The 72,089-nt window shown below is 39.4% G+C and overlaps 1 protein-coding gene and 2 pseudogenes across 2 annotated transcripts; all 3 read left to right on the forward strand.

The window, feature by feature from the left end:
• Positions 1–1,547: 1,547 nt before the first annotated feature.
• On the forward strand, positions 1,548–7,571 carry LOC149211607 (uncharacterized). Its single transcript, XM_089391549.1, has 4 exons — positions 1,548–2,059; positions 2,195–3,302; positions 3,395–3,739; positions 3,891–7,571. The coding sequence occupies exons 1-4, from the start codon at positions 1,548–1,550 to the stop codon at positions 7,254–7,256; spliced, it is 5,331 nt and encodes a 1,776-aa protein (XP_089247675.1). The 3' UTR covers positions 7,257–7,571.
• A 101-nt stretch (positions 7,572–7,672) lies between these two features.
• LOC149211608 (ACT domain-containing protein ACR4-like) lies at positions 7,673–12,127 on the forward strand (annotated as a pseudogene). The gene is made up of 5 exons (XR_016250717.1): positions 7,673–9,268; positions 9,368–9,435; positions 9,521–10,138; positions 10,396–10,500; positions 10,642–12,127. The product of XR_016250717.1 is annotated as an ACT domain-containing protein ACR4-like (transcript).
• Positions 12,128–16,316: 4,189 nt separating this feature from the next.
• LOC149211609 (CBS domain-containing protein CBSCBSPB3-like) lies at positions 16,317–35,091 on the forward strand (annotated as a pseudogene).
• Positions 35,092–72,089: the final 36,998 nt, after the last annotated feature.

Here is a 72,089-nt window from a genome sequence, read left to right on the forward strand (position 1 = left end):
CTTTTTTATGATTAATAATAATAAATTATTATTATTATTATTCCTTGAAATTACTTGCATAGCTTGTATTGATTAGGCTCAAAAACTAAGGGGGTTTTCATTCTATCCGTGGTTAATACAGGTGGTCTCTAGTCTTGCTTAGTCATTACTATTAAATAATAATAATAATAGTTATTTTAAACAAATTTAAAATTTAGTTATTTCATATGAAGTTTTAAAATTTAGCCACTTGAAAGGTGTGATAAGTAAATGTTTTGATTCTTATAATAGACTCTTATTACTATACAATTTGAGTGAGTATAATGGTTAAGAGCATGTGTTTCTTCCTAAGAGGTCACATGTTCAAAATGAGAGGGGTAGAGTATGTATGTCTTCATAGACTTAGCAGTGAAATAGCTACCTAGAAGTTGGTTCCTTGTTTGTATTGTCCCACAAACAAAAGAGTCTCATATACGAATACACCAATTTAGTGTGTGATTTGGTGGTGACTTTAAAATTAAATGATAATAATAGTATATTGATATTTCTAACTATTTATCAACTATTTAATTTATACAAATAAATCAACAAAATTTTAAAATTGAATGATAATTTAAATTCAACTTATTCCAATTCTCATTATTAATGAGATAAAAATGCATAAATCCCCGCCCTATTGTGAAATCAAATTACCCATTTGATTATTTTGTCGGGTTCCATCTTTTTCTTTTAAAGTTGAGATTATACCGTATGTGTGTACGTCTCTTCCTTTATATTATATGTGGGTATGCGCCTCGAAGTTTTATATGATATGCGCGTGGGTCTCTTCTTTTGTATTATATGTGGGTATACGCGTCAAATTTTTATACGCGTAAAATTTTATATTATATGTGGGTATGCGCGTCAAATTGCGGATAGCACTATGCACGTTTAAAAAATTTCGCTGAAATTTTAAATATGAAGTGATACTTTTGGGCAGGGAACTTTGTTTATTCTCCGAGTTGTCTCATTTCGATGTTCCAACCTCCCACTACCATTTCCCAATGGTGCATAATTTGACTCTCTGAAAGTTTGGACGCGTTACAATACTTGCTCGAATCCGTGTCACACTCTGGAAAAAGAGACAGGTACCCGTACGATGCATAACAACCCAACCAACAAAAGAGCCACACGTTTACTAGTGGTCCTAACTCTACTAAATAAAAAATAGTGGTCCCAACTTTACAATTCATTAAAGTGAAAACGCGTGGAAACATATGGATTGGTTTAGGTTAACATTTTATTTTATTGCTCGGTCGAAACATACCGGTTGTTTAGGGTAACACTGTATTTTATAGCCTTGTCGGTCGGTGTTCACAAAAACAGAGGTTTTACATTGCAATCCGCAATTTCGAAACACTCTGAACTAAGGTCGATCTCATCCACTCTTTGGAAACTCTTTAACTCAGGCCTTCTCCTTACCAATTTGTATCCATCTCATCGACCATCCGAGCCCTTCCAATCTCTGTTTTTTATTTTTCATTCCAATCGGAGCCCTTCCAATCTCTGTTTTTATTTTTCATTCCAGGATGGCTGCTTCCACCTCCACCGCTGCTGATTCCAACAACAATATCCGCTACGACGTGTTCATCAGTCATAGAGGACCAGATGTGAAGAAGACGTTCGCTAGTCATCTGTACCGCCGACTCATTTCCTATGGTCTGCAAGTTTTTCTCGACTACAAGGAACTGCAAGAAGGAGAAGAGTTTCCTTGTCAAATAAAAAACGCTATCAAGACCGCGTCCGTGCAGATTGCAATTTTTTCCCGCACATATGCCGATTCAAAATGGTGTCTGGACGAGCTGGTGCTCATGTTGGAGTCGACGGCTCCTATTATTCCAGTCTTTCACCATGTAAAGCCCTATGAACTTCGGACGACACACGGCGAAGGGACCTATGGTCGATCTCTTCGCAACCTCGAACAGAAGAGAAAGTTTGATTCTGAACAACCGCGTTACGGCTCCAAAACTATTGAGGAGTGGAGAAATGCTCTTTCACGGGTTGCAGACATAAGTGGGTTAGATTTGGATGCCTTCAACGGGTGAGTACTTCGACTTTCTCCTCCTTGGCTTCGACAATGCAAATGAAACTTTTCATAATAAATACTTTACCTATAGTTTTATTTACTTTTTAATCAAACTAAAATACCTCTATTTATTTACCTGTGAATTATTAGCGATGAAGGGGAACTGCTAGATAAGGTCGTTGATGCTGTGTTCAAAAAAGGTGTTAAAACACAGTTGAATGTGGCTAGACACCCCACTGGCTTGCAAGAGAAAGTGGAAGATTTTGAAACGAACGTATTGTCGCAGCAGCAAAGCGGAAAAGTTCAGGTCGTCGGCATCACTGGCTGCGGTGGAGTGGGGAAGACGACGCTGGCTAAAGAACTCTTCAACCGGAAGAATTCAAATTACAGTAAATCTTATTTTTTGTTGGATATAAGAGAAAATGCTAAAATCTCATTGCATTCATTGCAGAGCAAACTTCTCAAGGGCTTGCTTCAATTGGATAAGCTGGAAATAGAGAACAAGGATCAAGGTATTGAGATGCTCAGGAAGCATCTATCATCTTCTCAAGTTTTACTAGTTTTAGACGATATAGATGATGTGGAACAGGTGCATGCCCTTTTGCCCCTTGATGTGTTACGCCATGATAGCTTCATTTTGATAACATCCCGTGACAAAAATGTTCTCGCAAGGTCGGGAGTACAAGAGTCATCAATTTATAAACTGACTGGCCTTGACACAGAACGCTCGAGAGAGCTCTTCTGTTGGCATGCTTTCTGCCAGCCCCATCCACTGTCTGGATTTGAGAATCTGGTTAATCAATTTTTAAGGGCTTCCGATGGATTGCCTTTATCCTTAAAAGTCTTTGGGGGGCTTCTTTATGGAAATACCGATAAATCTTACTGGGAAGATGAATTGGATCAACTTAGAAAAATACTTCCCTCTGAGATACAGAAAAGGCTTCAGATTAGTTACGATGCACTTCAGACAGAGGAAAAACAGATTTTCTTAGACATTGCTTGCTTTTTCATAGGAGAAAGCAGGGATTCCGCCATAAGAGTCTGGGACGGGTCAGGTTGGAAAGGCTCGCGGGGATTTCAAAGGCTACTGAATAAATGCCTTGTCGAAGTAGACATTGATGTGAAGACAATGGAACATTATATAAGAATGCATGACCACCTCAGGGATATGGGGAGAGATATTGCTAATAGTTCAGGATTCCCGTGTCGTCTGTGGCGTGGGACAAAGCACATTGAGGATTTGTTGCAACAATCTTCTGTAAGTAGTCAATATTTCAATTTTCTATGGACAATTCAATAAAAATCCAAGTACAGCTGCTTACTTCGTCATTGACTTTTAAAAATGTACAGGAAGCAACCAAAGTGCGGGGAATTAGAATGCTTCGTCGGAAACAGTATGATCAGCGTGGATACTCAGGTGAGGATGATGATCATGTATACTCAGATGACGATGATGAGCCTGCATCCTTTTCACGCTACAAAATAAAGAACTTACAACTTGTTGATATCGACATTGAAGAGGAAGAAGATCTCTTGAAATGCCTTTTGGAAGGGGTCGACTCACCAAAGCTATTGTGGTTTCGCTGGCGCAACTGCCCCTGCTCTTCGCTCCCTCCTTATATTCCGATGGAGAAGTTAAGGGTGATAGAAGTGGAGGGGTATACACTGGAAACATTGTGGCAAGAGGATTCGCAGGTAAATATAAATCTGTCAATAATTAAAAGGTTCGTATGATTATCTGCTATTATTAATAGGGCACCACAGAACTCAAATGAATGAGAAGGGTTATGAAGTGGACAATCATCTAGTATATTTATAACAATGGGAACACATGAACATACTGCAGGCACCTTTGCAGTTACGGGAATTGCGGATTAGTGTTGCTCAGCTCTTTAAAATTCCGAAGTCCATAGGGCAGTTGAAGCACCTGGAACGGATGGTGGTAACTTCATGGTCGCATATCGAAATTCCAAAGGAATTCTACGATCTGCGTTCCTTGAAACACTTGGTTCTGTATATTCAAAATATGAGTTCCCTGCCAGATTCCTTCGGGAATTTATCGATGCTAGAACATATCGACCTGTCTCGCAACACTGCCTTGGAGAGCCTTCCCGACTCCTTTGGGAATTTATCGAGGCTACAACACATCGACCTGTCTTGCTGCTACCGCTTGCAGAGGCTTCCCGATTCCTTCGGGAATTTATCGAGGCTACAACACATCGACCTGTCTTGCTGCTACGGCTTGCAGAGGCTTCCCTACTCCTTTGGGAATTTATCGAGGCTACAACACATCAAGCTGTCTGGGTGCAATGCCTTGGAGAGGCTTCCCGACTCCTTCGGGAATTTATCGATGCTAGAACACATCGACCTGTGTGGCTGCAATGCCTTGGACAGGCTTCCCTACTCCTTTGGGAATTTATCGAGGCTACAACACATCAACCTGTCTGGGTGCAGACGTTTAGAGAGGCTTCCCGATTCCTTCCGGAATTTAATTAAGCTTAAATATCTTTGCTTAAGTGGCTGCGATAAGTTAACCATCCCTGGTGGAACTTTTCTAAAGATTACGCTTGAAGACATGACTCTCCCCCAATGGCGCATGGAAGTGTTGCCCCCCCAAGTTGTTCATCAGTTGTCTCTGAAAAAAGTACTGTTGGGTTTTATAAACTTAATAGAATGGCCAAGTGCCATAGGAGAGTCAAGCCATGTGGAAAAGTTGGTATTGGAAACGCCTTTCTTAGAAACGTTGCCGCCTTCTTTCGGACGTGACCTAAGGAACTTGAAGTATCTGGAGCTGCGGAGCTGCCGGAGTTTGAAACGTTTACCGGATTCCTTTCTCCTCTTGAATCAGTTGATTGAGTTGACAGTGGAAGACTGTTCCTTACGAGAACTGCATGTTAAAGCGGTTGAAGGCGAAAGTAAAACATTGACAGATTCAGGAGGGCAAAAAACATTGAGTAATTTTGAGAGTTGCTTGCATCGGCTCCAATACTTGAAAATGCACAAAACACAAATATCAGAGATATCATTTCCTACCAGTGCTTGCCCGCGCCTTCAACATCTAGAGATCAGGGAATGTCGAGATCTGGTGGAGGTTGGAACTTTGCCAGATGCCCTCATAGATCTGCAATTGACTGGCTGTCCTAAATTGAGGAAAATAGAACGGCTATGTGGTTTTCCAAAACTTCAGACGTTGGACGGAAGCCTGTGCAAAGAAGGGGAGGAGCTGCCACTGATGGAAGACAAAAGTAGAGCATTAACAGAGTGGAGGGGGCAAAGAGCATTGAGTGATTTGGATTCTTCATTTGACAAATACTTGCTTCGTCTCCAACACTTGGAACTGCACAGCACATCAATATCAGAGATATCATTTCCTACCGGTGTTTGCCCAGACCTTCAACATCTAGAGATCAGGGAATGTCGGGATCTGGTGGAGGTTGGAACATTGCCAGATGCCCTCATAATTCTGCAATTCACTGATTGTCCCAAATTGAAGAAAATAGAACGGCTATGTGGTTTTACAAAAATTCAGACGCTGGACGGAAGCCTCTGCAAAGAAGTGGAGGAGCTGCCATTGATGGAAGACAAAGGTGGAGCATTAACAGAGTGGAGGGGTCAAAGAGCATTGAGGGATTTGGATTCTTCATTTGACAAATACTTGCTTCGTCTCCAACAGGTGGAACTGCACAACACATCAATATCAGAGGTATCATTTCCTACCAGTGTTTGCCCAAACCTTCAACGTCTAGACATCAGGGAATGTCGAGATCTGGTGGAGGTTGGAACATTGCCAGATGCCCTCATAAATTTGCAATTCACTGGTTGTCCTAAATTGAGGAAAATAGAACGGCTATGTGGTTTTCCAAAATTTCAGACGCTGGACGTAAGCCTGTGCAAAGAAGACGAAAGAGGAACATTAACAGAGTCGAGGGGGAAAAGAGCATTGGGTAATTTGGATTTTTCATTTGACAAGTACCTGCTTCGTCTACAACATTTGGAACTGCACGACATAGCAATATCGGATGTATCATTTCCTACCGGTGTTTGCCCCAACCTTCAACATCTTGACATCAAGGAATGTCGAGATCTGGTGGATGTTGGAACATTGCCAGATGCCCTCACAAGTCTGCAATTGACTGGTTGTCCTGAATTGAAGAAAATAGAACGGCTATTTCGTTTTACAGAACTACAGACGCCGTACAGAAGAGGGCAAAGAACATTTAGTAATTTGGACCCTTTGTTTGACACGTCCATGCTTAGTCTCCAACACTTGGAACCGTGCAACACAGAAATATCAGAGGTGTCATTTCCTAAGGGTGTTTACCCCAATCTTCAATATCTCTCTATTAAGCATGGTAACAGTACCGTGGAATTTGGAAAATCTCCAAATGGTGAATTCATGAAACTGGAAGTGCTTAATTGTTGCAAGCTGAGGAAAATAGAAGAGCTTTGTGGTCTTGCAAAACTTCAAATTCTGGACATTTCCTCGTGCCAAGGAGTGGAGCTATCAAGTATGGAAACATTAGTATCTTTGGAAAAATTGCAGGTGCTTGGGTGTCCGAATCTGAAGAGCATACATGGTTTGACACATCTGACACACCTACGAGAGCTAAACGTTTCTGGATGCTCCGAGTTAGAAGAGCTGCCAGGTCTAGACCATTTGACTTCGTTGGAGATGTTGTTGGCAGGGGAATGTGTGAAGCTGGAGACCATACAGGGGTTGGCAAGGCTGACACAGCTTCGAGAACTAAGCGTTTCTGGATGTGTGAAGCTGGAGAGCATACAGGGGTTGGCAAGTCTGACACAGCTTCGAGAACTAAGCCTTTCTGGGTGTGTGAAGCTGGAGAGCATACAGGGGTTGGAAAGGCTGACACAGCTTCGAGAACTAAGCGTTTCTGGATGCTCCGAGTTACAAGAACTGCCAGGTCTCGAACATTTGACTTCGTTGAAGAAGTTGTCGGCAGATAAATGTGTGAAGCTGAAGAACATAAAAGGGTTAGAACAACTGACACAGCTTCTAGAACTAAATGTTTCTGGGTGCTTTGAGCTGGAAGAGATGCCAGGTGTTGTGTATTTGCAGTCATTGGTGGAGTTGCGGGTTTCTGACTGTGTGACGCTGAAGAGGTTATGGGGTTTGTCGCGGCTGACAAACCTCTCAGTACTAGAACATACGGGTGTACCGATGAGAGTTTTTGGGTTCGATTCCATGTCATAGGAATGCCCAACCGGCCAACAGTCCGTTCCAGAAGTATCCTCCTGGTTTAGCCCAAATATCTGTGTATGATTTTTATTTTATTTTATTTTGTTAAAATACTCATCAATCCTTCCGTCACTGGACAGTGGGACATGGTTTTGACGGGGAGGTGGTATGGTTGGCATTAATTCCCATATTTGTCTTCTTCTTAAATTTTCTTTTAAGATAGTGTGTGCACTGACAATATTGGCGCTCTAGGATGTTAACGGGGTAAAAGGTTAGCTGGCGGTCATGGCTTTGATCGTTTACCGTTTTATACAAATTTAAAATTTAAAATTGGTTGTTTTCTCTGTTGTTTTTCTGCTTTGCTCTTATAAATCGATTCGTAAATGTAAAAATCGTTTCATAAATGAAAATCAGTTATTTAAACTTGAAAATCAGTTATTTAAACTTGAAATTTAGGTAGTAAGAATTATGGCCAAATGCATATGCATGCATGTAGGATAAATTCCACCAATGAAGTACACGGAACAAATTCTACTTTTTGATGCTGTGTAATATTGTGGAATATATAGAGAATAAATTGAAGAAATCTTGATGGTTAAAAAACACTGGTATTGGTGCGTTTTTCGAGATTGTTCCAAAAAATTATATACAAGCACCTGTTCCCTTTCCCATGCTTTCTCGTGCTAAACAAATGCTGAAATATTTAAACATGACAATATATTGCTAAACAAATACTGAAATACTTAAACATGACGATATATATCCAGATGAGATTCAAAAAATGCATTTGATCATAAATACCGATGGTTTGCTCAGTTAATCATAGAGACTAAATAACTAACAAACAAGATTCTAGGGAAGTAAAATGGTGCCCTTCTCTTTGAGGGTATTTTTTTCCATATATATAAAATTCATGTATCCAGTACGATCAGTTATACTTTTTTTTTTGACAGAGAGCCAATATCTAAATTGGATTCCTGAAAATATGTTGAAAAATGATTTGCTGAAAAGACTGTTTGAGGCCCTGAAAATATGTTGAAAAATGATGTGTTGAAAGCACTGTTTGAGGCAGTAGATGTGAGAAATCCAGCCACTGAGAGTTGAAAAATTATTGAATTGGGCATAATCCTATGGACGAGGGACTTGGAGTTCCCATATATATGCTAATGTTGTCAATATCCAATTTCCCTTTATCTCTCCCTCATCACTATCTCTAAACTCTTCTCTATAACTTTGTCACTATCTCCCTCTCTCTCCCCTCTCCTCTCTCTCCCCTCCATCTCTGCGTCTGCCTTTCTCTCTTCCCATTGTCTCCCAATGTTTCTACTTTCCTCTCTCTCCCCTCCATCTCTGTGTCTCTCCCCTCCATCTCTCTCTCCCCTCCATCTCTGTGTCTCTCCCCTCCATCTCTGTGTCTGCCTCTCTCTCTTCCCATTGTCTCCCAATGTTTCTACTCTCCTCTCGTCTCTCCCCCACTCTTTCTCCATATCTCCCTTGTCACTCCCTCTCTCTCTCCACTTGTATCTCTCTATGTCTTTGTTCTCGGTCTAGTCTACCTACGCTGAGGAATTGCCCGGTTTCCATTGCCGCCCGGAAAAAAACGTCCGGCTCCGGCCGTCGGCAATCCCTCCTCTCGGCCACCTTTCGTCCACCGCTCCGCATTAATTTCCTGACAGAATTGCCGCCGCGGAGAATTAATGCAATTTCCAATTCGAAATGGAGGAGTTTGGAAACCGTGGGCTGCTCCCCCAACCAACTCGAGGCGGCCCCTGCAGCTCACTCACCTTCCTCCTCGACTTGGCGGCCTGCAGAGCAACACAAAACTCTTCAGCTCACGCACCTTCCTCTTCGACTTGGCGGCCTGCAGCTCAACACAAAACTCCGGCCCAGGCAATTCCTCTGCTCTGCAGCTTACCACCCAGGGCACGTGACCTTCAGGTTCAGGTTCATTCATCCTAGGTAGACTACTCCGAACCTTAATATCAACAAGGCTTATGTTTCTTCAGATGGGAGATGGTTCATGGACGGTATGTTGTAATTAATGATATTATGTCTTATGTTTTTGTAGGTTAATACTCTTACCATTGTTTCAGTCCTGCTCCTGACAAATTCTTTTGCTGTGGCAGTGTTCCATGCCGCAGACGAAAATGGCAAAAAACTTACAGATGAAAGCGTAATTGGGTACATTGAGAAGGTATGTATAAATTTATTTCAAACCAGGGTTAGCAATAAAAAAATATTTCTCATGTTTCCTGAATCATCCATGCGTTGTATTGCAGAGGTTGGCAACAAACCCTTGCGTAGTGCCTTTGTTTGGAAAACCAGTAGGTCTAGATGCAGCCGCTGAACATACGACAATTGAATTAACAGGCACTGACCGACCGCAACTGCTATCTGAAATATTTGTCGTACTGGGTGACCTAAAATGTAACGTTGTGGAGGCGGAGGTCTAGACTCACAACAGGAGGGTTGCCTGTCTTGTATACGTTACTGATGAGGACACAGGTGCGGCCATTAAAGACCAGCAAAAGATTTGTAAAACTGAAGAGCCCTTGTTAAATGTAATGAGAGGAAACAACACCATCAGAGAAGCTAAAACGGTGGTGTCAATGGGATTCACTCACACAGAAAGGCGGCTTCATCAATTGATGTTTGCTGACCGTGACTATGATAAACTCGATGGAACTGGAGACAGGGCATCTCTTTCTCTCGAGGACAACGACAACGCCAAGCCTCTTGTGACTGTTGACAACTGTTTGGAGAGGGGGTATTCTGTGGTGACTGTTCAGTGTCAAGACAGACCTAAGCTTCTCTTTGATATTGTTTGCAGCTTGACAGATATGGACTATGTTGTCTTTCATGCCACTATAGACTCTCAAGGCCCACAAACTTTTCAGGTATAGCTCCAGCAACTACAAGGAACTTGATTTTTCATAGGATCTTTGTTTTTTTTCAAATGTTTATTTCCTAATTTGATTTTGTTAAACCAGGTATAGGTGGTTTCAGATCACATCCCTAATGGGATTAATATTGAATCTGTTAAACCAGGTATAGGTGGTTTCAGATCACATCCCTAATGGGATTAATATTGAATCTAAATTAGGTTAAAGAAGAGTTGGGGTACTTATTTCCATTCTTCTCTTTTGTGATACAGGAGTACTACATCAGGCATACTGATGGTTGCCTCGTGTATTCAGAAGCAGAGAAGCAGCGTGTGATTCAGTGTTTGGAGGCTGCCATTAGACAAAGAACATCGGAGGTATGAGTCCAAGGATCGAATCCATGGTGGAAATTTATTCAAAACACTAAGACTTGGGATTCCCGGTGCATTCAAATTTGATCCTTTTTAAATTTTAGTAAGCTTAGTGTGAGTTTTGTTGATGATATTTTATGAATTCAGGGTATGCGACTGGAACTCTGCACCAATGACCGTGTTGGGCTTCTGTCGGAGGTGATTCGCATATTTAGAGAAAATGGGATGTCAGTTACAAAAGCAGAGGTGTCAACGCAGGGTGATAAGGTAGCTGATGTGTTCTATGTGACTGATATAGCTGGAAACCCCGTTGATGCCAAGACAGTAGACGCTGTTCGCCAAGAAATTGGACTAACAATCTTGCAATTAAAAGACGACTGTATGCATACAAAATCTCCTCCAAGGGAACCTGCCATCCGATTATCCCTTGATGATCTCTTCAAATCACAGTCAGAGCATTTTCTCTACAGTCTTGGATTGATAAAATCCTATTCTTAGATGTTGTATTTTGGGCCTCTTGCAATGGAATTAAGTAATCGCCTTTGGAGGTTGTCTGTGTGGACGATGGTTCTCTAAAAACCATCGCTGTTCATCTGTTTTCCACACTGACAATTACCTTGCTAAAGACAGAAATTGGTGCGATTCCAACATACTTCAGACTGAAATTCTCTAATATATTGGTACAACAATGCCAGGATCTGGAAAGCACAATACCATTGGGATTTGCCAAATATGATTTGCTGATCATCGAACAGAAGACCAACAATGGAGAACTATTCACCACACTGGCCGAACATGGCCCTGTCATTTGATGACCCAGGAATTGCAAAATTGACCTCATCATAGAGAAGTATGCAAAATTGGTAGAACTGAAAGAAGACTGCGCTAATTACAGTGGTGGTAGGAGAAAGGAACTAAATCCACCTAATCTAGAATTGCTTATACAAGTTGTACAAATTACAAGCTGATAAATAGTCTTTGTTCTACAGAATGACAACTCTTCAAACTACACAGGTAAAGACCATTGATGAATCACAGTGTTAACATAGATTCTGGTGCTTGACATAGATTCTTAGCACTTCTTGGCCTTGTAGGAAGTAAAATACTCCTTTTAGCCACTGGAGGTTTCCTTTGAAAAGTAGAAGGCACGATCCCAAGTATATCTGCAAGAATTGGGCAGACTGATGGAGAAGGCGTTGGATACTATTGAACATCTGAATTTGAAAGGAGTGTGATTTGGTAGGAGATTGGTACAGCACGAGGTGACAATTTGGGGCAATTGCTGGTATGTTTTGCTTTCTTTCATCGAATAGGAATTGCACCCCACCTTTCTGTTTAGAGATTCCTGGTCAGTGGTATGTTTTCGCTGGATCAGCTAATACAATGCTTACCCCTTCTTTCTTAAATCATTTGAATCCACCGGCACTTCTGATCACTTGCACTTCTTATACCGTTGTATTGATGATGTAAAATATGTAAATAATTGTATAGCAAATTCAATGGAGTTGGCCTCTGGATGATCACAGTTCATTGTTTATGATCGGCTTGACTGCGGGTTGGCCTCTGTATAGTTCTGTATCCTCTGTTTCTTTATCAGCCCATAATAATAAAAGTTTATTACAAATGTGTGTGGTGCTTGTTTGTGCTATTGTTCTTTGTATTATGTTTGGCACTTTTTATGAAGTAACCGCGATGATGATACTTCAGGTATTTCGTGGCAATGTTGATTTGCTCTGTCTGGTTTATAAGATTTCTGTTGTTATTTCACGGGAGGTTGCTATGCGCTGTATCATCTCCAAGTGTAGCCGAGGATAGTTAACAACAAATCGTGAACTCCTATGGAAAATGAGCTTTCAAAGGATCTAAAGAAGGTGAATTCTCAAGGAATTTATGTCTTATTTTTAAAACTGTCTTATTTTTAAAACTAGGGTTTTAAGTATATCACAATGTTCTTTAAATTCCTCAAGTCAATGGTAATGGTTGTTAGAGAGCCGTGGACTTACAGGAACGAAGAATAATGGATTTCAAGAACGAAGAATAATGGATTTCAAGAAAATGTTGTGTTCAAAGATATCTTTATAGTGTTGAAGTACAAGTAAGCATTGCCTGACATAAAATGGATAACTAAATAATTTTAATTATAAGACAATTGGTATGATCAATTTATATATGACTTAAAATTAAAAGTAACTCATCTAAAATAGGAAAAACAATCAACGTTAATCATCTTAAAATCTTAAATGCATTTGGATCTTCATCTTAGATACTTTGATTTGCAAAGCTTGGGGACCTATCTTAGATACTTTGACTTGCAAAGCTGGGGACCTATCTTAGATACTTCGACTTGCATAACTTGGGACCTTGGACGAATCTAACCAATTAGTAATTTGACTTTCCATTGTGAATCAACAATATCCATAAAAGGTCAAATTGTATGATGAAATTGATGTTTCAAAGCTCATTTGTCAACACAACTATCTGAAACTTTTTAGAGGTGAAATTGTCTTACGTACACTCTACCATGATTGCAATTTTTTAAATCCAAAACATAGTTCAAAGTTTCGTAAACTTGTCTTTTGTTAATGACTCTGCAAAAATATGATGTGATCACTTATCTTGCAATAAATAAGATTCACAATATCTTTATTTTGTCAAATAATGGGCATGAAGCCTCCACATACACTATTTTACTATGAACAAGAAGATTCATGGTATCTTTATTTTGTCAAATAATGGGCATGAAGACTCCACATACACTATTTTACTATGAACAAGAAGATTTTGTATTGCATAATACATTGGAATCTATTGCTCAAATGAGAAGCCAACCTCATCCATTATGTGGATTCACATTGATTTTGTCAACATTAAATGCACCCTTATATTCAGTTTTAGTGGTCAATAGTTCTGCCTGCTTCTTACAAGACCAAAGTAACTGACTAGTTTCATATTCTTAATGCAGTACTTCATACTGTGCTAATATGTATCTTTCATAAACAATCCTTTTTGTGACCTCTAAGCAGCTCTCTTTCATATCCTACATGAATTTGTAGACCACACTAACATCAAATAATATATCAAATCCGCTATGAATCAAGTAAATGAGGCTCCAGTAGTCTTCTTGTAGAGAGTACCATTAATTTTCAAAGGCACACTCAGTCAATTTCTCTCTTGATTGCTATGGTGCCAAAAATGGTTTATAGTGTTCCATCCTAAACATGTATAATGAATGACGATTTATATTTAGGTAAATAAATATATTGCTATCCATTTGCAAAACTTGGCTTCCATAAGGAAAAATACAACACACTCAGGTTTGTAATTCTAAATATCTCTATTTATTGTTTTTTCAAACCCAAAATTAGGTTGGCACTACTTCAATTTATGATTAAGTCACCAACATGTAAGTATTATCACTTGCAAATTTATGATTAAGTCACCAAAATGTAAGTATCATCATTTGCAAAATATAAACGCTACAATCAAATTCATGATGCTTGAAACCAAAACTAATAATCAATCAATCTTCTTATACCACACTATGGAGACTTGCTTCAAAGTATAAAAAGATTTCTTTAGTAGACAAACAAGATTGTGGCCCTTCTCAAAGCCTTAGGTTGCTCCATATAAATCTCCTCATTGAAAACACCATGTAAAAAAATTGCTCCATATAAATCTCCTCAGTGAGAACACCATGTAAAAAAACACCATTGACGTCCAATTGATGAATGTTATAACTCTTATATAGAAAGAATAATGTGTGAAAGAATAAGTAGACAAGAGTTCATATTTGCAATAGGTACAAAGATTTAGCCATCCAGCAGAAACATAAATTTACCGTGTAATATTGTGGAACATATGGATATATAGAGAATAGATTTATGAAATCTTGATGCCCGTGTAATATTGTGGAATATACAGAAAATAAATTGAAAAAATCTTTGGCCATGCTTCACGCAACAAAATATTACGATGGTTTTGGGAAGTAATGTTAAAATAGGAAGAAATAATTATTTTTTATATGACGTTATTTATTTATATTTGAAGAGATTAACTAAATTAGTTTCATGCGTTTTTTTTATTAATAATAAAAATGAAAAATAGTTGTGTTAGAGGTGTATTAGCATATTCTCAAAAAATAATATAATTAATTTTTGTGGTTTTGAATATTAAATTATATATAATTTGAACATTTAGATTAAATATAATTTTTAATTTTATTAAATGATTAAAATTAATTATTAAAATTTAACTATGTATTATTTATATAATTTGAATGCATAATAAATTATGTCCTGTGTTTAATATTTTTTTTATTATATAGGTGAATTTGAATGGATTTAACAAAAAATTTGGCCACATTAAAATTTCATATTAGTTAAAATTTTAAAATTTTAAACATTTACTCTTTAATAAGTCAATATCATTTCTTAATCAAATATTAATATATTATAATATTAAATTCAATAATGTTGGATTATTACAATATTAAATTTAATATATTATTAAATTTGTTATATTATAATATATATTAATATATCATGATATATATTAACTCTAAATATATATGTAGGGAAGAACAAATACATGGAGAGATAGGAGTGACAAGGGAGAGATGGAGATAAAATGAAGAAGAGGGGAGAGGAGAAATGACGAGATAGAGAAAAAGAGGAGTGAGAGAGGGAGAGAAGGGTTAGAGACAGAGGGTGTAAGGTCCTTGGGTACGGGCACGTTCGGGCGCGGGGCGAAGTCACCGTGCACGGGCGCACGGGCGGGCGCGGGCGCACGGGCGGGCGCGGGCTACACGACCGGCGGGCGGGTCTGCACGATAGGCGGGCGGGTATGCACGACAGGCGGGCGGGTCTGCACGACAGGCGGGCGAGCGCACACGGGCGGGTGAGCGCACATGGAAATGCGAGGAAACCATGAACAGAAAAGCGACGAAACCAACAACGCTTATGAATGCGACTAAGTGTTGGGAGTTTTTTTATAGCGACTTGGAAGGAGGCTTGCGTGAGGGCAAGGCCGACTTGAAGAGGAGCGTTTATGGGCGTGTGGATGCCAATTTGGGGGTCAGCCAAGGGGCTAACGCCCACATGAGGGACCACACATAAAACCATGTAAGATGCATATATATAAAGGAGCTTGAGAGCTCATTTGTTCACCATCGAATCACATTCTCTCATACGCATAAGAGGGGTAAAACTGCGCAGGGGTAAAAGAGACTACACATATCTCATGCGTAGGTCTTATAAGGTGCAGTTTTGGAGTTTTATGCCGGTTGGAGGGTGGCAAGCGTGCCGGGGTTCGAGATATGTGTGTAGGACTTGGTGAGAAGGTCGAGTGGCTCGGGTGAGCACTTCTTCTTGTGCAAGGGTGCACACGGTTGTAAAGCAGGTTGCTTGTATTGTAAAATTGGTTAAGTGTAGACTTGGTTTGGCAAGGAACACTTGTACATTGTAAATCTGATATTTTAATAAATTTGTCGGGCAGACTCACATTACGGGGAGTTGCCCCTCCCCTTTATACTTGTTTGCAATTGTTGATGTTCTCGGTTAATTGCATATGGATAATGAATGAGTATGGGCTTCATTAAAGTATAAAGGATAATGCTTTTACTTGGTTGCGAAACACAAACTAAGTATGTTAATGTTGGAGTAGGCGTAGTCCACGAATGTTAGTATTGTTAAAAATAAAGCGTTCAGTGGTGCCGCACCTCGCTACAAGCGGTTGGAAGATCACCGCAGGTGTAGGGGCGTGACAGTTGGTATCAGAGCTCAGTCAGGAGCTGGTGGAGCAAGTGTGAGGACACTTGGAAATTGATGACAGGTGAAGCCGATGCAGATAAGGTTATGGAGAAATCATGGATGAATAGTCTGGGTTTTGTAGACTTGATGGTTCATGACAAGACCATTCAAGCTCTGGTAGACACAGGTGCTACACATAACTTTATGACAACACGGTTAGCAAAAGAGGTTGGGCTGACATCTAATATGGAGGTCAAGGCAGTAAACTCTAGAGCTAAGGTGGCAGGTTTGGTACACGATGTACCTGTACAGATGAAAGAACGGAAGAGTCAGTTGGACTTCATAGTGATGGAGATGCATGACTTCGATGTGATACTTGGACAAGAATTCTTGAAGGGCAACAAGGCTATTGTTGTCCCCTTCTGTGATGAAGATGTTGCAGACATGATTACGATGGAGGAAGAACTTGAGGCTGATCAAGTTGAACCAGGATCGTGCAGTTTGTCAACATGTATGGATGAGGTCACTCACATGGAGGAGCCTCATGATGATGAAGTAAGTGATGATACTTGTGTTTCATTTGGGCATTTGGAAGATGGACCATGTGCAGGGAAGGGCAAAGCCAGTTTGCCAAGGCAAGAGGACATCTTACCATGGATGACTATGATGGAACCTTGTATGGAAGAGCAAGGATTGTCAGTTGTTGGAAAGCTTGTTGGGGTTACTTGTGACCTTATGATGAAAGGTGCAAGGACCCGGGACAAGGGTGGAACTTGATGATCGTTGTGGAAGAATGAGTCATGCTTTAGCCACATGAATTGGCTAAGTGCCTGGCATGACTCATGGGCAGGTTGAGGAGGGCACACACTTGTGATGTTTTGGGTGGACTTGTCATGGCCGAGACCAAGAGTAAGTCTTGATGGACACTTTGGTGGAGGAGCTATGATGAAGGGACTCATGACATGATGATGAGATGGTTGGGTGACCGAGTTCACTAAACAGAAAGTTGAAGACTTGGATGGGATGGCCAGATGTTGTGATGTGTCTACTTGGTTGGACTACATGGGCAACTTAGTCATGGACATCAGGTTGGAGACTTGAAGATATGGAGCATGGCAGACCTATGCAAGGACATTGTGTGGAAGCACTTGTAGAGATGTCAAGGGACATCCAAAGAGGAGTGCTAGGGCAGGAAGGTTATGCAGGAGGACTTGCTAGTGTGACATGGGGACTTGAGGATGGCACATTGCAGATGATGAAGAGGACTTCATGGACCTGAATGGGGTACATCAAGAGTTGATAAGATTGGAAACTTGAGGATGGCACATTGCAGATGATGAAGAGGACTTCATGGACCTGAATGGGGCACATCGAGAGTTGATAAGATTGGAGACTTGAGGATGGCACATTGCAGATGATGGAGGGGACTTCATGGACCTGAATGGGGCACATCAAGAGTCGGTTTGATGAGATGATCTCTTCATATGAAGGAGACACACACATATGGACAACATGTTGCAGATGAGATGGATGGAGTTTCCATGGACCTGAGCATGGATTATGGAGATACATACTTTGGTATGGGGAGCTTGGTGGCAGTGGTCACTAGGCCGAGACATAGTGGAGAAAGAGTCTCTACATATGTTGCAAGGATGTTTGCCTTGTGTAGAAAGGTCGACATCCTGGATGAATGATGATCTTGGTGGAGAGCTACCGAGATGGTATGTTGTCGAGGACGACAACGATTTCAGGTGGAGGAGGATGTAAGGTCCTTGGGTACTGGCGCGTTCGGGCGCCGGGCGAAGTCACCGTGCACCCGCGCGGGCGCAGGCTGCACGACCGACGGGCGGGTCTGCATGACAGGCGGGCGGGTCTGCACGACAGGTGGGCGAGGCTGCAAAGCGGGCGGGTCTGCACGATAGGCGGGCGAGGCTGCACAGCGGGCGGGTCTGCACGACAGGCGGGCGGGTCTGCACGACGGGCGGGTGAGCGCACACGGGCGGGTGAGTGCACACGGAAATGCGAGGAAACCATGAACAGAAAAGCGACGAAACCAACAACGCTTATGAATGCGACTAAGTGTTGGGAGTTTTTTTATAGAGACTTGGAAGGAGGCTTGCGTGAGGGCAAGGCCGACTTGAAGAGGAGCGTTTATGGGCGTGTGGATGCCAATTTGGGGGTCAGCCAAGGGGCTAACGCCCACATGAGGGACCACACATAAAACCATGTAAGATGCATATATATAAAGGAGCTTGAGAGCTCATTTGTTCACCATCGAATAACATTCTCTCATACGCATAAGAGGGGTAAAACTGCACAGGGGTAAAAGAGACTACGCATATCTCATGCGTAGGTCTTATAAGGTGCAGTTTTGGAGTTTTATGCCGGTTGGAGGGTGGCAAGCGTGCCGGGGTTCGAGATATGTGTGTAGGACTTGGTGAGAAGGTCGAGTGGCTCGGGTGAGCACTTCTTCTTGTGCAAGGGTGCACACGGTTGTAAAGCAGGTTGCTTGTATTGTAAAATTGGTTAAGTGTAGACTTGGTTTGGCAAGGAACACTTGTACATTGTAAATCTGATATTTTAATAAAATTGTCGGGCAGACTCACATTATGGGGAGTTGCCCCTCCCCTTTATACTTGTTTGCAATTGTTGATGTTCTCGGTTAATTGCATATGGATAATGAATGAGTATGGGCTTCATTAAAGTATAAAGGATAATTCTTTTACTTGGTTGCGAAACACAAACTAAGTATGTTAATGTTGGAGTAGGCGTAGTCCACGAATGTTAGTATTGTTAAAAAGAAAGCGTTTGGTGGTGCCGCACCTCGCTACAAGAGGTTGGAAGATCACCGCAGGTGTAGGGGCGTGACAGAGGGGGAGAAAGATAAGGAGAAAGGGAGGGAGACAATGACAAGGTTGGAGGGCAGAGAGAGAGTAGGAGAGGAAGGGAGAGAGGAGAAGGACCAAAGGACCAAAGAGAGGACTTGAGAGAGAGAGGAGGAGAGAGGGAGGGACATATAAATGGAGTTGGAAGGGGAGAGATGGAGTGAAGAAGAAATACATAGAGAGAGAAAAGTGGAGAGAGAAAGAGAGAAATGGAGTGATAAGGGAGATAGAGAGATAATGTGTGTAAGTTTTCGGGTGAGATAGAGAGACGAAGAAGGAGAGATTGAAGGAAGGGTGGAGAGGAGGAGAGAGGGATAAAGATAATGAAAAAGTTGTAGGTAGAAGAGAGTGGCGGGGGGAGGGGAGGGGAGGGGAGAGGTTGAGGGTGTTGGGGACAAAGGGAGGTGGAAGATAAAGGGAGAGAGAGGATGTGAGAGAAAGAAGGAGAGAGGGAGGGAGAGAGAGATGGAGTTGGATGGGGAATGAGAAAGAAATACATAGAGAGAGAAAGGTTGAGAGTGAGAGAGAGAGAGTGATAAGGGAAATAGAGAGAGAGGGAACAGAGGTAGAAGGGGGAGAGAGGGAGAGAAGGATAGAAGGGGGAGAGAGGGAGAGAAGGGGGAGAGAGAGGGAGAGGGAGAGGAAGAGGGAGGGAGAGATAGATGGATATGGAGAAAGAGTGTGTAAGTTTTGGGGGTGATATAGAGAGACAAAGGAGAGGAAGAGGGAGATAGGGATATAGATGGGAGGTGAAGGGAGTGAAGAAAAGAGAGATAGATAAAGGGAGGGAAAGAGGGAGAGATAAATATGGAGAGGAAGAGAATGTGTGTTGGGGGGGATGTGTGTTCTGGGGGGGGGGGTGGGGTTGAAATAAAGAGACAAAAAGGAGAGATGGAGGGAGATATAGATATAGATGGAGGGACGAAAGAAGGAAGAATATTTCTTGCGCTAGATGCATTGATTTCATTGTAGATGATGATCTCTAATCCTATTTGATTTGTTGCACTAGATGCATTGATTTTAGTGTCAATATTGATACCTAATTATATTTTATTGTTTGCACTAGGTGCATTGATGTTAGTATAGATGTTGATTTCTAATCCTATTTGATTGCTTGCTCTAGATGCATTGATTTTAGTGTAGATGGTGATTCGTAATCTTATTTGATTGCTTGCAATATATGGATTGATTTGAATGTAGATGTTGATTTCTAAGTATATTTGATTGCTTGCACTAGATGCATTTATTTCAATGTAGATGTGTGTTTCTAATCCTTTTTTATTGCTTGCACTAGGTGCATTGATTTCAGTGTAGATGTTGATTTCTAATCTCATTTGATTGCTTACACTACATTTATTGATTTCAATGTAGATGTTGTTTTCAATCATATTTGATTGCTTGCACTAGATGCATTGATTTCAATGTAGACGTTGTTTTCTAATCCTATTTGATTGCTTGCACTAGATGCATTGATTTTAGTGTAGATGTTCATTTCTAATCCTATTTGATTGCTTGCACTAGATGCATTGATTTCGGTGTGGATGTTGACATCTAATTTCATTTGATTGCTTGCACTAGATGCATTGATTTCAGTGTAGATGTTGTTTTCTAATCGTATTTGATTGTTTGTACTAGATGCATTGATTTCTTTGTAGATGTTGTTTTGTAATCACATTTGATTGCTTGCATTAGATGCACTAGATGTTGTTAATATTGAGGCTGTAGATTATTAAAAAAAAAAGCAAGATATACTTGGTAATACCTAGAGAGACGCTATTAAGAATTAATTAGCTGTCAAAAGTTGTGATACCTAGACTTAAAATGAAATAGATATGCACAATCAATACGTCTGAAAGTGAAAATTAATCCTTGACAAGATCGTCTCCTTTCTTCATCACCAACTAATTACTAATAGACAATTACATATATTCAAAATATATTCAAATTTACATATATTTAAAATTACTAATAGATAATTACATACAACAATGTATTCAAAATATTTATAAGAGGAAAATATATATTTATAAACATTCAAAACAAATCAAAATATTCTTGAAGAAGATGTAATAATTATTTCGAGAAACAAATAATGTAAATATTTTATAAATATGGAGACTCAATAACAAAAAATTGAAAAAGACATTATTTCTTGAATTTGCAAAATAGACTATAGATAAAGAAATCATAAAAATATTCTTGAAGGAAATAAATTATTTTAGACATTAGGGAAGAAACAAACTCTTAGAGTAATCTTGACGCAGTAAATTATTAAAACTACTCTTCAAGATATATCTAGCAATACTTGGAGGAGACACTACTTATAATTAATTAGTTGTGAGAAGTTCTTATACCTAAAATTAAAAGAAATAGATGTGTAGTATTAATCCTCCTGCAAAATTTTGACAAGATTGTATCCCTTTTTCATCACCAACTAATTACTAATAGACAATACGTACACACATAAAAATATAACACAACATCTGCAACATTCACAAACATTATCAACTAAATCCAAACACATAAGCACACAAACCACTCAAAGCATACAAACACAGACGTGCAAACCATTCAAGGTAAGCGGCACAAATTAAATTAAAGAAGGGAATGATATGGTCATGCCAAACAAAGAATACATAATGTGAATTTCAAAGTTTATCTCAAACATATACATGATAATGATAATCTAAAAATGTGACATTGTTTCCCTCAACAAGAACCAACTTAGATCCATCTAACATTGGATCTGTCATGCGCCGAGAGGGATCAAATCTCTCGAGTTGCAAACATTCTTTTTGGAGTGTAGAATTTGAGGAAATGTTTGCACCTCGAGGGATTTGACCCTTCTTGGAACATGATAGATCCATTGTTAGATGGATCTAAGCTATTTCGAATTAAGGGCAACAATGTCAAATTTTTAGATTATCATTATTATGTATATGTTTGAGATTAACTTGAAAATTCGCATTATGTTTTCTTTTCTTGGCATGACCATATCACTTTCTTCTTTAATTTAGTCGGTGTTACTTGCCTTGAATGATTTGTAAATCTATGTTTGGATTCTTTGAGTGAGTTTTGTGTTTATGTTTTTGGATTTGGATGATAATGTTTTTGAATGTTACAGTTGTTGTGTTATATTTTTATGTGGGAATGTAATTGTTTATTAGTAATTAGTTGGTGATGAAGAAGGGATAAAATCTTGTCAATAGGTTGCACGAGGATTGGTACTGCACATCTATTTCATTTAATTTTAGGTATGACAACTAATTAATTCTCAACAGTGTCCTTCAAGGTGTTACTAAATATATCTTGAAGAGTAGTTTTAATAATTTATTGCATCAAGATTACTCTTGAAATAATTTTTTTCCTTTCTAATGTATGAAATAATGTATTTCCTTCAAGGATATTTTGATGATTTTTTATCTATAGTCTATTTAGAAAAGTCAAGAAATAATATATTTTTGATTTTTTTAATGAGTTGCTAGAAGTATAAATTCTTTACATTATTTGTTTCTCCAAACAATTATCACATCTCCTTCAAGAATATTTTGATTTGTTTTGAATGTTTATAAATATCTCTTTTCCTCTTATAAGTACTATGAATACATTGTTCTATGCAATTATCTATTGGTAATTTTGAATATATATATATATATATATATATTAGTAATTAGTTGGTGATGTAGAAGGGAGACAACCTTGTTAAGGATGAACTTGCACTTTGCAGGAGGATTGATTCTACACATCTATTTCGTTTTAATTCTAGGTATGACAACTTTTGACAAGTAATTAATTCTTAATAGTTCCCTTTTAGGTATTACTAAATATAGCTTGATTTTTTTTCTTAATAATCTACAACGTCAAAATTAACAACATCTAATGCATCTAATGCAAGCAATCAATAGAAATCAAAGTTTACACTGAAATCTTTGCATCCAATGAAATCAATCAAATAGGATTAGAAATCCAAATCTACACTGAAATAAATTCATCTAGTGCAAGCAATCAAATATGATTAGAAATGAACATCTACACTGAAATCAATGCATCTAAAGAAAGAAATCAAATAGGGCTGAAATCAGTGCATTTAGTGTAAGAAAATGAATAAAATTCTAAGAAAACATCATCTACACTGAAATCAATGAATTTAGTGCAAGAAATATTATTTCCTCTCTCTCCCCTCCATCTAATCTTGAAAAATATTTTTAATAATTTATAATCTCAAGATTAACAACATCCAATCCATCTAATGCGAGCAATCAAATAGGATTAGAAAACAACATCTACACTGAAATTAATGAGTCTAATGCAAGCAATCAAATAAGATTGGAAATCAAAATCTACATTGAAATTAATGCATCTAGCGCAAACAATCAAACATATTTAGAAATCAACATCTACACTAAAATCAGTGCATCTAGTGCAAACAATAAAAAGGATTATAAATCACAATCTACAATCAAATCAATGCATCTAGAGCAAGCAAACAAATAGGATTAGAAATAAACATCTACACTGAAATCAATGAATTTAGTGCAAACAATCAAATATAATTAGAAATCAACATCTATACTGAAATCAATGCATGTAGCGCAAGAAATCAAATAGTATTATAAATCATCTACACTAAAATCAATGCATCTTGTACAAGAAATATTCTTCCCTCTCCTCTTCCTCCATCTACATCTATATCTCCCTCCATCTCTCCTTCTTTGTCTCTCTATTGACCGCCCCCCTCCCCCCAAACACAAACACTCTCTCTCTCCATATATTTCTATCTCTCCCTCCCTCTCTCTATCTCTCTCTTCTTCCCTCTGTTCACCTCCCATCTATATCTGTATCTCCCTCTACCTCTCTTTTGTCTCTCTACATCACCCCCAAATCACGGTTGCCCCTATAGGGGTTCCAGTACTAGCATTCATGGCAACAAGTAATTGCTGCCCTTGGGGAAAAGGGTTGGTAAGCCTAACCTGAGAACTAGAAGAACCTTGTTGAGCTAACAAGCACTGAGCGTCCTAAATCTTGGGGAAAATATGGGTAAGGTGATCCACGTTGGATAACTAGCATGGTAATTTAAGCACCCTTTTAGATTCTTTTTTTCCCTCACTAGTGTCATCACTGGGTTTATTAGCAATTCCCTTCCCTCCCTTGTTGTTTTTCTTCCCACATCCCTTCTTTTTCCCATCACATTGTTGATTTCCTTTGGAATTTGAGGCTTGAAAAACATTAACCGCAAAAGGTTGAGAAGGAACAGACATTGACAACATAGTTTGTGTTGGAGAAACAAATTGCGGTGACAACTGTTGTAATTGATTCAACAAACTAGCCGTATTACTATTGATCAATATCTATATATTCTTTTGTCATTCTGGTTGTGGAAGGAATGAAATGAAATATACATAAATACTGAAATAATATAGTGAAAAACTAACTTCTATTAGTAAATGGACTAGTAGAATGTTGTAAATAGGTCCAAAATGCTAACCCTAGAAAACGAAACACCAAAAGGTTTATGACCCTAATGGAGTTAATTGCTACATCAACTTTTCAAGGTCTTTGCTTTTGCATACAATCTCTATTTGTTGCGCTCAATATCCCATTGGAAAGCTCTATTCAATAATTACGCATTTTGACCGAGGCTACAACTTTTAAGTGGGCCCTATCTATGTAAGAAAAAGTCGTTTAGGGCCTTAAAATGGCCACCAAATTTTGGGACCTAAAAATCATTGAAAAAATAAAAGATAGAGAGCTATTGAAATAGTGGAAGAGGTGAATGGACATTAATATCCACTTGGATCAAGCCTCCTCCCTTAGGAAGCAATGGTATCCATTGCATCAACTTCTCTCATAAGATGGGGAATTGTTTACTGAATTTGGCTCCTTGTGAACCACTTGTCTTGCTAAAGAATTTATCCTGCTTTGACAGCCTGGTAGAGTTGTATGTGTTGCTGGTGGGTATCCTTTCTTGGTCTCCATGATCCAATCAAAAAATAGCTCATTCAATGCAGTCAAAGTGAGTTTTGTGGAAGCTATTTGCTCGACTGCTCTGAGGTCTCCTACAATGGTGGAAAATGTGGTCGAAGAAACTCCACATTAAACACTGGGTGCAAGCTAAGGAAAGGGGGATGCTTAATTTAAAAGCGTTTTCACCCATAACCTTTATGGTTGTGTAAGGCCCACATCAGAGTGGTTTGAGCTTCTGTTGAAGGCTCCAAAATATATCCCTCAATAGTAGGGAAAACCACCTGGTTGGGAACTTAGGGAACCTCCTTTTCCATTTGGAATGATCGCTCAGATTGGGTTTATGGGACTAGTTTCCCTTAATAAACGATATAAAAGTTGATGTGATATATAAGTGTGGGGAAGTTTATCTAAATGAAACTAAGAAATAGAAATGTATAGACTTAAAATATCTATCCCGAGAGAGCTTTCTCTGCATATGTGACTTATAAAGATCTCACATTAAACATGACAATATAGATCATCAAATCCTTTGTGAGGTTAAAACAAATAAAGATAAATAATTTAATTAAATAGTTAATTAAACTAGTTGTTGAAACACATCACACATATCAAATATCATTGTTCATTCATATACTTAAAATATTTCAATTAAACACATCAATAGTGATAAATCTTAATTGCTAGCAAAAATGTATATGATAAACACAAATACAATAACCATTCAAATCATAAACAAAGTACTAGTATTCAGATAATAGTACCCAATAAATGTTAACTCTGCTCATAAGTGAAATAGTAGTGGTTCCTCTTTCTATTAAGATTCCTTCAAGCTACAATAGTGCAAACTAGAAGCTTTCTCCAAAAATTTAGAACCCATTCTTCATAACAATGAAGGGGATTTATAGTTCGTAATCAAAATACAAATCTAGAAAAGTGCCATAGAATACTGAAGTGGTTTTAACAAACCATACTAAAAATAAATTAAAAGACAATAATAGATTGCAGTTGCAACAACTTGACTATCCATTCACTGTTGAATCTCGCATATATCTGTCATTGACTTTAATTCAGGTGGATGATGGAGTTGTATACACATATGTGCAATGAATAATGCATCATTAATTTTTTAAAGTATATGAGTGTTTGTGTTGGAGAGACACCTCAACATCAGCCACTCATTATACAGTTTGACTAGGAAATGCCAATGGCATTCCAAGTCAGTCTTTGGAAGATTTTTGATTCTCTCAGCTTTCTTTTTCGATGATTCTTTCCATGCTGTAGTCACCAATTTTAAATTTGTCCTGTAAAGAGAAATACAAGGATAAGTGGAAACTTTCTAACTGAATAATTACTTAGAGAAAATAATCAATTTCAACATAGAATCTATGTCTTTTATGAGCAAAATATTAAGAAACCGTTACACAATAATGAAATTGTTTAGCGCTTTGAAAATCATGAACTCGTTACGTTCGACCATTAAATGATAAAACGTTGAATAATAGGGAATTTAGTACACATCAACACATCAGAGGATTTTATCGAAGAAATTTTATGGTTGGATCATTGAAACATGCGATATTCTCATCATTTAATAAGCTTACAGAATGTAGTGGCTAATGTTACAATTTGGAAGAGATATCAGAGGCCTTGTACTAGAGGTTTCATATTAGAGGATTAGTGGGAATGAATATCGGAGATCAACGGATTGGGAAATATCGAAGTTGGCGCATGAATGGATATCAGAGGTCAAAGAGAAAAGGGATATCGGAGGTCAGAGTGAGAAGGGATATCATAGGTCGACATATCAGGAAGTCAAAGATCAGTGACATGAGCATCATATTTAAAATGAGGATATTGGAATCTATGATAATACTACGTGGAAACCTTGAGGGGTAGGGTCTTTGTGTTATATTTGCAAAAGAGTTCTTTTATCACTTTTAGGCTTAAACATTAGAAAACTCAATTGGAGAAAGTTTAATTCACAATTTTTTTCTTTGCAACGATACTCAACAATACTCTCCTTCTGCTGAAGAAAGAGAAATGGAAATTTGTTTCTTGCAAGCCGATGTAATAGGTCCAGAATCAAGAGTGAAGACATAACCTCCAGTAGACTTTTGATCATCAGGGTCAACAACCTAATCGGAATCAGTGAAACCAACCAATAGAGGAGATGCTTCTACACTGTAATGAATCCAAAACTGAACTGTACCTAAGAAATAATGAAGTATTCTTTTAGTTGCTTTCCAATGACTTTCATGTGGGTTTTTCATAAACTGGGCAATAAGGCCAACAAAAAAGGAAAGGTCAGGATAGGTATGGGTTAGATACACAAGTTTTTCAACAAGATGACGGTATAAGGTATCATCAATTTCAGGGGAAGTACAAGTGACTGAAAATTTGGCTCTAGAATTAAAGGGAGAAGGGGCCTCTTATAGTCTTCCATGTGAAAGTGGTGTAGAAGATCAAAGGCATACTTGGACTGGGAAAGGGAAATACCTTCTTTGGATTGCAAGACTTGAAGACCAAGAAAATAATGCAAGTGTCCTAAGTCTATCATTTGCCACTAATTTTTAAGGGTAGATTTCACATGGTTTATAAGGTTGGGATCATTATCAGTAAGGATAAGATCATCAACAAGAATGATAAGAGACTTACCCACTTTCTTTGTGTAGACAATATTGTCAGAATGACACCTAGAAAAGCAAGTATCTAAAATAAAGCTATCCATTTTGGCATACCAAGCTCGAGGGGCTTGCTTGAGACCATAAAGGGATTTCTTAAGCCGACATATAAGGTTGGAGTCTGTTTGTATAGAGCCAGGAGGTTGTTCCATATAGATTTCTTCATGCAAGTCCCCATGTAAGAAGTGGGGTTTAACATCCATCTAATGGATTTCCCATTTGAAAGAGTCAGCAAGGGAAAGAACAAGGCGGATAGAGTTCATTTTGGAAACAGGGAAGAAAGTTCCAATATAGTCAATGCCTTCAACTTGTGAAAACCCTTAGCAACAAGACGGGCTTTATGTTTATCAACTTTTCCATTTGACCCAAACTTCATTCTATAAACCCATTTGCATCTAAAAATTTTCGTCCCTTTGGAAGAGGAATAAGGTCCCCTGTATCATTTGCTAGTAGTGAATGATATTCTTAATTCATAGTTACGTCCTGATCTGGATGGACTGAAGCTTCTGCAAAGGTGTCAGGATCATAATTCACTGAAGCTTGAGCCAGTAAAGAAGAGGCTCTATCGAACTGATAACGTGTGCGATGCTGATATATAAGATCACTTGCAAGAGCACCAACTGCATCAAGAGTAGTGCAGATCCATTTTGTAAGCTGAGGAGATGAAGGAGGATCCCGAGAAGGTGGGGGAGGATTTTCATCCTCACTGTCATCATCTGAAGAAGAAATATTTTCAGAAGTAGAAGGGATAGAGAGAGGTGGCACATCCACCGAACTAGGCTTGTAGGCCAATATATTTTCAGCAAACTTTACATCCCTTCTAATGATAACATTTTTGGATTTAGGTGGAAGAAGTCTATATCCTTTGACATATTTAGAATATCCAACAGAAATACATTTTTCACTCTTAGGTTCTAAGGTTTTATGTTTCTTATTTGGAATATGGGCTTATGCTTCACTTCCAAAAACATGAAAGTGACCTACATTTGGTTTAATTGAGCTCCATGCTTCTTATGGAGTAATATTCTTTAAAACCTTAGTAGGAGTGTGATTTACTATGTAATTTTCATAGTTAATTGTTTCTACCAAAAAATTAAGACTAAGTCCTTTAGATTGAAGCATACAATTAGCCATTTCCTTTAAGGTGTGATTCTTCCTTTCAGCTACACCATTTTGTTGTGGAGTATATGGAACAATATGTTGCAATTGAATTCCATGCTTAGTGCAAAAGTTGATGAATTTATTGTTAAGATATTCTCCGCCATTATCAGATCTTATCTTAAGAATTTGATGTCCAGATTGATTCTCAACAAAGGCCTTAAAGGCCAAGAACATGTTAAAAAATTCACTCTTGATTTTTAAGAAGTATACCCAAGTGTGTCTGGAGAAATCATCAATGAAAGTTAAGAAATACTTGTAGCCAGAGAATGAAACAACTCGAAGTGGACCACATAAATCACTATGCACAAGATCTGAAGGGGCTGAGGCATGCCAAGAGGCACATTTTTCAAAACTATCCCAATGATGTTTTCTAAATGCACATCCGAAACAAACATCATCTCTACAAGATACCATAGGAAAACTTGTCACCGTATTTTCTTTACATATATTTTGAAGGGAGCGATAGTTTAAGTGACCAAATTTCTCATGCCAAAGTTTGATCACTTCATCATTATGAACAACAAATACCGAGGGAAGAGTTTACGACCCAAAGTTGTTAAAATTATACAACCTTGTAGAATCATCAACAATTTCGGTAGCTAAAATATGTTTAGGATCTCTTAGGTCCTTAATTACAACATCATGAGGTGAAAATTCAATGATTTTATCTTCACCTGAATGAGTTATCTGATATATAGATAGAAGGTTTCAGAATAAGGGAGGAACACATAATACATCATTAAATTGACCATTGTATAGATGAATAGTTCTAGTCCCTACAACACTAAGAGATCTATCATCAACAACATATATATTTTTGGTGTTATAATCATTTAAAGAAGAAAACATGGCTTTGTTTTTTGCCATGTGATAAGAAGCTCTAGAATCAATAAGCCACTCATGAGAATGAGAAGAAGAATATACATTTAGTGCATAATCAGACCAAGATGCTTGACAACGTGTTAACGGTGCTGGACCTGCCAACATGTAAGGGGATCTCCCCGGTAAGAATTCCCAATCAGACCTCAGACTATTTGGTGTAGGAGTCCCAGCAGTGGTTCATACTGTAATGCCTTGACTGCGATTTCACACAAAGGAAAGTAAGATGTCTCTGTTGGTAGCAAGGGTGTGACACTACAGCAAGCTAAGGAAGGTGCATGAGAGGTTCTAAGACACAGAGGTTGAGATGAGTGCACCCCTTAGAAATCTGTGATATCACGAAGTTAACAAAGGAACACACGAGCAAAGATGCATCATAACATAGAAGACAAGTTAGCTAGCAATCCAAAGTGATGGTTAAACCAACAACACATTTAAGAAAAATTCATACACACATTTGCATAATAGTCCATATATGCATGCGTAAGCAAACAAATACATATATCATTAAGAGTAAACCAGATAGCATAGAATACAATACAACATATATATGGAACATGTTGGCTCTGTTATATTAAGAAGTGTAATTTCCAATCATACAATACATCCATGTCTAATCACTAGTTCCGACAATGGAACATTATAGCCAAAACCGTCTTGCTCCTCCAAAGAGATATACTAGCTCTGCGTAGTGGAGAAACCAAGGCTCGTTACAATACTATCCAAGCTCTCTCCAAGATAGTCTTATCAGAAGCTTCGTTGACCAAACCTCTACAATGAGTTATGAGGGACTATTTATAGCAAAGGGTGGGGTGACCCACATTCCCCTTTAAGACCGTTCATCTATCCTCATAACTCTTCAACTACTCTATGATTGTTACATTCAACTATCGACACTTGAACTTCGACTTGACAAGATGTTACATTACAATGCACATGTGCCCATGTGAGACAAAATGGATTGAGAAAGCCATGCAAGACGTCCCTAACATAGACCGTTGTGATGAGACCAACTCTTTGATATGCTTGTGATGGTGAAAGTGGTGAGCGAATGCCAAGCATTAGTGATTTCAGTTTTCTCCTCTACAGATTCATATTCATTTGATTCACCCTTGGATATCTAATAGCTTTGTGTTTTGATACAGAGCATGGATAATTTGGGCAGGCAAACAAACAATAATAAATTATCGATTTAAAATAGAAAATAATAATAATAATAATAATAGAAGACAATCAGCCCATCCTTCTTTCTATTGTAAGAGATTTTCAAAATATTAAAAAAATTGAAAAACAAAAAGTAAATTAAATAATTGACTTCTAATCTCACATTCTTGGATTTTTCAATTCAAACTACAAATAAAACCAAAAACAATTATGTTCATTCATATTCATTAAATTTCAAAAATATACGATCCAAACCAGAATGGCAACAAATATAAAAAATAAAAATAAATAATTAAATAAAATATTATCATTGATTCAAATAGTTTACTTGGCCAAAAGAAATTCAATATAGTTACAAATCCTCGACAAAATTACAAACAAACACAAGAGCATGAACATCATAGTGGGGCAAAAAAGTCACACTCTATATCTTACGGCAGAGTTCGCATGACACAATCAATTATCATATACTATGTACACTTTCCATATTTTATTTATTTGTGCATCATATATATTTCTCAAATTTTAGTTTTGGAAGGTATGTTTTCTCAAATTAATGTCACTGTTATGGGATAATTCCTAGAATTATAATTACGTTACGTTTACCAACTGACACAAAACTATATTATGCAATAATGCCCGGAATTAAAAATACAACCATATGTGGAAACAATCAAAAATTGATTTGAGAGGTTAGTGTAAAAACAACTTTGATTTACAGAATTGAATATTAATTAGGGAATTGCAAATTTTATATATATAAAAAACAGAGATGGCAAAGGCTTGTTGACCACCCAGTTGGGATTGAGATTAAATTACGATTTCGCTGTATCAATTTGTTATTGTGAATTTACAAAATATTACTAAAAAAATATCTAAAAACACATCTTTACATTTATGTTATTAGAATGAGTAATTTTTAGTGTTATAATATATTTGATTTTATTATTATTTGGAGTTTATGATTTATCTCTACTACTATTTTAAAAATAATGATTTTAAAGTATTTTTTAATGATTTTAAAGTATTTTTTAATTAGATAGCATAGGTTTAAATCTTTTTTTATATTAATTTATTATTTTCATTTAATTTAATAATGATTTCAAAGTGGAGAATAATATGAATAGAAAAATAAATTTCTTTTTTTTGAATCTTGTTAAGTTGTTTGTGTTCTTGAAGAGTTGATCTGCTGCTTGGAATACTACTATCAGAGGCTTCTAAATCGTCAAAATCACTTAATATGTCACACTTAAACTCAATATTCAGATATATTTAACAAAACAAATATGAAATTGCAATAAAAAAATCACTCTATTAATATTATTACACCTTATCATAAATAATAATACAAAGAAGAATATGGTTTTTGATTACCTAACTCTAAATTATCATTAAAATTTTTGTGAAAAAAATCCAACCTTATTAGCAAAATTTGATTACTAAGTAACATATCCCCTTTAGGGCTGAACTAATGAAGAACATGATATGTAGCTAAGTTAATATTGATTTCCGACGCCAATATTCTTTCCAAGGTGGGTGTAGAGAAAAACTTCCGGGCATGGAAGATTATGGAACAGAATGGAGATACTTACTACGAGTCCCTCCACATGTCTTTCAGAGAAGGCCTGGAGCCAAACCTTTGATCTTTTTTGTTTAAATTGATTTTGATTCTTTTATGAGAACTTTCTGTTGGAAAATTGTGCATGTTTTTGACTTCTTCATTTATATGGGCTATGTTCTAAACAATGTTATGAGCGGCCTATTATTTTTTTTATATAGATATTTTCAATACAATTTTTTACGAATGCACACTATCCATATACAAAATCCTAATTTTTAGTTTTAGTAATGAAAATTACAAATTTTCTTTAAAAAAAATTTAAAATATCAAAATAACAATAAATTATGAAACACACTATATAACTAAATAAATCATCAATTAAACTATCCATAATATTAATTATATATATATATATATATAGAACCCTCAAATATTTTTAGCAACTATAATAAATATTTTATTTTAAGCAATTTGCAATAATAAATTTTAATAGAAAAATTTATTGATTTAATATATCTATAATACAAAAATAATTAACTATGATCCAACTCTTTAAAAACAAAGGCTACATAGTAGTTAATAGGCTTAGCTTAAATATATCCTAATTAAACTAAAATATAAAAATTTCATGACAAAAAATGAAGAAACATGGTTAATTAATATTGTTTATATTAACATATATATACTTTTATTCTTTATTAATATATATATAAAATATTATTAAATTTATTAAAATATGTTTTTAATTTAATAATAAATTATCTTAAATTGAAAATATAAAGAAAGACAATAATTCATGAAAATGGAAATAATAGAAAAATGAAAAAGTTAAATAAAAATGAAATAAAGTTGAAAACAAAAATTTAATAACTAATATAAATGGAAGTTAATAATAATAATAATAAACTAACAAGAATTGAATTCCCAATACTAAATTATGGATAAACAATAAAAAAATAAAATTGAATTGCAGTTATATTAAAACTCAATAACCCAAAATTTGTTTATTAGAAAAATATAAAATACAAATAAAATTATCCAATTTAATTTATAAGAGAAAAACTCGAAAAAAAATTCACAAAATAGAAATCCACCACTTAACAAATCTTAAATAGAAAAATTTAATTAAAAAGAAGAAGAAAGAATCCACTTAATTTATAAAAGAAAACCTAACAATTGAAAACCCATTAAAAGGTCAAGACTTATCTCAGTCCTCTTAATTTACAAGAGAAAATTTAATAATTAAATCTACCTCAAGACTTATTCCAGCTCTTTCTAATTTATAAAAGAAATTTGACAACTAAAAACTGTTGGAATTTTTAATCCATACTTGTCTCATTTGTGCTTCTTACTAAGTAAAGGAGTTTGTTCCTAGTAGTTAGGGTCTATTTCCTACATTGGTGTGTGGTTGAGATATTCTCTCAACCAACAGATTGTGTGTCCAAGATAGCGTACCTATATTGAGACAACACTTCTTGTATATATGTAATTGCATTTGATTAATAAATTAATCTGGATTCTCATATTTTATCTTGGTCTTGGTATCAGAGCCCTGACGACATGACCCCTTATGGGCTTGGCCCATCCTGGGCTGAGGAAATAAAAGAGTATTTTCTTTAGTTTTTAGTTTGTCCATCGTCAAGAGACTCAAGATTTGGATTTAGGTATATCTCTGGTTTCTATGCTTGTGAATCCTGTGTTTGAAGCCTTGGGACACACCAGTTTCGAAGGTCATGATGCGGAATCCCATATTTGTCATGGCGGAGTCTTTGGTCGTAGATGCCCTCGAGAAGATGATTGATGGGAAGTTTAGACACTTGTCGGTTGTGGAAAATGGTGAGGTCATTGCTCTGCTTGATATAACGAAGTGCCTCTATGACGCCATAGCAAAGATGGAAAAGGTCGCGGAAAAGGGTAGTGTTATTGTTGTTGTTGTTGAAGGCATCGGAAGACAATTTGGAGATGCTCCCAGTTCTTTTATTGAAACACTACGGAACAAATATTCAGGCCCACTTTTATCAACAGTCATAGCAGAAAATACAAAGGTGGCCACAGTTTCACAATTTGAATCTGTGTATATGGTTGCAAAGAAGGTGTGTGAATTTCGAGTCAATTCAGTCATTGTTACAATTGGGAATACGCCTCTAGGAATTCTAACTTCAAAGGATTTGCTTACATGGATTGTTGCACAAAACCTTTATCTAGAATGAAACCTCGTTGAAAAGCTAACACATGCAGCCATGGCCATGGTGGGATGTTTAAGATGTGCTGCAAGTGACACAACAAGCACAATGATGCAGGAATTCTAGGATTCGACTTTGACATTAGAGCCATCAGAGATTGATGAGGATGGTCACAGTGATTTCTCTCCAAGGCAGTGAGTTGATGGTACAAAATCAGTAAAATCAGGATATCCATCGTTAGGTCTTGTGAATACATTTGATTTTAAGTTGTGTGATTCTAAGGGGCGCATTCATCATTTCAAATGTGGGTTTGAGAGCTTGACAGAGATTTCTTCTACTGTTGTTCAACGAATAGAAGAATGCCATTGTTAAAATTTTATTTTTGTTATGTTGGTGATGTAATTCTGGTTAAAAGAATATAGTGGCATTTAGCTTGGCCAACTATTGTCATACATTTGTGTCTCTGTTGTAATTGGCCATTCCAACAATAGACAAACTTATTTGCAGAAATGATTAACCATGGGATATGATGAAGGCATGATAGTGGAAATGGAATTTGATCTAGGTGGATATTGGTGGCCACCCGCTAATTCCACTTGGATCCCCACCATTGCTTCTTTCAGTTTTTCAGTTTCCTTAATTATACCATAGTTTACTATTTTTAGCAGTTTTTCGGATCCTAAACTTCTGGAGCCGTTTTGAGCCCCTAAACGACGTTTTTTGGGAAATCTACCGCAGCAATTTTTTTGTCAAATAATCGACTTTTTCGTCGTAGTCCTTGGAGAGATCTTTCCAATGGGCTATCATGCACATCAAACGGAGATAATATGACCAATTCGCGACCCCGGGAAGTTGGCTGTCCAACTCACCCCAACGGGGCCCACAAACTCTTGGTGTTACATCTCCTCGGGTTATGGTTTTGGTTGTTTAGGGTTTTCTCTTATTGTTCAATAATAAAAAAGGCCCTTGAGCCTCATTATAAGATAGTTCAGAGGCATGTAGCCACCACATCTCTTCTCAGAGATAAGCGACCATCGCCCTAGCTAGTTTATTTCCATTACTATTTGTAAGCATATTTCAGTATTTTACATTAATGAAATGAAGTATTATTTCCGCTGCATATCTGTGTTTATGGTTATCTCTGTAATTTGTTGCATTCCTGTTTAAGTTCGGATCAGTGGTATTAGAGCGTCTGCTTTTTCTTTGCTTTTCTTTGCATGTCCCCAACGAGGTCGGGATATAAGGAGTTAGGGCTTGAACTGGTCAAACCTTTGCAAGACCAGCCTCGCAAGTCCCGACGGCCTCCCATGGCGGATGAGAAGAAAGATGAGGGGGCAGAAGATCCTATCAAAATCTTGCTCGAAGAAGCCCTCAAGCGACAATGGAACGCGATGATGGAAAACTTTGCCCAGATCGTTCAACGGCTACCCAGAAGCGAAGCATCAGCTTCTAGTAGCTACTCTGGAAACGCCACGCCCTTTAAGGTACAAGTTAATTTTGAAATCCCCATATTCGAGGGTCAGATAGACGCAGATGCCGTAGATAAATGGTTAAAATTGCTAGAGGGTTATTTTTCTGTTCATGAATTTTCGAGTCAGGAAAAGATTGTTTTCGCTCTTCTCAAAGCAGCCCCCCACGTCAAGGACTGGTGGGAAACCTACTGCGAGCATAAGGATGAAAATATCGGGTCACTATTTTCAGCTGCACCCACCTAGAATTCATTCCGGGATGCCATTAAGGAGCAGTACTACCCTGTTGGAAGCTATGAGGATGAATACATAAAGTGGACCACGTTGCGGTAGGGAAGGGACCAAGATGTGCCGGAGTTCACCAATATTTTCCATACCCTTCGCACGAAGTTGGGTATCAAGGATTCGGAGTAGCATTTGATACTCAAATATCGCGGCTGCCTGCACAAGTACATCCAGGAAGAAATAGAATTCCTGAACATCTCCTCGCTCGGCACAGCATACCGATATGCCATCAAGGTCGAGCAGAAGTTTAAACAAAAGAAGCGAGACTTTGGATCTGCGAATCCGAAGCAAGGGAAAGGTGCCCCTAAACTACAGAACAAAGGACAAAGCCAAGGCGGGGCAGCCCAAGACAACCCGCCAAAGCTGCAAGCAAAGAACAGTGCCGCGAAGCCGAAAAAGGACATGGGAAAATGGTGTGAGTTCCATAAGAGCTCCACTCACAACACAAGTGAGTGTCGGGCCAAGCAGTCACTGGTGGCTAAGCTAAAGGTTTTAGAATCAGATGCATGTTCCGACTCTGAGTCAGAACCCGACAAGGGGAATGACAAAGGGAAGCAGATCATTGATGCGGATCCCAACGCCACTATTGCTACTGCCAAGATCCAGAAAAATGAACCCGAAGATCCAGAGGAGGAGGTGTTATAGACATTTTTGGGCACTACAACCCCAAGCATAAATGTCCATAAATCAAGGGCTCCTAAGTCCCTAAAGGTGTTGTTCCAACCCCTAAAAGAACAAGGTCAACTAATTACAACATCTCCCAGAAGTTTTCCATGAAAAACCACTCAGAACTGGTCAAAACTGGACCATTTCACCTGCTCCATAGGCAAAGTGTGTTGCATCCCACCTAAATACACACAGTAGGTGCATTGCATGTCAAAAATCCCTTCTATGGGGTGCGATGGGCGAGAAGGGACAAATGGCAGGGTCAATCCGCAAGGTGGAGAAGCATGGAATCTTCCATAAACTTCTCCTGTGACACTTGCCTCTCTGAATTCGACCAGGGATGAGTAAGAGATCATCAATCTCCAAGTGGAATCAAGAACTATCAGAGGGGAGACACTAATCAAATCTCAAAAGCTGACTCACCTCCCTTGCAGACATCTATATATGGATCCCTCATCCCAGAGATCCAGAGGTTGGAATTTTGTATCTTGTAAGGAAGTGCTGCTGGTTTATTGGTGCAACATCATAGTGTTGGGTGATCTAAGATTTTCATGAGGTGAAGAAGGGCTTCTTGCTGAGAGGATGATGCTGGGTCAGAACAATTGGTTGTAATTCTCTTGGCTCTTTCTTGATTATCAATAAAGCTATTCAAGTTTTCCTCCATACACTTGTGTGATTGATGTTTTATGCATTTGTATGGTTAATATACATCTGATCCTATATTGCTTATGATAATAGATCTATGTTCTCGTATAGTGTTATGCTGCTTTGATTCTACAGGTACTCTGTGAAGTTGGGTACACAAGAAAGCAAGTAGCAAAGGACTATTAGAAGAGAGAGGATTCGAGCAAGTAACCAAGCGCAAGACAGAGGTTGGTCTCCTTTATTCTTCTCTCATCTATCTCTCATAAAGGAAAACGAAAGTAGTTTTAAGTTTGTTTGTTTCTAAGGTAGCTACCAGCCTTAGTGGGATTAGCAGCTCTATATAAACACTATTCCCGGTAACAAAATGGCGACTCCACTGGGGAGAGAGTAGATTGTTTGTTTATCTACATTTGTTTACTTTATAAACTTACAGACGGAGCCTGAAGTCAAGCCAACTAGCCTTCGAACTGCATTTGCTATGCAAGTGAAAAGTAGATCAATGCTGCTTCAGTCAATCTCCGGGTTTTGTTTATGAATTAAACAATTTATTTACAAGCTCTCTAATTTCCCTTGTGGTGGCTCTAGTAACCTCCTTAGATCTACCCCTGTGATTGATTTACTGATTACCACTTGCTCAGCCAAAATCCCTGAACTGAACTGCAAATTGTGACCCGGAACCCAATCAAAGTCTCGTCCCTGGTCCAGCGCATTGTCTGTTCTGTGAACTTCAAATGCAGCGCACTTCTCGAGTGTAGTAGGTGTGTTGCATTTCAGTTTCACTGTGTTACAGGTGCGCTGATCAGACAAGGCCTTGTTCCTAAATTTTGGTTTCTGTGTTCACTCTTTTCAGATCTATTCAGGAGTTTTGCTGCCTGTAGTCAGTACACCTCTATTTGAAACCCCTTTCCTTGTTGTTATTCCACCTCCATTGTGCAAAGAACTGTAAATGTTTTTATGTATTTTTTGATTCATTTTTAGTTCTCCTTTACAAAGAAGTAGAGTAATTGTACTGTCGTTTCTTGATTTGAAAGTGTCACAAGTGTCGTTTTCAATCATAGAAGAGAATCTGATTGTTCTTGATAGTCGATTACCCTGTTACTATTGTATTTGATCTGAATTAGTAGTTTTTCTAGTGTCGAAAGCAAGTTTTCAATTCCAAATTGCAAAGTGTTGTCATTGTCCTCATTTTGTCTTGAAAAGAAACTTGTTAGTAATTGTCGCTTTGAAAAATAATTCAGATTTGCGCTTAGCTTTCTTTTTATCATTTACACATTAAGAAGGCTGAAAACAAATACATGCATGTGCATTTGCATTTAGACTGTTTGTCGGTTTGATTTAGGACAGTGCATTTAGTGTGTGCTCTTTGCTCTTTGTTGAAATAACGCCATCTCTCTTTCCTTAGTAGCTAGGATTTTCATTTGCAAAAGAAGACTAAACGACTGTTTATCATCTTAGATTGCATTTTAGGAATTGTACATCTACATCATGCAGTGAACCTGAAAGGCAAATTTCTTAAGCAAGATCAACTATAAAATAAATTTAATGAATCTAAAAACGCTTTGGAACCTAACGCACAACATCTAGAAGTCTAGGCTAGAGACGTATTCCGGTGTCGTAAAGCCTGGTAACTGTTGTTTTCACTGTTGGTTGGGTGATTCCTCCACTTTGAGACGATAAGTGCCAGTACGGACTTGTGCTCCCACGTACCGTCGAGTATATTTTGGGAGACCACAATAGGCTTAATCCTTTATCCATAGGAAGTCGTGTCTGCCGCCCTATCAATCGCAATGCACTGAACACAGCATTCGGGAAGATTGACTGCCGTACCGTAAAAAGTATTTTGCAGTTTTGCGATTGGTTTGGTAATCCCTCTGTCTAGATTTCCAGAGCAGTCCCTTTCGTTCCTTTTCAGACTCCTTAATGGAAAAGGTCCATCTGAGCACTTGTCACTTCAGGCTCATTAAAAATCGAAGGCGACTAGAGTCATCTTTTGTTTTTTCTCGACTCTTAAAAATTGAAAAAACAAGTTGTGTCAAAGCGTCTAAAATTTATTTTAAACGGAATAATTATCACCTTTCCTACGTTGGTCTTAGGTTGAGGAAAATGGAGTCCACCAATCAAGGAGTTCCCCTTGGAGGAAATCCTAGTACCTTCTCCTCGTGGGGAGATGTTGGTGCACCTCATATGGCCACATTGTCGCTTCCAGGATTGACAATTGGCTTGCCCGTATGGCTCTTCTCAACCTCCGTCATTCAAAACACCGCGATTCCTGAACAATCGAGTCAACAACTAAACGATTCCAGAGTTACCCCCCAACCCTCTACTTCATCCAATTCTTCCTCTCCTCCTTCCTCTTCGCTTGATGAAGCTGGTAAAGCCAAAAATCAAGTACCTGAGAAGAAGAAGGAAAAGAAGAAGAAAGAGAAGAAGAAGAAGGAGCCAAAGGCAAAAAGGGGCAACCAAGCATCGTCTAGCGAAAATCCACACACTGCACCGACCAGGCCTAAATCGCCATGTGTCATTTGCAAAGGAGACCACTATCATCAAGATTGTCCTTGCATCCCTCGGATCTTAAGGGACTGGTCTCCCCATTTGCACAACCTGGTGTCGTCAACCTCTGATGATCATGTTGAAAATACACCGTCAACTAGTGAAAGTGAAGCACCTGGACAAAAAGGAAAATGAAAATTTCCTTGTAAACTATGTGAAGGGGATCACGCCGTCCACTGTTGTCCCTTCTTAGATGAGGCTAAAAGAGTTTTGGACGACTGTCTGGTTTCACCGTCACGGCTCCCTCCTGGATATAAGAAACTCTTGATGAGTCCGTCACTAGTTGAAAATCCGGCTGACACGCCCTTGTGGTCAGCCGAAGCATCTATCACTGAAGAAAAACCATCTGAATCCATACCAGACGAAAGTCAAAAGGTCGAGGCGGCAGTTGACCCAGTCTTGCCTTCAGAGGTTCCATCTTCAGATGATACAATCACTGAAGAGAACAAGGATGACACCGTCCAAATTCTTTTCGTAAGCACAGACTCCGATGAACATGGGGGCAGTCTACCCGTTCCTTTACTGCAGGAAGGAAGTTCGTCAGAGTCATATCCGACCGTCTATTCGGTCCCACCTCCAAGCAACCTAGTTGTTTCCTTTGACTGGAATCTACTAGGCAGACCCCGTTTACCGGCTAGTGTACCATTCCGAATCATCGCTCAAGTATATAGAATGGTTATGGCTGGTACCATCATAGATGAAGGGGCTTCTGTGAGTATCCTTTCCTCAACTGCTTGGAAAGCGCTTGGTTCGCCATCGCTTTTTCCTGAAATGAGAAATCTAATAGGCTTTGACAAAGGAACCAGTCGACCGTTAGGGATCCTTCCCAATGTGCCCATTACATTGAGAGGGAAAACCGTTCACATGAACGTAATGGTAGTCCAAGGACCCCTGGATTATAATCTACTCCTTGGATGAGACTATATTTATTGCATGGGAGCCATTGTCTCCTCACTCTTTAGAGTAATGTGTTTTCCGCACGAAGGAAGAGTGGTCAAGCTCGTAGACCAGCTTTCATTCCCCGGTTCACGCATAGAAAATAGTCATATACCATCCCTGAATGGTATTTTCATGCAAGGAATGTCTCATCAATCCCCAGTCCGTCCACCTGATGAGCGCGAGTGATTCGGGGGACATGACTGAAACCCAGGGGGCATGCACCCTGGTCTGCTTCGGCAAGAGAACCTTGGGTATAGGGTTGATTTCCGCGAAGGATATATGACTAATCTGGCGAACCCGTCCTTACAGGAAAATGGGAACAGACTGGAATAAGATACCTTCATTAAGGTTATGCCGGGTGACACCACTCCCCTTTGCCTATTTCGATAGGCATCGCCGAGAAAGAATTTTATCCGCTACGCGGATGAAACTTTCTCGGTAACCTGGAAATTTTTCTCTATACCTGGGGGCATGCAAACCTTTTGGCATGCAAGCGAAGAGCGACTATTTATTTTTTAAATTTGTAGGTCCTCTAACCCTTTAAACTCGTAGGATTAGTCGTTTCCTAACTTGCATAAAGAAAGGATCTGGAGAAAAGCTTTGTAAGGTGCAAGCTCCACAAAAATGGCATCTTATATTAGACATCCTTATTATACAACTGGATCGAGCAGTTTTGTCGCAGAATTCAAGCTCGTTAAAAAATAAACATAAGCAATGAGCAAGTGTTTCCCCCAGCATTTAAGCTCATTAAAAAATGAACCAATTTCCAATAAATAACCATCGTGAATGTAGTACTTCAGCCTTTGAAGCCTTGGTCGTGTTCTCATCATCACCTCCACTCTGTATTGGCCGATCATTCACCTCCACTTGATTGTTTACCCCTTTTGAGGAACAGCTGCGAAGAGTGATCTTGTTAGCCATCCTTGTGACACTGCCGTGATTGGAAAATTCCAAACCTTACCTGGAATCAGCTGCTACCCGAATTTATCACTCGTTCCTCAAAGACGAGTCTCCTTTAAGCTCTTTTCAACTGACTCGTAAAATATGAAAAGATTTCCGAGCCATTGGCCTCTCCAGCTCGTTAAAGTGACCGGAAGTGCTATCCCTCCTTTAGATTTTAATCTTTTTGGACCTGAGGGATTATTACACAAAAAGATCGAGCGCTTGTTTTGTTCGGCTCATTAAAAGTACCGAAAATTCATCCCTTCTGTATTATTTTATACTTTTTCGGACTTAAGGGATTAGATGACGAAAAAGGATTTTTAGAGTTTCCTTTACGTCCCTTTTCAGACTCTCTAAAATTGAAAAGGACCGAGTTATCTTTGTCATTAAACTCGTTAAAACCTAATAGCGACAAACTTGTCCATAATAGACAAGAACGAGTTTCACTATCGCTAGGCTCGTTAAAACATAGCGATGGGTTTGCCCGAAGGGCAAATTATAGAACAAGCATATGTTATCCTCCTCAAGCTTGACAAAAATAAAGAGGTACTAGTCAGCAATAACTGGGGAAAAATTGGGAAGAAAACTTGAAAAAACTTTGTTGGTAGCAAGTCGCTCTTGAACATGACACTTTCACTCCACATCCAAGTCGGGTTGGGTTGTTCCATTCACTGGTCACATCACCATGGTTCCATCACACTATCCACATTTGGGGTTAATGCTACCGATCCATCATGTCAGTGTTGCCGATATGTTCAAGAGAAGTCGCTCAGAGAATTCACCTGTGTCTCACCCACTGCAATACATTTACGCTCCATTCTTTCATGACCACCACCCTAAACCTTATATCACCAGATCGTTTTCACCTCCATTAAAATCATTTGCTCCGTTCCGTGTCATTGATGTGGGATTCATTAAGGCCCTCCTATGATGGATCGCTTCTTGTCGACATCAGCTCATTATCCAAGAAGTCGATCTAGGAACAACCCTTTCAGTACTTTGAAGCTTGCATGCCTCAATGGCAAGTTTCTCACTTCCGGCGACAGGTTTACATCAATGGCCTTCGACCAAAAGATTTTGTGTGGTGTTCGACGCCAAGTCCATTATTCACACCACGTGAATTGTACTGCAGTACCTTGAGGATCATTATCATTATCGGTGATTTCTCTCGCACCTGTTAACAGCTTACATCATTGGCTGGTAATCAGGCGATGTCTTTCCATGTTCGACTCTAGAACATCTCTCACATGGATCGACTTGTACTTTGAGTGAAGATCGAATGAGATTGAAGACCCCGGATCTAGTTTCATCCATCCGGGCTGCGATATATATTCAGGAAAATAAAGACATCAAATGTACATCATTGCTGCACAGATAATCATCCAATCTAAGGGATGATGGCTCTACCAGAATCATCAGTCTACACTCAGACGATTGTCTGTCTCATGTACATGAAAAATGAATTTATAAAGCTGAGCATGGGAATGCCCGCCTCAGCTAGATCATGAAAGTATTATGAAGATAATGTATTGTATTGTATCTTATTACAGGTCTCCTTCCAGCTTGAAAGAACTTCAGATCCTCATGATAAAGCATTTCACCCGACATCAAAAAGATTAACGACCTCATGCTTTAGGGGGAAACTGTTATAGACATTTTTGGGCACTGCAACCCCAAGCATAAATGTCCATAAACCAAGGGCTCCTAAGTCCCTAAAGGTGTTGTTCCAACCCCTAAAAGAACAAGGTCAACTGATTACAGCATCCCCCAGAAGTTCTCCATGAAAAACCACTCAGAATTGGTCAAAACTGGACCATTTCACCTGCTCCATAGGCAAAGTGTGTTGCATCCCACCTAAATGCACACAGTAGGTGCGTTGCATGTCAAAAAGCCCTTCTATGGGGTGCGATGGGCGAGAAGGGACAAATGGCAGGGTCAATCCGCAAGGTGGAGAAGCATGGAATCTTCCAGAAACTTCTCCTGTGACACTTGCCTCTCTTAATTCGACCAGGGATGAGTAAGAGATCATCAATCTCCAAGTGGAATCAAGAACTATCAGAGGGGAGACACTAATCAAATCTCAAAAGCTGACTCACCTCCCTTGCAGACATCTATATATGGATCCCTCATCCCAGAGATCCAGAGGCTGGAATTTCGTATCTTGTAAGGAAGTGCTGTTGGTTTATTGGTGCAACATCATAGTGTTGGGTGATCTAAGCTTTTCATGAGGTGAAGAAGGGCTTCTTGCTGAGAGGATGATGCTAGGTCAGAACAATTGGTTGTGATTCTCTTGGCTCTTTCTTGATTATCAATAAAGCTATTCAAGTTTTCCTCCATACACTTGTGTGATTGATGTTTTGTGAATTTGTATGGTTAATATACATCTGATCCTATATTGCTTATGATAATAGATCTATGTTCTCATATAGGGTTATGTTGCTTTGATTCTACAGGTACTCTGTGAAGCTGGGTACACAAGAAAGCAAGTAGCAAAGGACTATCAGAAGAGAGAGGAATCGAGCAAGGAACCAAGCGCAAGACAGAGGTTGGTCTCCTTTATTATTCTCTCATCTATCTCTCATAAATGAAAACGAAAGTAGTTTAAAGTTTGTTTGTTTCTAAGGTAGCTACCAGCCTTAGTGGGATTAGCAGCTCTGTATAGACACTATTCCCGGTAATAGGAGGAGAGTCTCTTCCACTCCTAGATGTGGGTAAAGGGCTCCCCGCTATAGTTCATTTTCGATAGCGGGAGCCAAAAGAACCTCATTTTGGCAGAGGTCATGAAGCGGTTGGTCTTACCAACCACAGCACATCCACAACCGTACAACATCGGGTGGCTTCACAAAGGACGGGATCTTCGCGTGAGCCAGCAGTGTCGCCTTCCATACAACATCAAGCCCTTCACAGATGAGGTATTGTGTGACATTGCTCCCCTTGAAGTTTGTGATGTATTATTAGGACAACCATACTTGTGGAAGCGACATGTTGTGTATGAATCAAGGCCCCGTGCTATTATTATTACATTGGGAAATAAATTGTACAGGATACCAGAGGTAGCACCGCCTACCACCATCTCTTTGATTACTACAAAACAGTGCAGTAAGCTCATTTCCAAAAATGGGAAATTTGTTTTCTTGATGATACGCCCTCAAGGAAAGAAGAAGACGGTGGCCACAGCCTCCAGACAGGGCCCCTCCACACGACAACTACAGATGTACAAGGTCGTGGAGGAGTACAAGAACATCTTCACCTCCCCCGTAGGGGTTCCTCTGCACTGTCAGCTCAAGCACTCCATCGATCTGACCCCAGGCGCGCTGCTACCCAATGGACCAATTTATAGGTGCTCCGTTCTGGAGAATAATGAAATCAAGAGGTAGATTCAGGAGCTCCTGCAAAAAGGTCACATCCGTCCGAGTTCATCGCTTTGTGGGAGCCCAATTGTGTTGGTACAGAAGAAGGATGGGACTTGGAGACTCTGTATTGACTATCGGGCGCTGAACAAGATCACTGTCCGTAATAGGTACCCGATCCCACGGGTTGATGACCTCCTGGACCAACTAAAGGGGGAAAAATATTTCAGCAAGATCGATATGAAGTCAGGGTATCACCAGGTACCAATCGAACCCTCTGATGTGTGGAAGACTGCCTTCAAAGCCAAGGAGGGCCTTTTCGAATGGTTGGTTATGCCTTTCGGATTGACGAATGCTCCTGCAACCTTCATGAGGCTAATGGATGACATCTTATGGCCATTCACTAACTCATTTGTAGTGGTATACTTGGATGACATTCTGATCTTCAGCCAGAGTTGGGAAGAGCACCTCCACCACATCCGACAGGTTCTCCAAACACTGTGGCAACACAAGCTATGTGCCAATTTGGAGAAATGCACTTTTGGAATGACCAAGGTTCAGTATTTGGGATACATTATTGATGAACAGGGGGTGCATGTGGATCCAGCCAAGATCCAAGTCATTTGGGATTGGCCATCTCCAACCACTCTGACAGAGCTCCACAGCTTTCTAGGTCTTGCCAACTTCTACCGCAGGTTCGTGTTGGGGTTTTCTCATATCACTTGCCTTTGAGTCAAGTCACCAAGGGAGGAGCAAAAGCAAAATTCTTTTAGTCTGAATCTCAATAGAAGGCATTCATAGAGTTGAAAGATCGCCTCTGCACTGCACCAGTGCTCACGTTACCAGATTTACAACAACCATTTGAGGTCGAGACAGATGCCTTAGACTATGCTATTGGGGCAGTCCTTACTCAACACGGGCATCCAGTGGCATATCACAGTGAAACCCTTTCAGACATAGTCCGGAAGTATCCCACTTATGATAAAGAGATGTATTCCATTGTGTAGGCCTGCCAACAATGGAAGCATTACATTTTGGGGAAGGAAACGGTCATCCACACAGACCACTGACCCCTGTAGTTCATACAGACACAAGGGAAATTGCAGAATGATCGCCATCAGAAGTGGTCCACATACCTGCAACAGTTCCATTTGAATATCAAGTATAAGAAGGGCAACACTAATAATGTTGTAGATTGCCTCAGTCGACCACCGATCATTGCGTTAACCACCGTGCTCAACTCTTGTGGGCACGAGACTTCTAATTGGCCACTGCTCTACAAAAGCGACCCAAATTTCAGCCACACATACCAGACTCTCTTGGAGGGTCAGCATGTTCCAGATTTTCACCTCCAGGACGGCCTGTTATGCCACCTGGGTCACCTTTGTGTTCCTTCAAGTGACCGTGCCAAGATGATTTGGGAAGCACACTACAGTCGGGCTGTTGGGAATTTTGGGGTCGAAAAAATGGTGGAAGTACTACAGAAGTATTTCTATTGGCCGAATCTTCGACAGGATGTCGGGAAGTACATCATATCATGCACTGCTTGCGCCATTGCCAAACCGACCATCAAGAAGCAAGGCCTCTATACCCCGCTGCCTACCCCTAGTCGACCTTGGGAATCCATCTCCATGGATTACATGTCAGGCCTTCCTTCCACTAAGCATGGAAATGACTGTGTTTTTGTGGTCGTCGACAGGTTCTCAAAGATGGCCATTATGGCAGCCTGCAAGAAGAATATCACAGCAGAAGCCACTAATAAACTCTTCTTTGAACAAGTGTGGGTACACTTTGGGATCCCACATTCTATCATCTCAGATTGAGATAGCAGGTTCCTCAGTACATTTTGGTCCAGTCTCTGGTCGATGCTGGACACCAAACTCACTAAGTCTACAGCCTTCCATCCTCAAACTGATGGCCAGACAGAGGTTGTCAACAGGATGATCGTACACATTCTGCGCATGTACAACTCAAAGCATCCACGCACATGGGATGAGAGCCTCCCCTATGTTCAGCACAACTACAACTAGGCTCTCCACAGCTCGACTGGCCACAACCCTTTTCAGGTGGGCTTGGGATTCCAGCCACTATGTCCCATCAATGTGGCCATGCCATTTGCAGCTACTCACATAGATTTTGCTCATGTCCAGTCCAAAACAGATAAGGCAAACAACTTCATTGAGAACATCCAACATATTCGCCAGTAGGTCCATGACATTCTGGAGAAATCAAATGCTAAGTACAAGCAGCGACATGATCAACATCGGTTGCCACACAAGTTTCAGGTGGGTGACAAAGTCTGGTTGCATTTGAAAAAGGAACGCCTTACCGGAGCCTATCGGAAACTCAGACCACTCCGATATGGTCCTTACACCATTACCAAGGCTGTGGGAGACAATGCATTTGAGCTCAGCATTCCCCCATTCCTTGGCCTGCACCCAGTGTTCAATGTGGACCGCCTTTGGCCATACTTTCCACCATTACTAGACACATCCGACATTGCAGAACAACTCACACCCACAGAGTTAAATCCAGATTGCATGGAACAAGCTGCAACTGATCGGATCATGGACACACAGATCAAGCACACTCACCAGCAGAATATCCAACTGTATCGAGTTGTCAAAGCAGGCCAACTCCTTCACTAGGGCAAGTGGCTCACTAGGGACCAAGTTCAGCAGAAGTTCCCTCATCTCATGGAGGAACTCAACGCAATGGGGACCATTGCTTCCTAAGGGGGGAGGAATGATCCAGGTGGATATTGGTGGCCACCCGCTAATTCCACTTGGATCCCCACCAGTGCTTCTTTCAGTTTTTTAGTTTCCTTAATTATAGCATAGTTTACTATTTTTAGCAGTTTTCGGGTCCTAAACTTCCGGAGCCGTTTTGAGGCCCTAAACGACGTTTTTTGGGAAATCTATCGCCAACAAATTTTCTATCAAAAAATCGTCTTTTCCGTCATAGTCCTCAGAGAGATCTTTCCAATGGGCTATCATGCGTGTCAAATGGAGATAATATGATGAATTCGCGACCCCGGGAAGTTGGCTGTCCAACTCACCCCAACGAGGCCCACAAACTCTTGGTGTTACATCTCCTCGGGTTAGGGTTTTGGTTGTTTAGGGTTTTCTCTTATTGTTCAATAATAAAAAGGCCCTTGAGCCTCATTGTAAGATAGTTCAGAGGCTTGTAGCTACCACATCTCTTCTCAGAGATAAGCTACCATCGCCCTAGTTGGTTTATTTCCATTACTGTTTGTAAGCATATTTCAGTATTTTACATTAATGAAATGAAGTATTATTTCGCTGCATATCTGTGTTTATGGTTATCTCTATAATTTGTTGTGTTCTTGTTTAAGTTCAGATCAGAATTAGATATGGCATTAGAGGAGCTGCATCAGAGATTAGAAGATGATGCACAATCGAGTTTGTGTGAGTTATTGTGAGTTTATGGAATAGACTCACTAGCATGTTATTTTGTGAGTCACATTTTATTGGTAAGCAAGTCTAGGGTGTTTTGTAGTGGTCTTTGTAAGCTGTGTACTTGGTAACTGCAGAGTTGGAGTGTGAAATGTAAGTCTTGTAAGGCATGGGTACCCCCATATAGTTCGTGGTAATCTAAAAACCACTTTGTATTTGTAGTTTCAGTTTGTGGTAAGCCAAAAACCACATGTAAGAGTGAAGTGGGACATAGATTCCTGTTGGCATGGTTTAAGGTTAGCCGAAAAACCCTCGGCCTGGTTGAGTTGGGTCTTTGTAGTGCCTTAAGGGAAGATTTGTAGCCCAGAGCAGTTGGAGAGCCCATAGTGGCTGGAGTGCCTTCGTGGCTCAGTTGAGCCTTGGTGGTTGTGTTTAGCCTTGGTGGCTGAGAGCCCTTGTTGACGTGGTTGAGGGTGATCCGACAAAACCCAATGCATGGAGGGTAATCCAACAAACCCCAGGTTAACAATGATGGAGCGGGATTTACAATTACACGTACAGGTGTGCAGTTATAATGGTTGAAAGAACCATGTATGCGAAGGACATCCTACAAGACTGGTAGTTGCAACGGTTAATACCCATGCATTCCGGTGGATGGTTGCTCCTTTATATGGACATCAACATATTCCTTTTATTTTTTACCACAACTGGATTTTGCAGATTGATATGGAGACAAGTACTCATTAAGAGGGAGTGTTGGAATATCTAATTCCTACTTGTCTCAGTTGTGATTCTTCCTAAGTAAAGGAGACTGTTCCTAGTAGTTAGGATCTATTTCCTACATTGGTGTGTAGTTGAGATATTCTCTCAATGGAGACAAGTACTCATTAAGAGGGAGTGTTGGAATATCTAATTCCTACTTGTCTCAGTTGTGATTCTTACTAAGTAAAGGAGTCTGTTCCTAGTAGTTAGGATCTATTTCCTACATTGGTGTGTGGTTGAGATATTCTCTCAACCAACAGATTGTGTGTCCAAGATAGCATACCTATCTTGAGACAACACTTCTTGTATATATGTAATTGCATTTGATTAATAAATTAATCTGGATTCCCATATTTTATCTAAAACTAATTAAATAAATAAATATAAATCAGAAATTTTTTGAAAGTGTAATTTTGAATTCTGAAAGATAATAGAATTTTTAATCAAAAGAAAACCATGAATGATAACACTTTTTTCACAAAAACTAGTTTTATTTTATAAAAGAAAATGTAACATCCAAAACATATTAAGGGTGTTGGAAATAATACTGAGAGGGGGGGGGGGGGGGGGGGGGGGGGGGGGGGGGTGAATCAGTATTAGCAAATCAATAAATTTTTCAGTTCTGTTAGTGTCGGTCTTGAAAGCCCTCCATCAGTGATCAAAGCTCTTTGCATTTGCATTAGTAGGTGTCTCATCAGTGTCAAATTTTGCATCCCGTTAGGCATGCCATAACCCTGATGGAGGAGCTGGTTTATTTATACCCCTCTTGGTTTTGCTGGATCAGGTCATATCAATCATTAAGCTCTTTCAAGCTTGTCTTGTTTTGTCTTAAGGTCAAAGGTCCTAGGTCTAGGGTTTTGGTCATTTATCCCTGCAAGGTCATGTCTTTGAAAGTCCTTGAGTGCCCAACAAGCCAGAAGGAGGATTGTAAACATGTTTCTTTGATATTTTCATCATGTATAGTTCATTTTTAACCTTGGATTTAAAAACTCTGTTTTTAAAGCCAAGGTCATGTTAAATTTTTGTAAAAAGAATGAAATTCCAAAAAGTCTTCAAAAGGGCAGCAGTAACCCTGGTCCCCTTACCAAAGTCCCTTAGATGATCTACCTGCAAAAAGAATCAAGTCAAAGCACTCATTGAGTCAAATTCAGGATAAAGGAAACCAAAAATCAGTGTTATAAAGTGTCAAAAGAAAAAACATTAGAAAGTGGGTTTGTAAATGAAATTTTTTCAAATGAGACTTATAAAAGCCCAAATTCCCTCCTTTCACTCTCATTGTGCATTCTAACGCTTGCAAGAGAGATAGAGAGAGTGATTGAGAGAAAGGAACAAAATTACAGCGATTTCGGGCAGCTGAGAGGGGCGCGACCCGTCGAGAGAGGTGCGCGACCTGTTGGGAGGTGCGCGACCTGTCCAGAGCCCTTCTGCAGTTCTGAAAATCAACATGCGCAAATCGTTGGGAGGGGCGTGACCCGTTGGGAGGCCTGCGCGACCCGTTGAGCCGGCCTGCTGCAAAATTTAAGGAAATTTCCCTAATCTTCTTCCAAATCACCAAATTTGCTCGAGCATAGATTTCAGCACTTTTTGCAGGCAGAGACAGTAGTTTTATTTGTCCACTTTGCTCCTAAACCACGCCAGAAACCGAAACTTATGAGCAAAGTGATGACCATTCATCATCTACAGAGGTTGAGGAACAGAGGAGGCCTCGTAAGGGTGGTAAGGGTGGACATCATAAGCGAGGGGAGCCCACCTCTCTGGCAGAATTACAGGCTTGTCCCATGGCAGTGACTTGTTTTCAGTATATGTCTTGTTATGATTTCTGTGAGAGGATTTCTCGGATTCAGCATCATAGAGAGTTGGCCCGCTTGTTTGTTTTACACCTCCATGATGGACATGTCACTTTGGCAGGGGTGAACTTCACATTGACACCTGAGGTGATCTCACAGGCTACAGGGATACCAAATGTGGGTGAGGTGTGGCCTAAGCGCAGGTTGCTAGATTTTGTTCACTTTGAGCCCTATGTTCGGCCACCATTCGTGAGACTTTTGACGGTTTTCCATTCAGATTTCTCCGGAGCGAGTATGCTCCCATCATGAGGCTTATTATGCATTATTTTACCTGTGAGGGCAGATTTTCACAGGTGTACTCATATCACATTCGCCTTTTGATGCATTTCACCCGAGTGAGGATGATGAACATCCCGGTCTTCTTGTTTCATAACATTCAGAGGATGGTGCCCATGTTGCAGAAGAAGACCCCGGCCCAGCAGTACAGGAGCTTATGTCACTATGGTTTGATTCAGCTCATAGTCTCACATCAGTTGACTCAGCAGGGCATCTCATGGGAGGAGTTCATCTCCCGTGAGTTTTTCATAGTGCCACCTCAGCCACATCAGGAGGTCATTCATGAGGAGGGAGGACCTTCTCAGCAGCCTGATGCTCCGGTCACCCGACATGTCAGCTCCACTCCTCTGGTCACTTATCAGAAAGGCCCGAGGGCCTTATTTGCAGCAGTTAGGCGAGTACTATCTCCATAGCAGGTGGAAGGGGTCTCACCTTCATCTTCAGCTCAACGAGTGTTATCTCCACATCAGGTGGAAGGGGCCTCGCTTTCTTCACCAGCACAGGTACTACAGAGGGGCAAAGAGCCCATGATTCATGAGGATCCGGTGATTGATCTTGAGGCCAGTTCTCCTAGCCAAGAGGCGAAGGAGATCATTTAGCATCTCAGGGCTGAAAATGATGTTTTACAGAGGAGACTTGAGGGTGCCCAATGGACTATTACTTACCTGGAGCAGCGGAACAAACAATGGGAGGAGAGAGTTCTGAGTGCTGAGTGCTGGAGGAGAACTGAGCTCCATTGTATAGTCTTTGACAGAGGGATTTTTAATGAAAATTTCACAGCTCTGACTTCTGAGATTCATGTGGTATGTTAATTTAGCATAAGTTTTCCTTCTGTTTCATATGTGATCTGTTATGTTCCATTTCACTTCATGATCATTTCTAATTGAACAAATGAAGTGTTAAAGTAAGAATTCATGCCTGCCATGCTCTGCTTTTAAGTTTGTTCAATTCAATGTTTTCTTCTGTTTAAGGAGGATTCAAAGTTATTGTTTGCCCTCCTTAGCTCCTCACCAGTCTTGCCATCCCAGTAAATCTAGATTTGATGCTAAGTTTCTTGCCTACCTTGCCTCAGTCGATAACCTGTGTTGTTCATTATATTTCCCTGTTTCAAGCTGTGATTTTGCCCATGCAGCCCAGAAAAACCCCGTCATTTAATTAAAAACCCCAAATCAAACTTTCTAATCAGTTTACTAGACTAATATCAGTGTTACCTTGTTGGTCATCTCATCCCATTGAAGATCTGCCGAGATTGACCGGAGAGAGCCTTCTCCTGCCCCGTAGGGCTAGCTACGGGGCTGAATGGTTTGATGTAGCCTTGAGGTTTACCTTTCTCAGCCTGAGGTGAAATTTCAAGAGCTAACATACTGGCAACCATACTGGGGAGAACATCTAATCCTTTGCTCATTGACGTGTTATTTCATAGGTATTAGACGGAGCCTGAAGTTACGCCAGGTAGCCTTCGAAAACGCTCTTGTTTTACATCAGCGCAAGTAGATAAACGCTGCTTCAGTCAATCTCCGTGAGCTTGTGAACATAGCGCTTCATTGACATCTTATCCCCGTGTAATTGTTAACTCTGAGCCGTGGATGATAGGTTGAGAGTTTTCATAGGCTGAATGCTTTTTCTTTCCTAGTCATTTTGAGAAAACAAGCTGGCTACAGATCCTAAAACCATTTTCAAATCTCATTCATGCCCAGCTATTTTTGATTATCTTGAAGATTTAGATTTTGACGAAAGCTTTGAGTTGTCTCTGTTTAAAGCTAAGTCTGAAAGTGCGCTCGATTCTCTAGTTCTTGACCCTGATTTTGCAGCTGCTATTGAGTTTGAGAGACATAATAAATTGGTTGAAAATTTCATCTTAAGACATCTTCAGTCACGTATTCAAGCTACTACCCTTGCTGATTTTGTTGAAAATATTTCTGATCACATTGGATCAACTATCACGGCTCACGAAGAAGCTTATCCTCCTTATGTTTCAGTTTCACCTATAATCACCTATCCTGAATCAGCAGTCGGTTCTCCTCCTTCTTCTCCTACACCTCCGACTCCCCAAACTCCACAAACTACACCTCCTCTTATAATAATCCCTGCTATTACAGCTCCTCCACTTCATACTCATCCTACTCCCCCACCTAGAGCAATGGCTGCCCGGTTTGCCCCATTGGTTTTACCTGCAAATCTTCATGATATGCCAGCTGATCACCAAAGTAAAATCCCCATGTTTGATGGTACTCCACAAAGTATTACAACTCAGCAACATATCGACAAGATGACCACATTTTTTGATCTATATGAGTTAGATGAAGAAGATGTTACCATACGGTTATTTGTGCAAACATTTGCAGGAGAAGTTAGAAAATGGTTCAGAGGATTGACAGCTAACAGCATCACTACTTTGGAAGCACTTCAGAATTAGTTTTTAGATCGGTGGGAAATCAGAAAGGGTCCGCTTCAAATTAATGCCGAATACAACAACCTCAAGCGTAATCCGGGTGAGTCTGTTCAAGATTACATAATCAGATTCAATACAGTTTATAATGCTATTCCCGATGATTTGAGGCCATCTAGAAAATCAGCACTTCTTAAGTTCCCGGATGGTTTTGATCCGGAGATGGCTTATTCATTGAGAGACAGAGATCCACCTACATTGGAGGAAATGCAGAAAATTGCTGTCAGCGTTGAGGCAAATTTGAATGATAAAAGAGCAAGGATGAAGGCAGAAAAGCGAGTCACAATTAAGGAGGAAGCATCCACTTCAAATCAGTTACATCGTGATGTTGAACAGATAAAGAGGGCACTTGAAAAGATTACTCTTGACAAGCCGGAGCCTCAGATTCGTAATCCTAATTTCAGAGGTCAACAACAGCAACAATATAGGATCAAGCAGTGCGAAACAAAGGCACAAGACACAGCAGTTCAACAGCAAATGAAACCTCCTTTTCAGCAGAATTTTGTTAGCCAAGAATCTGAAGATGAAGGTGATAATGTTGGCGAGGAAAATCATTTCTTCTCTCCTGATGATATGCCCACATATATTACGGAAGAAGATGAGTTGGTGAGTAATTATGTCTTTCCCCAAGATGAGCATTATATTTTGTCAAATGAAACAATACTTGAAGAAGAATCTGAAGAATATCAAAGAGGGTACTTAAATGCTTTATCAGCTCAGCAAGGACAGCAAAGGAAATTGAGAAGCCGAGCTATTCCTATAAATCCCGTGCAGAAAAGGAAAGACATTGCAGCAAAGAATGATTCGGTTTCCTCAAAAGGTAAAGATATAGTCGGTCCATCAACAACTCAAACATCACCAGCAGCAAAGATTGACCAGCCATCAAATGCACCGAAGGATAAAGTTGAAAAAAGAGATAGTCCGGCAAAAGAAGGTGAGAAGCTTCCAGTTTTTAGTTTGGAGAATGAGATTGCAAAGTTGAAGATATCTATTCCTTTGACGGAGGTCATGAAGAACACCACTTATCGAGGCCAAATTTCCAAGTTGTTGAATTTTGATCCAATGCTAGACATGGTGAATGTACAAGATGATCAGCCGGAGTTAATATTTGGGCCAGCTTTAAATGGTGAGTCTCCCGAAAGTGATATTCCTCCATTTTATATCAGTTTGCGTTTGCATGAGTTTGTTTTGCACAATGCCATGTTTGACTCGGGAGCTTCACATAATTTGATGCCAAAAACAATCATGGAGAAGCTGGGACTGGACATCACAAGAAAGTATCATGATTTGTATTCGTTTGATTCTAGCCGGGTAAGATGTATTGGCTTGATCAAAGACTTAGTGGTGAGTCTAGATCAGATTCCAGCGAAGAATGTTTTGATGGATGTGGTGGTGGCGAACATTCCTCCACGGTTTGGCATGTTGTTGTTGAGGTCATGGGGAGCCAAACTCAAAGGTACAATTCAGCTTGATTTTTCATATGCTACAATTCCAGTTTTCGGTCAAATGAGGAAGTTATATCGGGAACAAAAGATGAAATACATGATCACTAGTAAGGAAAAGCCCGTAAATCATCCTGTAAATTATGTACAAACAGATTTAGAATCTTTTGTTTTGTTTGCAGAAAATTTCAATGAGGTAGATAGTCAGTTAGTTCAAGTAGAAGATATACCAGATATTTCAGAAAATTTCAGGGAAGTTTTGAGAAGGGAAAGTGAAGAAAGGTCTGCTGTCATAAGGCCAATTGCAGAAATAAATGGGCAGCAAGCAGAACATGAATCAAAATCAGATTTCCAGCACTTAGAAGATGATGAGGATGGTCTTTGGACCATGGATTTTGACGGTGCAGTAGGCAGCGATGGTGCTGGTATAGGTGTGTGGATCCGAAGCCCATTCTCTGCCCAAGATCAAGTTCCAAGCAAGGTACGGGTATGTTCTTATAAATTGGCATTTGATTGTTCAAATAATGAGGCGGAATACGAAGCTCTTATTGCTGGTCTGAAAATCCTTCGGAAGTTGAAGGCAAAGAAGATAGCGGTATATGGCAACTCCGAATTAGTTATCAAGCAAGTGAAAGGTGAATTTCAGGCCAAACATCCTCACATGAGAGCATATAGGAATGCTGTTTTGGACATTTTAAAGAGGTTTTCTGAACATACTTTGACATGTGTGCCCCGGATTCAGAATGGTGTTGCGGATGCATTGGCTAAGGCAGCGAGTAATCTGAAAATACCCATGAATTCCAGCAATAAGTTTGAAATATATGTGAAGCATCGCCCTACAGTTCCAGATAATCAAAGGTGTTGGCAAGTTTTCCAAGATGATGAGGAGATCAAAGATTTTCTGCAAATTGAAGGTAAATTCGAAGACATTTCAATAGACATGGAACTTGAAGGAGTAAATCAGATCGAGGTGTTGCAGCTCAAGGACAATTACATTCCTAAAGGATTGATTCCTTTGGAGGAATTGTTCGATCAAGATGATGTGGCCCGCAAGCCAACTTTGAGGCCAACGGACGAAGGAGTTGAAGATGTGAACCTTGGGACAGCTGCGAATCCAAAGATGGTGAAGCTTTCAAAAGCATTGCCGCCTAAGGTAAAGCAAGAGTATATCAGATTATTGTCTCTGTATTCTAATGTTTTTGCATGGGACTATTCAGATTTGAAAACTTATGACACAAGCATTATTCAACATACCATACCCATAAAGCCAAATCAAAAACCTTTCCGACAAAAGTTGAGAAGAATTAATCCTAAATTGCTGCCATTGATTGAGAAGGAAGTCAACAGGTTGTATAAGTCTGGAATCATAGTGCCAATCCGGTTTTCCAATTGGATCTCAAACTTGGTGCCCGTGAGAAAGAAAACTGGTGAGATTCGTTTGTGTATAGACTTCAGAAATCTGAACAAGGTGTCATTAAAGGACAATTATCCGCTGCCCAAGATGGACCACATATTGCAGCGGGTTGTGGGGGCATCTAGAATGTCATTGCTTGATGGTTACTCCGGATATAATCAGATTTTGGTGCACGAAGATGATCGTGACAAGACAGCATTTACTACTCCATGGGGTACATTTCATTATGCCAAGATGCCATTTGGATTGAAGAATGCGGGTGCCACATTTCAGCGTGCAATGGACATGGCCTTTGCAAATGAGAAAGATGTCTTTTTGGTTGTTTATCTTGATGATCTGACCGTGTTTTCTAAATCAGATGAAGAGCATTTGTTTCATTTGACTAAGGTGTTTCAAAAGTGCAGAAAATATGGCATCTCATTGAATCCGAAAAAGAGTCTTTTTGCTATGAGCGAAGGCAAGCTACTGGGCCATATCATTTCTAAAGACGGCATTCGTATAGATCCTGCATGAGTGAAAGAAATTCAACAAGTGGAGCAGCCCCGTAGCAAGAAAGAAATTTAGTCCTTCAATGGTAAATTGAATTTTCTGCGTCGTTTCATCCCCAATCTTGCTGAACATCTTAGAGAGATAACAAGTATGCTAAAGAAGGACAGCGAGCTCAAATGGACCGAAGAGGCGGTGAAATCTTTTAATTTGATAAAGGTAATCTTATCTTCAGCTCCAACTTTGATTAGCCCGGATTATACACAGGATTTCATTTTGTTTTCATTTGCCTCTGAGCATACATTGGCAGCCGTGTTAATGCAAAAGAGAGATGGAGTTGAGAGGCCCATAGCTTTTTTCAGTAGCATCATAAGAGACAGAGCGCTGAAATATAATATCATTGAGAAGCAAGCATTGGCGTTGATCAAAGCTTTGAAAGATTTCTGGGTTTACATATTGAATTCTCATATTTTAGCATATGTTCCTAATGCAGTTGTGAAGGATGTTTTAGTACAAACGGAACCGGAAGGAAGAAGGGGTAAGTGGATCGCTGCACTATTAGAATATGATGTAGAAATTAAGCCTACCAAGTTGGTTAGAGGTCAAGGTCTTGCTAAGTTGATGGCTGAAGCAAACCTTCACGTCCTTGATATAAATTTGATTGCTGCCTTGTCCGATGAAGATGAAGAAAATTCAGTTCTACAGGTGTTCGATATCTTTGTGTCTTCTCCTTGGTATGCTGATATAGTTTATGTGCTTCAAAACTTATCTTCTCCTCCTGTAATGCCTAGAAACAAAGCTAGAACATTGAAGCTAAAGGCTGCCAAATTTTGCATTATCAAATCTGCACTTTATTGGAAAGATCCCGGTGGCATCTTGCTGAACTGTTTGGTCGAAGAGGAAGCAAAAGCAACAGTAGATGATTTCCATAAAGGTGACTATGGGGGTCACTTATTTTGGAAAACCACGGCTAATAAGATCTTGAGAGCTGGTTTTTATTGGCCTTCTTTATTTTCTGATGTGTATAAAGCGGTAAAGAGCTGTCATGAATGTCAAATTTTTCAAGGAAAACAGAAATTACAGCCATTGCCTCTCAAGCCGGTTGAAATCAGCGCACCATTTCAGCAGTGGGGCTTGGATTTTATTGGCGAAATACACCCAGCATCTTCCGGGCAGCATCGATGGATTTTGACTGCCACAGATTACTTCACAAAGTGGATTGAAGCCATTCCCACCCGGCAGGCTACGGATTCGGTAATTATTTCTTTTCTTGAAAATAATATCTTGTCACGTTTCGGCTATCCTCAAAATTTGATTACAGACAATGTAGCAGCATTCAAATCGAAGAAGTTGGTTGATTTTTGCTATAAATATAACATCAGCTTGGGGCATTCAACCGCTTATCATCCGCAAGGTAATGGGCTGGCCGAATCTTCAAACAAATCTCTAGTGAACATTATAAAGAAATTGCTGGAAATAAATAAGAAGAGCTGGCATAAGAAGTTAATAAATGCATTATGGGCTGATCGGGTAAGTCAAAAGAAGTCAATTGGTATGTCACCTTTTGAACTTGTTTACGGAGTAGATGCAGTGTTTCCTACGTCACTTAGTGTCCCAGTAGCCAAGTTGTTTCAAGAAGCTAGTGGTGAGGAGGATCCTATGCAACGACGAATCAGTCAAATGATTCATTTATAACAGACACGAGAAGAGGTTCACCAGAATTCCCTTAAGTTGCAGGAGCGCATAAAGAAAATCTATGACAAAAAGGCCAAAGCAGATGAGTTTCAGATTGATGATGTTGTGTTACGGTGGGATGCCCGCAATGAAGATAAAGGGAAGCATGGAAAATTCGACAACTTATGGAAGGGTCCTTACAAAATTGCAGCATATCGTGGTCCAAATTCTTTTCTTCTCAAATAAATGAGCGGTGATGAATGTCTTGGTGGGTCGGTGAATGGCCGGCTGCTCAAAAGGTATCATGCTTGAGCATTTTCTGCTCTAATCACTCTCATTGTAAATACCATTTCATTTTCTTTCTGCAGCAAGTGTGAAGCTGATTTCCCATCTTCAGTTTGGGGCCCGCGGTGAAGGTTATAATTCTGAAAATGGTGATTAGTTGGTGTGAGTTTTACAAGTTGTTTCATGTCAGTTCATTTTCTGTATAGAGTAAGTGAGTTAGTGTCCAAGTTAGTCTAGAATTTCAGTTAGTTGTCCAAGTCAAATAAAGTTGTTTTCAAGTTGGTCACATGTGAATAAGTTGACTGCATTGCCCAATGAAAAAAGCACTGGTCTTCTCTCCCAGAGGTCTGAGGTTCTTGGTACCTCCAAGGAGCTACCATCCCCATTGGAGCCAATGTTAGTGTCGGTCTTGAAAGCCCTCCATCAGTGATCAAAGCTCTTTGAATTTGCATTAGTAGGTGTCTCATCAGTGTCAAATTTTGCATCCCGTTAGGCATGCCATAACCCTGATGGAGGAGCTGGTTTATTTATACCCCTCTTGGTTTTGCTGGATCAGGTCATATCAATCATTAAGCTCTTTCAAGCTTGTCTTGTTTTGTCTTAAGGTCAAAGGTCCTAGGTCTAGGGTTTTGGTCATTTATCCCTGCAAGGTCATGTCTTTGAAAGTCCTTGAGTGCCCAGCAAGCCAGAAGGAGGATTGTAAACATGTTTCTTTGATATTTTCATCATGTACAGTTCATTTTTAACCTTGGATTTAAAAACTCAGTTTTTAAAGCCAAGGTCATGTTAAATTTTTGTAAAAAGAATGAAATTCCAAAAGTCTTCAAAAGGGCAGCAGTAACCCTGGTCCCCTTGCCAAAGTCCCTCAGATGATCTACCTACAAAAAGAATCAAGTCAAAGCACTCATTGAGTCAAATTCAGGATAAAGGAAACCAAAAATCAGTGTTATAAAGTGTCAAAAGAAAAAACATTAGAAAGTGGGTTTGTAAATGAAATTTTTTCAAATGAGACTTATAAAAGCCCAAATTCCCTCCTTTCACTCTCATTGTGCATTCTAACGCTTGCAAGAGAGATAGAGAGAGTGATTGAGAGAAAGGAACAAAATTACAGTGATTTCGGGCAGCTGAGAGGGGTGCGACCCGTCGAGAGAGGTGCGCGACCTGATGGGAGGTGCGCGACCCGTCCAGAGCCCTTCTGCAGTTCTGAAAATCAACGTGCGCGACCCGTTGGGAGGGGCGCGACCCGTTGGGAGGCCTGCGCGACCCGTTGAGCCGGCCTGCTGCAAAATTTAAGGAAATTTCCCTAATCTTCTTCCAAATCACCAAATTTGCTCGAGCATAGATTTCAGCACTTTTTGCAGGCAGAGACAGCAGTTTTATTTGTCCACTTTGCTCCTAAACCATGTCAGAAACCGAAACTTATGAGCAAAGTGATGACCATTCATCATCTACAGAGGTTGAGGAACTGAGGAGGCCTCGTAAGGGTGGTAAGGGTGGACATCATAAGCGAGAGGAGCCCACCTCTCTGGCAGAATTACAGGCTTGTCCATGGCAATGACTTGTTTTCAGTATATGTCTTGTTATGATTTCTGTGAGAGGATTTCTCAGATTCAGCATCATAGAGAGTTGGCCCGCTTGTTTTTTTTACACCTCCATGATGGACATGTCACTCTGGCAGGGGTGAACTTCACATTGACACCTCAGGTGATCTCACAGGCTATAGGGATACCAAATGTGGGTGAGGTGTGGCCTAAGCGCAGGTTGCTAGATTTTGTTCACTTTGAGCCCTATGTTCGGCCACCATTCGTGAGACTTTTGACGGGTGTTTTTCCATTCAGATTTCTCCGGAGCGAGTATGCTCCCATCATGAGGCTTATTATGCATTATTTTACCTGTGAGGGCAGATTTTCACAGGTGTACTCATATCACATTCGCCTTTTGATGCATTTCACCCGAGTGAGGATGATGAACATCCCGGTCTTCTTGTTTCATAACATTCAGAGGATGGTGCCCATGTTGCAGAAGAAGACCCCGGCCCAGCAGTACAGGAGCTTATGTCACTATGGTTTGATTCAGCTCATAGTCTCACATCAGTTGACTCAGCAGGGCATCTCATGGGAGGAGTTCATCTCCCGTGAGGTTTTCACAGTGCCACCTCAGCCACATCAGGAGGTCATTCATGAGGAGGGAGGACCTGCTCAGCAGCCTGATGCTCCGGTCACCCGACATGTCAGCTCCACTCCTCTGGTCACTTATCAAAAAGGCCCGAGGGCCTTATTTGCAGCAGCTAGGCGAGTACTATCTCCACAGCAGGTGGAAGGGGTCTCGCCTTCATCTTCAGCTCAGCGAGTGTTATCTCCACATCAGGTGGAAGGGGCCTCACTTTCTTCACCAGCACAGGTACTACAGAGGGGCAAAGAGCCCATGATTCATGAGGATCCGGTGATTGATCTTGAGGCCAGTTCTCCTAGCCAAGAGGCGAAGGAGATCATTCAGCATCTCAGGGCTGAAAATGATGTTTTAGAGAGGAGACTTGAGGGTGCCCAATGGACTATTACTTACCTGGAGCAGCGGAACAAACAATGGGAGGAGAGAGTTCTGAGTGCTGAGTGCTGGAGGAGAACTGAGCTCCATTGTACAGTCTTTGACAGAGGGATTTTTAATGAAATTTCACAGCTCTGACTTCTGAGATTCATGTGGTATATTAATTTAGCATAAGTTTTCCTTCTGTTTCATATGTGATCTGTTATGTTCCATTTCACTTCATGATCATTTCTAATTGAACAAATGAAGTGTTAAAGTAAGAATTCATGCCTGCCATGCTCTGCTTTTAAGTTTGTTCAATTCAATGTTTTCTTCTGTTTAAGGAGGATTCAAAGTTATTGTTTGCCCTCCTTAGCTCCTCACCAGTCTTGCCATCCCAGTAAATCTAGATTTGATGCTAAGTTTCTTGCCTACCTTGCCTCAGTCGATAACCTGTGTTGTTCATTATATTTCCCTGTTTCAAGCTGTGATTTTGCCCATGCAGCCCAGAAAAACCCCGTCATTTAATTAAAAACCCCAAATCAAACTTTCTAATCAGTTTACTAGCCTAATATCAGTGTTACCTTGTTGGTCATCTCATCCCATTGAAGATCTGTCGAGATTGACCAGAGAGAGCCTTCTCCTGCCCCATAGGGCTAGCTACGGGGCTGAATGGTTTGATGTAGCCTTGAGGTTTACCTTTCTCAGCCTGAGGTGAAATTTCAAGCGCTAACAAGTTCCATACTTAGATTCATATACGCTACTTCAGTTAAGGGAACCTGCATGTACATGCAACTGTGTTTAATGCAACTAGCGTATATTCAGTTAACCCATTATATGTTGATATTTAATAAGTGCATCAAAACTTCATTAACCAAGTAAATAGGTGCAGTAAAATAGAACAGATCATCACACATAAGAAGCACACATGAACACCATGATATAAGGTGGAAACCTAATGAGGGACAAAAACCACTTGCTGCTGTTTTCTCTAAGATAAGAAAAACCTGTTTACAGTCTTGTACTGGCGCAGAATCATACCAGTACGTAGGCACCCACCTGCAGAAGGCTACAACCTTCTCTTGTTCTCTAGCTTCTACTGGAAGGGAGCTACAACCCCCTGGCTCTTGTACTAGCTGATATGTTTACTAGTACGTAGGCGTCAGCCTACTGAAGGCTACAACCTTCACTCATTTTCAGCTACCATTGGAAGGGAGCTCCAACCCCCTAGCTCTTGTATTGGTAGATATGTTTACCAGTACGTAGGCGCCGGCCTACAGAAGGCTACGACCTTCTCACTTCCTTCAGGGACCACGTTTCATAAATTTTCATACTGGATACTCCTGAAGCACAACACCATAATCTGAAGACCATGTTTCATCCAGTTTTCATACTGGACCCATCAACAACATTAAAGCACAAAATCAATCACCATTGTAATACAACCATCACCTACACCTGCATCATCAATCTCTAAATCACCCAATACTGAATCATAGAAACCCTGTCAACAAAACACAATCACCAGAACATAGAGCAGACCATAGAACTCTATAACAACAACCAGATCCAACTACAACTTCAAATATCATATCTCATATTGTATACGCTACTATGATGAACCAAAACAACATGTATACACGCTTTTACCAAAGCCAACCCACGTACATATCTGCAAATATTTACTCATAACTTTGCAGCTATTCCAAACATCAGTCATACCCAAATCATAGCATTTATACAATAAAACATGCGTCAATAATTCAGATCTAGTCTATCCATCTTCAAACCACATAATGATAATACATTCCAAGACTTATGATCCCGATCCATCATCCATCATCAACTGCATAGGTGCATCCTTTGTTCAGATCACAAACCCATAACCAACATACTAGATCTCACAGTTCATCAGATATTCAATCCTTGCACCCTTGTGCTTTGGCTTGATGATCTTCTTCTGCTTATATAGGTTTAGGCCTCTCTCAATACCATGGTCCAAAACCACATAGGAGCAATACCTTGGACCCAATACGTGGGAACAATACCTCAGACCAAATACAATGGACCAATATTAAAATACCATGGACTGTTATGAAACCAACTCACAAAAAGATAGAAAAGATAGTTGAACGCCTTAGAATTCAACCCTTCGAGGGGGAAACCTCCTTTACATTACACAAATGAACAATTCTTGGATGATTCAAATGACAAAACCTCCTTTCTATATATAGGAGTCTAAGGAGTCACAATATAACCTAGCCAACCTAACAATAATAATATAAAGCCACAAAAATAACAATAGAGGGATTCTATGGGGCACAGTAATAACAATATGGGGACAATAGGGGCACAACAATATTAATAAGGGATACAACTACAATAGTAATGGGGTAATCACTAGTATTATAGGGACCTAACATGCCCCTCTCCTTCAAAAAAGTGTTGTCCTCAACGCTTGAGTAGTTCTGGATGCTTTTGTATAAAATTCTCATCCTCCCATGTGGAATCTTCAGCGGATAAGTTCTTCCACTTGATAAGATACTCTGAAATTGATCGATTTCGTAGCTGTCGAGTTCTTGTTTCTGTGACTGCTTCCGGTTCCAATATAATTTTTCCTTCCTCATCAAGTTCTGGAAATATTGTTTGAACTGGGAGCTTGTCGCCTATAACCTTCTTTAAACATGAAACATGGAAAACTGGGTGCAATCGAGAAGCTGCAGGAAGCTCCAATTTGTATGCCATAGTACCAATCTTTTGCAACACCTTGTACGGACCATAATACTTTGGTGATAATTTATTATCCTTCTTAGCTTGCTTGAGGGACATTTGTTTATATGGTTGTAGCCGTAGGAATACCCAATCACCTACATCAAAACTTCTTTCACTGCGATGTTGATCTGCCTGTTGTTTCATTCTATTTTGTGCCAACACGAGGTTATCCTTTAAGAGTTGGAGGACTTGTTGTTGATGTTCGATGTGATGTTCCACTGCTTGAACCTTAGAATTTTCTCTTAAATATGATGTGATGGATGGTGGTTGATATCCATAAAGTGCCATAAATGGGGTCATTTTTGTTGTTGTATGGAAGGAAGTGTTATACCACCATTCAGCCAGAGGCAACCATTTGACCCATTGTGTCTGTTTATCAGATACAAAGCAACGAAGATATCCTTCCAAACATTTGTTTACTATCTCAGTTTGCCCATCAGATTGAGGATGATAAGATGAGCTATGAGCTAACTGAGTACCAAGACAAGAAAATAATTCTGTCCAAAAATTTCCAGTGAAAATGGGATCTCTGTCACTTACAATAATCTTTGGGTTTCCATGTAGCTTTTGAATTGTTTCCATAAATGCAGTAGAAACTGTACTGGCTTTAAATGGATGTGATAATGCACAAAAGTGTGCATACTTGGTAAGTCTGTCAACTACCACCATGATGACACTCTTTCCCTCAGACTTGGGTAAACCTGTGATAAAATCCATTGAAACCTCCTCCCAACGTTGGCTTGGAATGGATAAAGGTTGTAATAGACCTGGTGTCTTAATTGTTTCAACTTTATTTTGTTGGCAAACCAAACATTCCGCCACAAACTTTTGAATATCTGATTTAAGGCCATCCCAAAAAAATTCCTTCTTAACCCTGTGGTAAGTTTTTAAAAATCCTGAGTGCCCTCCTAAGGGAGAAGTGTGCAATTCCATAAGAATCTTTTGTTTGAGTTGGGAATTCTTACAGAGGTATAAGCGATCTTTGTACCATAACGAATCATTTTTCCAGCTAAATGTATCAGATGTACTGGAATCTTGTTGTAACTTTCGAATAAGTGCCCACACTTCTTCATCATTCTTCCATTCCTCCCTTGCTTCGTTTATCCAATCTGGTTGGATAATAGAAATGGTGCACAACAATGCTTCCACATCCTCATCCTTTCTTGAGAGTGCATCTGCCACCACATTTTGCTTCCCTTTTTTGTAGATGATTTCAAAGTCATAACCCAACATCTTTGTGACCCACTTTTGTTGCTCTTCAGAGGATAATCTTTGTTCTAAAAAGTATTTAAGGCTATCATGATCCGTTTTTACCTTGAAGTGTCTTCCCATTAGGTAGGGTCGCCATTTCTTAAGTGCATGTAGTATTGCCAACATTTCCTTCTCATAAATAGCTTTGAGTAAAAACTTTCCCTTGATTGGACAACTTTCAAAAGCAATGGGTCTTTCATCTTGCATTAAAACAGCACCAATTCCATTTCCTGAAGCATCACATTCCACAATAAAGGTTTTTGTGAAGTCTAGTGTAGCTAAGATCGGTGCTTGGCACATTGCCTCTTTAAGATGTTTGAAGGCCTTTGTTGCTTCTGGAGTCCATGAAAATGCATCTTTCTTCAATAATTTTGTTAGAGGTGCTGCTATTCTCCCATAATTCTTAACAAACTTGCGATAATACCCTGTCAACCTGAGAAATCCTCGCAGATGCTTTATGGATGTGGGGTTTTCCATTCCTTAATGGCTTTAATTTTGCTAGGGTCTACCTTAACTCCTTCATGAGATACAATATGACCCAGATATTCCACCTCTTGTACTCCAAAGAAACATTTGGATCTTTTTGCATATAATTGTTTCTCCTCCAATAGTTGTAGCACCTTGTCAACATGTTCAACATGATCCTTCCAAGACTTTTGTAGATTAGTATATCATCAAAAAATACTAACACAAATTTTCTAAGGAAGGGTTTGAAAATGAATTCATCAAACCTTGAAATGTTGAAGGTGCATTGGTAAGGCCAAAAGGCATGACCAAAAATTCATAATGACCCTCATGAGTTCTAAATGTTGTTTTCAGAATGTCTTCAGTCTTCATTCTGATTTGATGATATCCTAAACGAAGATCCAACTTGGTGAAGTAAATTGATCCATGCAATTCATCCAGTAATTCATCAATGACAGGAATGGGAAACTTATCTTTAATAGTGAGCTTGTTGAGCTCCCTATAATCTAGACACATGCGCCATGATCCATCCTTCTTGTGCACCAATACTACTGGAGCAGAGAAAGAACTTTGACTAGGTTGAATTATACCAGCCTCTAGCATTTCTGCAACCATACATTCAATTTCACTATTTTGGGCATAGGGATATCTGTACGGCCTGATGTTTCCTGGAATCAGATGAATAGCATGATCATGATCACGAATAGGTGGGAGACCTTTGGGAGTCTCAAATACCTTGGAATGATTGTCCAAGACTTTTTGGAGATCTGGAGAAATAGATGATTCCAATGTGGAAACATCTAGCGAACATAATTGTGCAATTACACCTCTTTGTTTCTTTTTTAGAAGCTTTGTCATACCGTTAGAGCTGATTATCTTTCTTGGTTTCCTTGCAATACCCCTTAATTCAACTTCCTTTCCTTCCGCAAAAAATTTCATGAAAAGTTCTTGAAAATTAAAAGCTATTGTACCCAAGGATTGTAGCCATTGGACTCCTAGTACAACATCAGCACCTCCCATTGGAATGGAAAGCATTGGGCTAGTCAATACATATTCTCCCATGGATAGCTTGATATTATGGCACTTTCCAGAGCAATTTATCGTTCCTCCATTTGCAATCATCACTTGACACTCTGGTGCTGGATATAGGAAGCAATTCAATTCTTTTGCTATCTTACAATGAATAAAATTGTGGGTACTTCCTGAATCAATCAACACTATTACCTTTTTCTTCTTGATTTGTCCTTCTATCTTGATGGTTTGAGGAGTGGTAATTCCAGCCAATGCATTACAAGATATGGTCGGATTCATTTCTTCTTTATCTAGGCTTTGTTCTTGGAGTATATCCTCTTCTTTTGACCTTTCTTGCTCCTTTTCTTCTTCCTCTTCACAATCTATGTAGAATAATTTCTTCTCAGCACACTTATGACCTTTAGTGTATTTGCTATCACAACTCTAACAAAGCCCTTTTGCTCTTTTTTCTTCCAATTGTTGTGGTGTCAACCTTATAGGTTGTGGAAGACTAGGGGTAACAACACTTCCATCTTTATAGTTGTGAGTGGTATGCTTCCTGGTTGCCATAATTTTGATTTCCATTTTTCTTGCTAACCTGAATGCCTTCTCTAATGAATCAGGTTCCCAAAGGCGAACATCATGTTGGATATTATCTTTTAAAGTCCCTATGAACACATCAATCCTATGCTCCTCTGGAATATTTTTTACCCTTATGTTCAATTTTTGGAACTCCTCAATGTGCTCCATTATTGAACCCTTTCGTTTGAGACTTATCAATTGGCTAAAAAAAGTGTTGCTTTTTGTATCCTCATAATGTGCTGTCAATTCTTCCGTAAAAATTGCCCAAGTGATAATTTGTTTACGAGAGCAAAGCCATTGATACCATACAAATTGATTTGGTTCCAAATATAAAGTTGCAATACGTACCTTTTGTGTGTTTTGCACATTATTGAGATCGAAAAATTGCTCCATCTGTAATATCCATGTTGCGGGATCCTTGCCATCAAACTTGCTCATATCAATTTTTGGAATATGGTGGGTGTTAGATCCAACATTAGAGTCTATGAAATCATGATTAACATTTCTTTTGTTCTCATCATGAGTTTCCTTTACTACCCTTTCACCATTAGTAAGCATTTCTTGTAGAAACTTTGTCAAATCTGTCTTCAAATCTTCCATGCTTGTCTTCAAATATTCCATGTTTGTCTTCAAATCGTCCATCTTAGCTTCCACATCAATCATCTTAGCTTCTACGCCTTTCTTTAAACAATCCATCTTGGCTTCTACGCCTTTCTTTAAACCATCCATCTTAGCTTCTACATCTTTCTTTAAACCATCCATCTTAGATTCTGTTCCTTTTTGTGCAAGTGACACTTGTTGCACTTGGTCTCGTAATTTTGATATATCATGTTGCATTTCTTCCTCTTCTTCATGAGTCATGCTAGAGCTTTCAGGTTGCTTACTAGGTGTTTGCATTTTCTTTCCTCGAGGCATCAATTATTGATAATAATGCTTTACTATGCCCTTTGAATTCCTTCAAACTAATTTTTCAAACCAAGCTTATGCAAAAATAAAAATAAAAACTACACACCTTTTTTCACTTTGTAGGAGCTTGATATTGAATCTGATGTATCTTTGTAATTTCAGATCATCCAGTTCTGAAATTGCGACCTGCAGTAGCCCTCTATGTCCTCTTTCCAATGCCACTAGTCTGATCCAAATTGGATTCTCTAGGGAAGAGTTATGCCAAATCTCCCATAGTGACCTGATTATAGACTAGTTCAGTAGAGCAAACTTGTACGACGTGCCATGAGTCACTGTTTCAACCTTTTGCTCTAAAAAATATGTACAAGAAACTACAGTCTGTGCTCTTTCTGTGCCTTCTTACGAAATTTCAATCCGATGCTCAAAGAGAAAGTTATGATGCTTTTCCCCAGGTCACCTGTTTGGAATGTAATTCAGGAGTCTGCAAAAAGACCAACTTCGTCAGATTGTATCTCCGCAAATATAGTGTGAAAAGCTCTAAAATTCGGACCCGAGGTTTAGTGCGATTTCATCTCAAATGGGTTTGCTTTTTAGCTTTTGAAACGTTGCAGAAAAAAATTATAGCGAAAATTCCATGATGACCTATTTGGAGCAGCGAAACCCTAGAATCTAATGCTCTGATACCAAATGTTATGAAACCAGCTCACAAAAAGATAGAAAAGATAGTTGAATGCCTTAGAATTCAGCCTCTTCGAGGGGGCAACCTCCCTTACATTACACAAATGAACAATTCTTGGATGATTGAAATGACAAAACCTCCTTTCTATATATAGGAGTCTAAGGAGTCACAATATAACCTAGCCGACCTAACAATAATAATATAAAGCCACAAAAATAACAATAGAGGGATTCTATGGGGCACAATAATAACAATATGGGGACAATAGGGGCACAACAATATTAATAAGGGATACAACTACAATAGTAATGGGGTAATCACTGGTATTATAGGGACCTAACATGGACCAAATACCACGGACCAAAACTTAGTTTTCCAACATGTACGCGCCTTTCCTTCTATGAGAGTGCAAGTGTACGATATACACGCCTTTATATATAGTGAACATGCGTGTATACGCGGCTTGGTATATAGTGAACCTGCGTATACCTTTCTTTCTTCATTCTTGTTATTTACCTGCTAAACGTTGATCTTTCATCTGAGAGATTTGCCATCAAGGACAACAATTGTGTCATACCTGTATCATAATGCATACAAAGGGGTCTAGAATAAAATACCTAGATTGTGGCACTTCATCTCAAGACTTCAACTAGGTCCATCATCCACTTAGTAGATTCATAGTTAAGATGGATCTAGGGTGGTCTAATTTCCCATTTAACTAAGTTATATTCCACTTGAATACCATGGGTCAATACCATGGGTGCTCATAAATGTGGAGCCTAAAACCAGCAATAACTTAACCAAGTCAAGTTTGCCCTAACTACCTAACAAAAAATAATTTAATAAATAATAGCGTAGAATTTTTATCTTTGTTAATTTTTAGTTTAAAGTTAATTTTATTTTAACATGATTTAATTTTATCTTTATTTTTACCGACTTAAAATGTTTCGAGGACATTACACTACATTACAACATCTATCCCATACTGAGTTCGAGAGCACTTCTTGAGGAAATAAAAAATATAACAACAAAAAACTAATAATTAATTAAATATAAAGTACAAAACCAGGGGCTATAAAAAAAACATGGGTAAATCCATAGGAAATAACATTTTTCTAGATAACTACTTTAACAAAATAAAATCCAACATGTAAACATGAATAGTTTAAGAAGTTATAGTACCAAGTGACATTTTCATATAATATTTAGTCCTATATATATATATATATATATATATATATATATATAAGGATTAATGGGGGATGGAAAGCTTATTTTGGTCTTGAAAATAATTGTAAAATGGAAAACCTAGTAATGTGGGATAGAAAGAAGTTCCTCTTTGAAACTTTAGTCACTTCGGTTATCTTATATGGATGTGAGGTTTGTGGCTATAGCATCTCTAGAGAATCCTGGAGAAAGATTGAACAAATTCAGAAGCATTTTATAACGTATAACCTCAAAATTAAAAGCAACACACCCTATCAGAAGCATTTTATAACGTATAACCTCAAAATTAAAAGCAACACACCCTATCCTATTCTCCTTATAGAAGTGGGTTTTTCCCCTATCGAGAGCCTAGCTATGACTAGGCTTCTGTTGTACAAGCACAAACTCAATAACATAGGAGACCATAGACTTCCTAAACTAGCTTTAAATTCCAACCAAAACCACCTAAGGCTCAAACCAGGTTGGTATAAGGACACCAAGGCCTGGTTAGACCACTGCAAGATCGAGGAGAATGTTGCATTGCAAAACATTAATAACATTAAAAATATTGTTACTTCTAAGTTCAAAGAAAAAATGTGGTGTGAGAAAGATTTAGCAACTAAAATAAAATTAAGATATTATAAGGAGGTCATCAACCCCACCCTAGAAGATCAAAAGTATCTCTCTGTTTTAACTAGCTCAAAGAAGAAAATTAATATAACCAAGATTAGAATGAACTCTCATGAGCTCCATAGTGAAATGAGTAGTTGGGCAGTTCCTAAAACACCATGGATGGAAAGGTTCTGCCATCTCTATGAGAATATGAACATCGAGGATGAAAATCACTTCCTCTTAGAGTGCTCCAAGTACAACCACATTAGATCTCAGTTTCAAAATATTTGTTGCAATAGTGACCTTCCTAGCCTTTTATGATGTCAAAATTACAGTGAGCTTGGGAGGCTTCTCTCCAAGCTTTTTGAGCATATGAATAAAATATTAAATCAAACTAAATAATTTGTTTCTTTAAGTCGGATAGACTAAAATTTGGTCTCAGTGGACGTTAACCATCATCATCATC

This window comes from Pinus tabuliformis, chromosome 1_1 (assembly GCF_031772625.1).
Source record: "Pinus tabuliformis cultivar Carrire ecotype Pingquan chromosome 1_1, CPIR1, whole genome shotgun sequence".
NCBI lineage: Eukaryota > Viridiplantae > Streptophyta > Pinopsida > Pinales > Pinaceae > Pinus > Pinus tabuliformis.

What these genes read in the sequence shown, in the direction of transcription:
- LOC149211607 (XM_089391549.1), top strand. Translation starts at nt 1,548, where the DNA reads ATGGCTGCTTCCACCTCCACCGCTGCTGATTCCAACAACAATATCCGC. An exon ending in ATTTGTTGCAACAATCTTCT is followed by an intron (nt 3,303 to 3,394) that starts GTAAGTAGTCAA and finishes AAAAATGTACAG; the next exon opens with GAAGCAACCAAAGTGCGGGG. An exon ending in TGTGGCAAGAGGATTCGCAG is followed by an intron (nt 3,740 to 3,890) that starts GTAAATATAAAT and finishes AACATACTGCAG; the next exon opens with GCACCTTTGCAGTTACGGGA.